Source organism: Leptodactylus fuscus, chromosome 9 (assembly GCF_031893055.1).
Source record: "Leptodactylus fuscus isolate aLepFus1 chromosome 9, aLepFus1.hap2, whole genome shotgun sequence".
Taxonomy (NCBI): domain Eukaryota; kingdom Metazoa; phylum Chordata; class Amphibia; order Anura; family Leptodactylidae; genus Leptodactylus; species Leptodactylus fuscus.
Window position 1 is genome coordinate 80,022,465 of NC_134273.1, and position 72,089 is coordinate 80,094,553.

At 42.6% G+C, this 72,089-nt stretch overlaps 1 protein-coding gene across 1 annotated transcript; it reads right to left on the reverse strand.

Moving 5' to 3' along the window:
• Positions 1–10,529: 10,529 nt before the first annotated feature.
• On the reverse strand, positions 10,530–55,534 carry MDFIC2 (MyoD family inhibitor domain containing 2). The gene is made up of 4 exons (XM_075286740.1): positions 55,401–55,534; positions 55,181–55,256; positions 13,667–13,894; positions 10,530–10,841 (listed from the first exon to the last, which is right to left on the reverse strand). Exons 2-4 carry the CDS (start codon positions 55,254–55,256, stop codon positions 10,582–10,584), a joined length of 564 nt encoding a protein of 187 aa, XP_075142841.1. The 5' UTR covers positions 55,401–55,534; the 3' UTR covers positions 10,530–10,581.
• Between the last annotated feature and the right edge of the window lie 16,555 nt (positions 55,535–72,089).

Here is a 72,089-nt window from a genome sequence, read left to right on the forward strand (position 1 = left end):
TTATGGATAGAATTGCTTAAAAGTGTTTTCCAAGTGTAATTTTTTTTAGGCCCAAAATGAAATATTTCCAATAAATTAACCTTTATGATTTCTACCCTATTTTATTTTTATTTTTTGCTACCGATTTCACTTTTTTTTAATTTTTATTTTTATTAATTCTGTATGTGCCAATTACATACAGAATTTTAAAAAAGTGCAAATTTTTTTAGGCCCCAAATAAAATATTTACAACAAATTAACCTTTATGATTTCTACCCTATTTCATTTTTATTTTTTGCTACCGATTTCATTAGTTTTTTTATTTTTTTATTTTTTTTATTTTTAGTAATTCTGTAATTTTAGGCCCAAAATAAAATATTTCCAATAAATTAACCTTTATGATTTTTATTCTTATTTTCACCACCAATTTCACCTGTTTTTTTTTTTTTTTTATTGCGCATGCGCCAATCACTGGCCATGGTACTGGTGTCACTCTGAATGGGATGTCACCAATTTGCCTTGGAATAAAGTAAAACAAAAAATTTCAAAATTTATAAATCCCCAAATTAGCTAATTCATTACGGGGTTATTACCAATAATCCAAAAGTTTAATTTCCGGAATTTTGGAATTCTACAATCATTTTTTTGTTTCTTTTCTCCAAATTTATTTTCCTGTACCTTCTCTCTTTTCAGCCAGTCTGTTCCTTTAATAATGGGGAGTCGGGGGAAGAATTCTACGACTCCATTTTTTCCCCTGTACCTAAATAGGATATGTATAAACCTTTACGATGTGAAATAATTGATTCGGAGACCCATCTAATAAGGTGCAAGCCACTTATAAACTAAAATACAAGTGTGTTTATGTATGACTATGTGCACAGCTGGCTTGAATGAACACTTACGAATGTGTGGTAGCCGAGAGTATTCATTTCATGGAACGTGCAGATGTTTGCGTGATGTCATCGCGGCTCCTTCAAGGTGTCAAAGCGGAGCAGATGCAACATAATAGAGAAAAAGAGTCGTGACTTTATGAAGTTGTCAGTTTTGTTTTGACGGATGAATGTTTTTGCTTATTTTATTTTTCCTTGGAATATTTTGGTTAGCCCCTTTCTTGCCTGATCTTCCGATGAGGGGCTGTCGAGTGAGGTCACTAATATAGAATCATAAGTAACAGACCACAGGATCCATCATACCTGCCCTTATGTGCCTCCATGAAAGACGTGCCATATGGGTACAGCATATTAAGATGACCAGGGCTTCTTGAGCTTCTTCTTCTCTTCTTCCATCTTGGACCTCATTGTTAACTTTTTGTGGACACCTGAAGGGTTATGTAATCCTTTTCTACCATAAAAACTGTCATTTTTTACACACACAATATAACGTATCTGGTGGGACCCTAAAGGATAGGAAAACAGTAGAGTGTGCCTCAGCCCCCATGTAAAGCTGGACTATTGTGCAGGTCACGTGGATAACTACCGAGAGCAACTGAGAGCTGACAGGAGTGAAAGGATCAAGTCCAAAGTTCCAAAGATAGAAACAAAAAAAAAAAAATACTGAAGCATAGGATGATAGAGTTTTCTATAATTAACCCAGATAGTCACTGATTTTTGGTAACATCCCTGTAGCTTATGATAAGAAAGGCATTAATATCTGCAAACCTGGTGGTCTCGGGGAGCAATGGATTTAATGTTGGAATCCTTGGTGGTCTAGGACAGTGAAGGCATTAATCTCAGTAACCCTGCAGATTATAATGGTCAATGTTGCATATCTTGAAGGGTGATGTCATTCTGATGTCCATGGGTTACTCATTTTGCAGGCTTCAGCACTATGTTTGAGTTATTGCCACAACACCATTTTTTTATATAACAGGCAAATAAAGTGCCTAAGTGCTCTCCCAGGGGTCTGCAAGGTCACAGCATTTTTTCAGAGTCTCCCGTATTAACTATAGTCCCCCACTTTCAGACTACCTTTAAGTCCATTGGTTACAGGAAGCTAAATAATGATGACATAGCTTCCTGTTTACTTGCTGTACTGATGAATGCAGGAGAGAGAGAGAACTGTGCAGCTGTAACTATAGGGCTTCACAGTTCTCTATATGATTGTGCAGAGCAATTGCAAAGCCTCCATAATAAAGGTGAGAGCTCAGGATATCTACATGGGAGCAGAATTTCGCTAAGCACTTGATTTTTCTAAGATATACAGGAAATGGGATCATTTTGGATGTATCTTTCTTTTATCTATCTATCTATCTATCTATCTATCTATCTATCTATCTATCATCTATCTATCTATCTATCTATCTATCTATCTATCATCTATCATCTCCTATCTATCTATCTATCTATCTATCTATCTATCTATCTATCTATCTATCTATCTATCTATCTTTCTTGAGAAAGGTTCCAGTGTGGACCGATACATGGTGTACTGCTTTTTCCAATAAAAGGACATTTTCCATCCATACAAGTTGCTGACAGACCGGATTGTTTTTTCTATTGCAAACCCTTTTGCCTGGAGAGGGGGTTTTGCCGTGCAATTTGTGGGATAATCCGCAGATTTGCTGGTGCTGCTGCAATTATTTTTCTTTGATATCTATCTATCTTTCTATCTATCTATCTATCTATCTATCTATCTATCTATCTATCATCTATCTATCTAGCTATCTCCTATCTATCTATCTATCTATCTATCTGCTATCTATCGATCTATCTATCTATCTATCTATCTATCTATCTATCATCTCTTTTTCCATAACATATCTATCTATCTATCTACTTACTTATCTACCTATTTATCTTTCCATTATCTATCTATCTATCTATCTATCTATCTATCTCCTATCTATCTATCTATCTATCTATCTATCTATCATCTATCTATCTATCTATCTATCTCCTATCTATCTATCTATCTATCTATCTATCTATCTATCTATCATCTATCTATCTATCTATCTATCTTCTATCTATCTATCTATCTATCTATCTATCTATCTATTATCTATCTATCTATCTATCTATCTATCTATCTATCATCTATCTATCTATCTATCTATCTCCTATCTATCTATCTATCTATCTATCTATCTATCTATCTTTCTATCTATCTATCTATCTATCTATCTATCTATCTATCTATCTATCAATCATCTATCTCCTATCTATCTATCTATCTATCTATCTATCTATTTATCTCCTATCTATCTATCTATCTATCTATCTATCTATCTATCTCCTATCTATCTATCTATCTATCTATCTATCTATCTATCTATCTATCTCGTTGCCTTAAAATTTCATGCAAATCTGAGAACTAAAGCCATTGACTGAGCCTGTCCATCATCGGCAGCCATGACACTGACATCTATTTCATCCTGTTCTCATCGTATCCTCATAAGCTAATTAAACAAATATTAGAACAAATATTAGTTAATTTTTCCTGTAGGCAAAGACAGTCGCATTGGGGGATAAAACAAAATTTCTCATTGAACAATGCGTCCTCCTGCACCTGCTGCATTCATAGGGGAAGATATTTGGCTTCAGCGAAGTGCAACTTGTAACATCCATATGTGAGGATCTATTTGTAGTACAAGAGAATGAAGTTGCTACAGTTTTAAATGTTAAAAGGGGTGGAAGGGAGCCAGGGCCAGATGGCATCCAGGTCCCAGCTGATATTTCAAAAGGGAAAAGTGAAATTCTTTTTAAGATTTCTGCTAACCTTTTAGATGAAGAGCGAGCTGGGATCTAACCGCATTGACATTAAATGGGTCACCCCCACTGGCAGCACACAAGCAGAGAACACTTCAGTTCTTGTAGCACGGGGATCCCCCCGCTCATGTAAATAATGCAAATATCCATGTCAGGCGCTAACTGCTGCAAAAAGAATAGATTAAAATGTTGGCACCAAATCTCTTCTATATGGAATATTTATTATAATGCAACTTCTAACTTTATAGTAACTTAGGGATATTATTTGTATTTTAGAAATATTTTAGTATGACACATCCATACTACGGCCCCCATACTGCAGGAATTTTACTTGGAAGAGTCTACATCTAATACAGCAGCATTAAAGGGTGTTGATTTTTTTGGAGGCAGTGACTCTAGCCATTGGGAACAGAGCTATAGATGGCAGGGGTAGTGCGACAGTTAAAGGGGTTTACCAAGGATAGGTCATCAATTGAAGAGTCGTGGGCATCCGACATCTTGGACCCCCACGGATCAGCTCAGTTCCCTGAGCACTGCTTCCGGTTGACACTCCATGCGGCACGAGTTCACGGGTCAGATGATCTGATCGCCGCTCAGTCCTATTCAAGTAATGGGCTGAGCTTTGATACCACTGCACAAATATATGCTTTCTTGTCAATGCTGCAGCCTCTTTAAACAGCTGATCAGCTGGGGTCCCTGGTATCAGACCCTTGTCGATCTCGAATTGATGGCCTACCTAACAATAGGTCATCCTATATAAAGCCTGGAAAACTCCTTTAAGATGAGTATGGAAATTCTGTAACAAATTGATCAGCAGCAGAGGAGTATGTTGATCTTGTAGGAAGCAGTGACTTATCCACTCATATCATTATGATAATGAACCCAGCAGGCAGTTTGATATTCGGGCAGAAATATATTTTGGGTAGGGCAGAAACTTTGCAACAAATTGATCTTAGGAATGAAAGCAAGTAACAGCAGCAGCAGCAGAGGAGGAGTATGATGATCCTGTGGGCAGTAGTGACTGGTTCACTTGTATGATTACGTAAATGAAGACAGGCATTCTTACCAATTTTGACAATTCTGACGCTGGTCAACATGAACCCACTCCTAAATTCAGTGGGGTCACCTTTTGTAGGGGGTGCTATAAGCCACACTTCTTTTCTGACCGCTTCTCCATTTGTATTGTTCTCATGAAAGGTGGCAATATTGGGTAAAACCTTTAAGTTAGTGACATTGAGGACACGGCTCTATATGACAGTATCATTGTATTGGTAGGAATAGAAAGTTTGCAACAAATCGATCATAGAAATAATGACAGCAGCAGAAGAGTCTTGTATTGAACTTGTATGGGACAGTGACCAATTCATTAATCAGAGGCTTAAAGGGATGTTACCATGCAAAATCTGCATTGAAGCCCCATAAGCATCATCTGTCAGTGATGGTTCTGGTATCTGCCAATCTGGATATAGGGAATCAGGGTCGGGGTTGTCACCTCTGCACTCCATTGATTTGCCCATAATAGGGATTGTGGATCAATTGTGACAGAGTGGCAGTGTAAAGTATGGGGAAAGAACAAAGTAGAAGCCTAAGCATTTGATAAGACCCTACAGATGACACCAGTAGATACAGTATATAAACCATTAGGTTCTGTTTATTCCCTTAGACTCTAATCTGTCCATGAAATCTCTTTTCATGCCTTGAAGTCTTTGAGAGATTTAGTTCGAGAACAACAACCTGATTCTGGAATCCTTCCAGGTATTGACAAACAATCAATTGCATAAAACGTCCATTTCAGCTTTACTATGTCAGAATTATTTTTCCATTAGGCATTGCTGAGAATCAGTAAGTGTGTGGGCGAGGTGCTAGGAAAATCCTGGATGAACTATCTGAGATCTGAGCTGTAAGGACTCAACACCTGGTCCTTACTGTACATATACGATATATGGAGGCTACAAGTCAATCCAAGAACTGCAATTTCTCATTACACAAAATAATATTGTGATTCTAACACCACTAACCTGTTGCAATTCATCATCCAACCACTGGGTGGCTCCCTGTATTCACAGATAACATATCACTTTATCACAATGTTGCAAAACAAGATTGTCTTGAAAAGATCATCATCTTGTGAATCTGGACACAACATCAGGACATATCCATGTAAGAGCAGAGGTAAGGAAAGACACATCTCTATTACTACTGGGTCAAAGTACTTATATACCAGGCCATAGCAAAGGTACGCAGAGTGGATCCCTCGCCACTTCCTATTTTTGTATAATACCGACATAGGCATCCTAGTTAGGCTGGAAGTCGTAATATAAGGTCAAGATAGTTTCCTAAAAGCAACGCTCGACATCCTCGCAGGAATGGAATATCCATACAATCTCTGCCGTTTCATTTAGGTAGGGGCTTTCTAATTACATAAGGTAGATTTGGATGTCTTCCCAGACATAGTCAGACTCAGACACTTGTAACTTTGTCTGCAAATAGTTGCTAATGCTTAACTTGTATTTAAAAGTTATTAATAGACCATAAAAGTACCAGTTATATCAGGTTATATCAAGTATTAAATAACACTCATGCTTATTTGAAGCAACACGTCTTCTACCAGGCAGAATCCCGGGCCAGCGCAATGCACCTGGTAATTATAGAGTTTGTGCATATGGTAGTTGCCAAAAGTTAAGTCTTATAAATAAGCTTGCACCGACGTACTCACAGAGTGACTGTAAAACGCTTGGCACGCCGAGCAGCAGCACATTTCTGCACTTTTCCTAGGTATTTTGAGATTTTTGCACCAGTTCCAAAGCTTCTGGCTCGCTCTGACCTTCTTACTGTAAAGCTGTACTAGATGGAGAGAGCCAGCGAACCCACGGCCAATCCTACATGAGTTATGGAGTCAACTCGATTTGCACAGTGGACGGGGGAGAGATAAACTCTCCGGTGAATATCTGGAGGTACACAATAATTATTTATTAGGTGGGACGTTGGGCTGAAATCATCCACCATTAGATTTCTACTATTACCCCCGCCACCGCCCTAAAATAAAAAAAAAATGGTGAATTTTATTTTGTGCTAAATGTAGAGTTTGAATGAAAACTAAAAAATACATTTTTTCAAAAAAGTGATGAAAGGATGAGTTTTTTTCCCCAACTGATTGTTAAAGGCCGTCTCCAGTAGGGAAAATGGTGGCATGAGCATCAATGTGCAATGCTCACCTCACTGACCCAGCTCCCATCTCCATACTGCTCCCATGACCCTCCATTTTCACAATATTGGACATGTCGGTTCCATCTAGACCCACATGAAATGCCAGTCATTGCTTTAGATGGGTCACCATATGGTCAATGATTGACTATGCAGGTATTTTCTGCACCAAGATGGACCAAGAAGACGATCAAGAACCTAGTAAGCATTGGGAAGGGAGCAGGAAGTGAGCATTTTTCTTTCCTATCACACTATGGACATCCCTTTAAATATTGATAGTCTATCTTCAGTGGGTAGGTGGAGGAGCCACCCAAACATAATAGAAGAACCCCCACATCCCTGAAAATAGGAGGTGAAGTACCTTGTATAGTCATCTGTATGGAGAGGAGTTGTACCTCTTTCCATGTATAGACCATCAGAGGTCCCAAGTGTTGGACCATTCATGAAATGTCCTTAGGATTGTTCTATAGGAGCACTATTCCCATATAGTTACCATTATAAACCCCCAGGAATATTAGACATAAATCACTAAACCACTCTAGACTTGTAGAGATATTAGTAACCCATAGCTAACCTGTACCATCATGTATAATGATTAATCCCTTCACCACCCTAGACCACCATAGATGTTACTACTTACCACTAGACTACTCTAGACCACCAGAAGGATTAGGTGTTGGACATTAAACCACACCAGCCTTCAGAGATATTAAGAACCCAAAGCCTTTATAAACTATCATAAGTAATGATTCATCTCCTCATAGCCCAAGACCACCAGAGATATTAGCTATTCACCACTAATCCACTGTAGACCACCAGGAATATTAGGTGACAGACACTAAACCACCCTCAATTTGCAAGATATTTGGAATCTATAGATAACATAGACTATAATATATAATAATCCCTTCATCACCCAAGGCCACCAAAGATATTAGCTATAGAGATGGGCGAATCAGATTTGTCCCGATTATTCCAAGTTGTTTGGTTGTTAACAAAATCAAACAATTTATTTTTTAGATTTCATTTTAGATGAAATAAAATGGCCGCCTCCAGTAAAACTATTATATTATTCATCCCCCTGGACCTCCAAAGATATTAGCTATGAACTACAAAACACCTACCTAGAATATTAGATGTGAATGACCAAACCACTCTAGACCTGAGGGATAATCTGTTGCCATCCATAATATACAAAAATTAATCCCTTCGTCACCCTAGACCTAAGATATTAGTTTTTAATTACTAAACCACTCTAGCCAACCAGAAATATTAGGTGTTAACCACTAAACCACAATAGACCTATGGGGCATTATTTATTTGTTACCTAGCCCATAATATGTAAATGATTAACCCCTTACTCACCCTAGACCACCAGGGATATTTGTTATTAACTGCTAGACCACTCTAGACCTTTGGGATATTAGTAATCTGTTACCACAATAGACCAATATATATGAATAATTGTTTCATCACCCTAACCATATTAGTTAGGGAGCGTTCACACTACCGTCGGTGTCCGACATGTAGTGTCCGCTCCTAGTGTCCGCTCAAAATCTGTCACGGACATTAGGAGTGGACACTAGATGTGTCCGTGACACCTGTCATTCACTTGAATGGGCATCGGGTGCGTTCTTTTGCACTCCGTGCCCGTCCTTCCCTGTCCGTAAGAGAAGATGTCCGACTTCTCAAGCGGACAGAGGAACCCTGCATGCAGGGTTTTTCTGTCCGCTTGAGAAGTCGGACATCTTCTCTTGCGGACAGAGAAGGACGGGCACGGAGTGCAAAAGAACGCACCCGATGCCCATTCAAGTGAATGACAGGTGTCACGGACACATCTAGTGTCCACTCCTAATGTCCGTGACAGATTTTGAGCGGACACTGGGAGCGGACACTACATGTCGGACACCGACGGTAGTGTGAACGCCCCCTTATTAACTACAAAACTAGTCTAGATCTTGGATATTAGTAATATGTTGCCACCCTAGACTATAATATATAATGATTAACCCCCTCATCACCCTAGAACACCAGGAATCTTAGTTAACTACTAAAACACTCCAGACCTTTGAGATATTAGTAATCTGTTACCACCATACATCTTAATATATAATGATTAATCCCTTAATCACCCTAGAACACCAGGGATCTTAGTTAACTACTAAAACACTCCAGACCACCAGGGATATTAGTTATTAACTACTAGATCACTCCAGACCTTTGGGATATTAGTAATCTGTTACCACCATAGACCAATATATATAATGAGTACTCCTTTATCACCCTAGACCACCAAAGATATCAGTTATTAACTACTAAACTAACCTAGACCGTGGGATATTATTAATCTATTGCCACCCTAGACTATAATATATAACGATTAACCCCTTATTAACCCTACACCACCAAGGATATTAATTATTAACTACTAGATCACTCTAGACCTTCGGGATATTATTAATCTGTTGCTACCATATATCATAATATATAATGATTAATCCTTTCATCACTCTAGACCACCAGGGATATTAGTTATTAACTACTAGATCACTCTAGACCTTTGGGATATTATTAATGTGTTGCCACCCTAGGCTATACTATATTATAATTAACCCCTTCATCACCCTAGACCACCATGGATATTAGTGAACAGTAATAGCTGGTGAGCTTTGGGCTGTGTCCTGGTACCCTGCACTTGGAATCCCCTTCCTCTTTAACAATCCTGTGTTTTTCCCTGGTAGTTTATAAATGTATTTTCTGATGTATTTATTATTCATCCAATTTGATGTATTTGTATACAGGACTACATAGGAGGACATCTAAGTCGTTGTGACGGGTGATAATTAGCCGTCTCCGTCTTTGCCTTCTTTCCTGTTTATTATTTGTAATCCACTCTGAATATATTTATTAGGCCTCCGAAGCTTCTCTGGGCTTTTGATGAAGCCATCTGATTATCTAAGCAAGAATAATTACAAGTGCCATCCATTTAACCAGCCTGCGATTCCAAAGCCACAAGAGATGTTTTAAGGAACATCTGCTGAAAACTCCAATAACATGATTTCTAATGCATTACATTTATTTGCTTTGCCAGAGCTGGATGTAGATGGGAGCGGTAACAGAGAGTGTGTATAAATGTTTCATCGGGAAGTCTTGCTTTATTAAAGGGGACCTGTTGCCCGCGCAGAACTTATTTCCATATATTTATATTTTAGCTTAGCAATAGTCAAGTGATCACATCTCTATACTATGCTTCATGTTTTGGCTATAGATGTAGAGTACAAGCTTAGGTCCTATCCCAACTCCTACATTGAGTTGTAGCAACTTCTCTTTGTTCAATCAAAAATATTGTGCATGATACAAAACCTTTCAGATACATTTAAAGAAATCTTGCTACCTACAGTCACCACTAGAGGGAGCTCATGAGCTTGCTGCATACTGTTTATACATTAAACTCTATAATAAAACAGTATGCATTAAGCTTTTTAGCTCCCCCAGTGGCTGGTTTTAGATTTTTTTTATTTTTCAATATATTTCAATCTTAGATTCTATATTAATTTTGAGATCAAAGGTTTCCAAAATCTTAATACAACCAAGACTACATACAAAACATTTGAGACCGGAAATGAGGAGGTTAAAAAACGAAACTTCTTTAATAATCAAATGATTTTAAATCAGATTTATGGCGGGAAAGTCAGTGGTAACAAACTTCCGATATCTCCATGGCAAGTTCCAAACATTCACTTGATTCTTGGCACGCGTCGAATATTCCGCAGTCAAAGTCACAGTTGCAGTTGCAGTCACTATTAGATTGCTCCTCATCGGAGGTGTGGTAATACCTGTTAGACGGGCAGCACATGGCGGTCACCATACTCTCGCACACGTTAGGTAACATAAGCAGGAAATCACAGAAGTGGCAGAACAAGCAGGCCAGGATAAGCGTCGCACATTCCCCTGTAAGGAATAGCATATAACGATATGTATTACGGGTGACTTTACTCATGGTCACAAAAAACTGTCCCCACTTACCCCCCATGTGAGAAGCCTTATCATTATGTTATGATGATCATTGTAAACGATGTATCAATCTACAACAGTTTAAATAAGTAATGGAATGTTTTCAAAATTCTTTTGGTAGCCCTTGGAAACAGACAACACCTTAGCTTCACCCTGTTGTCAGATATGATCAAAACCATAGTCAATTCTTGAGCATTTGTGACATTTCCAGAGGCTATGACAAATATGACTATTGGGGATATCTCCCAGTGGCGTAACTAGGAATGAACATTTGACATGGGCCACCACAACGCATTATGACGCCGGTCCGGCATCACCAAATAGATCTGAAGCCTTCAGGAGCCCAGGAGAGGTAAGTAACAGTAGTTTTTATGTTTCCTCACCTCTCCTAGCCCTCCGATTACTCGGGGGTCCGAAAAGATCCCCCGAGTATAATGATAGTGGTGTTTGTGGGGTTCACGAGCTTGTGGCCTTGCTTACCGATCCCTGAGACGCATCCACAGAAGCGGAAGCACAGGTGGCCGTGAACAGGAGTGAGGATCGGTAAGTTTATAGGGACCGTTACCTGCTGGGGTTACTTCCCAGACCCTGTGGCAGCCGCTACTGATGCTACCCCGGAAGTTACGCCCCTGAACAGGGGTCTCACTTTTTCTAACTGAAGTCAATGGGGGTTGGATTTGATGGTGCTCGGAACTTTCCATTGAAGTCTATGGTGGCAAGGTTTACGCTCCTCAATACCTACCTGGGATAGACACCTATCAGATACCCATAGGGATAGGCTATACATATCCAGGTAGCATTAACCCCTTAAGAAAAATTTGGTTCCCATAACTGTAACAACTTGTGTTTAGAGCAAACTCCACTAATTCTAAGAATAAATGTCTCTGTAGGTTTCCACCGACACATCTAATTGTATGAAATATGTGACGCACTGTGCAGAAAATGGAATGGTGTTATCCAGTAGTCCGTAGCACAATTATTACTCTGCTTTCTGCACTGGGAATATTAGCTTTACCACTTTCACTTTTTTTTTTCTGTCCACCTTAAAGAGGATCTTTCTGCTCTCCTGACGTGTCTGATATAATCCATACTTGTATTCTCTGCGTAACAGCATTTCTGGGGCGGATTGTTTCTAGATTTTTATATTGCACAATTCCTCCGTTATTCCTCTAGGATATAGGTGAATAAATTGACGACTGGGTGTTATCATTCCCTTTGTCTTCGAGACATGTCCACAGACGGTCAGCACTGATTGGATAGTATGAGGGCAAGAGATGAGCAAACAGGGTAGTCAGGACCCAAATTTGTTACAAATTTTTGGGTTGGTTATTATTCTCTGGGGTCCCTTCAAAGAAGCCCCAGTGGGATACACACAAAATAAATACACGATACCTGTCCTCATTTCTCTGGGGTGTCTTTTTTTCCTGGCATTCCAGTTTCACTTAACCCAATACTTGTCACATTATGATTCGTGGCATCCTAGTTTCACGGAACCCAATACTTGTCACATTATGATTCGTGGCATTCCAGTTTCACGGAACCCAATACTTGTCACATTATGATTCGTGGCATCCTAGTTTCACGGAACCCAATACTTGTCACATTATAGTAGATGCTGGAAGGATGGGTGAACACCATATACCGGGAAAGAAGAGTATACACTTCGAAAGCGCCCGAAGCCTCATAGAAGTGAATGGAGCATGGGTTTCTTGTTCCCCAGTTCTCCTGATTGCTAGGGGTCTGACAGCGGGGCCCACGGCTAATCGGGAGCACAGGGCACCCCATAGTCCCACTAAGGCCCCCTTGTGAATGGAGCACCAGTTCCCTTTGCATGACCGGTGCTCCATTCATTTCTATTAGGCTTTGGGTGCTTTCAAAGTTTACGATCCCAATAGACCCATAGCATTGAATGTAAGTACACTGGTACATGACTCAGGAGTCAGACCCCCAGCAATCGGACACTTATCCCCTACAACTCCTTTAAAGGAATACAATTATTTACTAAGACATATCGGGAGAGGTGACAGGTCCACTTTAAGACGCAGAGAACTTTTGCCACTTTCTTGGAGGTTTTCTATCCGTAGATTGTATTATTAATATACATTCTTACATTACATTCCGATGTACTGGAGACTCCTCTGGGAATCCGAGACAGAATGGATCATCTTAAGATGTTACATTTTTATTTTGAACCGGGAGCCACCAACAAAGCCCAATGTTTTAATAATCACGTTGCGGCACGCAGGCTGGTGATGGTTGCCGAGATGCTTTTAGAAGCTCATCAAGCCATACAGCATGAACTTTCCTAATGGATACAGCGCGATTTCTGAAATCTGCATATGACGGCCTTTTTAGCTTGTTTTTAGAGTGGCAGCAAAAGATAAATAATTGATTGTGACAATTAGACGTCTCCGCAGATCTGGGGAGAAAATAAGTTTACTATGGAGAGTGGTAAAGTTCACCATCTTCTCCTTCCTTAAGGCGGCAGAAGTCAGGGTATAGGTATTGGACATGTTAAAAGGGCATTGGTCTAAGGAGCGGAGTCACACCCGGACCCGGTATCTTGGGGGCCCCTCTGTGATATAGGAAGACACTAAGTGTCTTAGTCACTCTGGCCTCTAAACCTAATAATAGACTAACACTTGCCAATTCTGTAGAGGTTGTCTTTGCAGAAGTTGCTCCATTAACATAACAGATGGGATTACAATAGAAGATAAATCCTCTATAGATAACAACACTGACACTGTTGTCTTGGTACGCACCTTCGTTGTCTGCCTGGTGAGCCGCCATCTGCTTTGCTTCTTTGTAGGACAGGATTTTGCTGCACTCTTCACTCGAGGAATACGTAACAAGCCGCATGTTCTTCTCATGGTTGCTTTCTTGGAAGGAGTCGTCTCCTGTGTCCGGGCTCGGGGGTGGTTTGTGTTTCGGGGACAACTTTTCTTTAGACTTAGATCTGTCTTCTCGGCTACCGCTGGCAACGTTGTTTTCTGCAACAGATAACTGTGGGTGGTGAAATCAACATTTATAGGTGTAGAAGAACATGACATGGTGACTGTACAGACAAGCAATGGGGACTAGGTGTGGCTGCTTAAAGGGATGGGCAGGACTTCAAAAACATGGCTGCCTTCTTCTTCTTAGGAAGTAATATCATATCCATTGGCCACAGCTCCATCCTATTAAAAGAAATGGAACTAAGCTGCAATATGTCCATGTGATCGACCAATATGATGTCACTTCCTGAGCAGAAGAAAGCAGCCATGTTTTCGAAGTCCTGCCCATCCCTTTAAGCAACCACTTCTAGTCCCCACTGCCAGTGGTTTCAGTAATGGCACAATTTTCAGTCTATGATTAGGCTTGGTGGTCAGAGTGAAAATTGCAGAATATAGAACTTTAAAAAAAAATAGATTGTGACATGGAAAATTCTTTAAAATGATCAAAAAGCCTTAAAAAATATGTTTAACAAAAATCCTAGTTTTAAAAATACATAATTTTCAGGTGACACGTTCCCTTTAAAGGGATATTAACCTAGAAATGAAACGTTATATTATATTTTAGTGTTGCGACAGGAGGCCGGAGAAGAATAAAAATAAAACATACTCAGGTATACATACCTTGGTGCTCTGGAGTCCCAGGTCGCTATCCGGTGCTGGCTGCACCTTAGGGTTTTTCTGGCAGAAGTTTCCGCCTCATTGGCCTTAGGAAAGGAAACAGGATGTCCCTTGTGATGTCATCCTGTTTCCTTTCCTTAGGCTGCTGATTGGCCTCAGTGATCACATGTAGTGGGGGCTTCAGATGGAATAGCCTTCGGGGACTTTGCAGTGGCCTGGGACACCAGAGCACCGGATAAGTGATTGAGTTTTTTCAATTTTTTTTTGTTTTTTGTTTTTCACCTTTACCCCCTGCCACAATATTAAAATATCTTGGACAACCCCTTTAATATTCTATTGCAGACAGAATAGAGGGGAGAGGCTCCTTCTGCAGCCAGACATAGGACAGTGAAGGGAGGAACAAAGCCAATCTCATCGGGACGATGGGAACATTTATTTTAAAATAGGGACCCAATAACTTGTTGCTTCTGGGCCCCAATGTGAAAAATGTAACAGCCCCCACTTACCATGTGCTATCTATAATACTGGTGTCTTCCTGGATTGTAGAGAGGTCTTTGGTCCCCTGGAGGCTTCTGGGCTTAGTAGTGAATGTTACCTATACACCCCCGATAGCTATGCACTGGGGAATTTGCCAATCTCACCACAATCTGAGCATGCATGTGTATGGGGGGAACAGCGTTCGGCATCAGAATGTGCATGGGCACTTGAAAAACTAGTATAAAATACAACATAGAATGCCATGTAACTCCATATTGTCTCTACGTTCTAGCTTCATAAAGTTAGGGCAATCTCTGCAACGCACCCCATTGATAATACCGGCGCCTTGTTATACAGCAGTCCGACTTCGGTGCCCCCTTCCGGCACCCGTTCCTCTACACCTATAGCTACTTACGCCCTTGAACTTCTTATTATATATTTCTTTTCTCCATCCCTTCACGGTTCAAGGTTTGCAAACAATAAGCGCCTTTCTCATGAATAATTTCCTCGCACTTCCTCCATATTGGACAATCGCCGGTGACATGATGAGCGTATGACTGATAATAAATTATATAAAACCCGGAATAATGCCATGTGTCCAAGGGCACTCCAGATTAGTGCTATCTTATGTAGGATAAGCAGCCTCCAATTACGGAAACCTTAAAGTAAATAAAAAGGATTAAACCAGCGGCGCTCCGGCAATGTCCATCTCCGTCCCGAAAATTGCATATTTCAGTTTTCTGACATACAAGGGCAAAGGTCAAGTTAGACACAGAACATAAATGTTTTTCTTCCGCTGCAAAGTGATATAGCCGAGTGACCCCTGATAAAACACTATGCAAAATAAGCTTCCTTCTTCCATCGATATGTGCAAATTATAGCTTTCCCAAGAATATAAATTGACTCAAATACTTGAAAATCAATGGTCGGCTGTTATCCCCGTAATGAAAAAAAAACGCATTTCTTAATGTACACAAGATGAAGACATTAAAAATGTACATAATTTAGAAGATACGACTCCGTCTCAGTCAAATGTTATTCCGCAGATAATTATATGTGCATATAAATATATACATTTATAATCAACATGGTAACATTTAGGAACAGTTAATGGAAACATTTACCGAACACTGTTGTGTAACGACACGGGGACGCGACCAGCTCGACCAACGCGTGATATGTGCCGATATGTGGGAGTGTGAAGTAATGTAGGACATGGGGAATACAATATAGTAGAGTGATACAGACATGTTAAAGGGGTTTTCCACCAGAGTACATGATGGTATACAGCTATAGTAGGGTGTCAAGGTTCAGATTAATTGGGATCCAATGAATGAAGAACAAATGGGTTGAATCTCCTTGGACCAGGTAACCTTGGACATAACTGACCAGGTAAGGGTGAAATCCACAATAACAGTGTTAAATAATTGGTATTGGTAACTTAAAGGGATTTTCCAGGCTGAAAATATTAATCCGTTATCCTGAAAATACCATATTGGTGGCGGTCCGACACCTGACACCTCTAACGGTCATCTGTTCTCAGCAGCTAATATAAAGGGAATGGAGCAGGAAGCAGACAGCTCCGTTGTCTATTTAGTGGCCACACCAGGTACTGCCGTTCCACCACTTTATAGAAAATAGAGCTGTCTGCTTCCTGCTCCATTCTCTGTCTATCGGCTGCTAAGAACAGTTACTCAAGCAGGGTGGTGGGCATCAGACTCCCATTAATCTGATATCAGTGACCTATTTTTAGGAGAGGTCAATAATATTTTTAGTCTGGAAAAGGGTTAAACATATCAATAAGATAGGCCATAAATGTGTGATAGGTGTAAGTCTTATACCTGGGACCAAGGGCAGATTATAATATGGATGCTTTAGGCATCTGCTTAGAGCCCCAAGCTCACAGGAGACTTACGGCCTTGAAAAGTGTCCAAAGATCTTATGCATTTTGCTGTTTTTGTGGTCAATTTTTGCAAAAGCCATGCCAAAACCAGTTTGTGCAGGATCTGCAGGGATTTACTTACATGGCTCGGTCTAGGTCTGTATTTAGTGAGGTCAGATTTGGAATATTCATTTATATTGGCGGTTTGGGGGTTCTTTATTTATTTAGGGGTTTGGTCTGTTTGGCTTATGGGATATGGATTTGGGATTGTATTCCTGGTTCTGGATTTATTCTTGGGTCTGATCTGGAGTCTTAAATCATAGATGCCGGGGCCTGGGTATAGAAGTGACAATCCAAAAGCAAACTCTGCAGTTGTCAGGAGTTGTAGTTATGGCAGTCTGCCTCTGAAGAGCCTCTGAGGGTCACGGCCTCCTAAAAATATAGCCCTGGACTCATTGGAGACCAAGATTTCATATGTATAATGGAGTAGGTGTCAAGGACTCCCAATGGAACCTTATTTTCGCCATCCTCCTTGACTTTGACATCGACCACTCAAAAGGAGTTGTCGAGGAATTGGACAAACCCCTGCGGAGCCTTGGGAGGTGTCACCGCTTCCTTACCAGCCATTGATGGGGCAAAGAACTTCCAGCATCAAGGGCACGGACAATGGATGACAACAAATACAGATGAGTATGATGTTTTTAATGTTACTCCTACCCCGTCCTCCGCAAGGGTTTGACAGCTTCCTGGAAAACTCCTTTAAGATCTTCGCTTTTTGATTTCCTACGATCTATTCAGATTTCTTGCAAGTATCAACCTTTACCTAAAATTTTAAATGCAATTCTCCTTTAAATAAAAGAATTTTCTCCATTTTTTCCAGAAGATGGTAGTTAAAATAACAAATGTTAAAGCTGCTGAAACAAAGGCGACCGTGGTGATTGGTCTGCCGGTGTCGCCTCGTCTACTTGGGCCCATATATTAAATAGATGGGCAGGAAGGGTTGACAGATAGAAAATCTTTGATGATTATGGAGATTGCAGAGCTATTTACTTGCAGAGTTAATTAACAATCAATCCAAATTATCACAGGGAGCCAGACTGCATGTAATTCCAGCACCTTCTCCCGAAGAGTCTGCGGAGAGCGCCGAGTGCCGAAGACAAAGGAGCGAATCTAACCCAGAGACGGGGAAAACAAAGTTAGTCAGCATCTTCTAATCTGGAGGATAAAAATATGCAGATGTAGCAGAGCCCGTGAACATAATAGTTAACCCATGATGGTATCAGTGCTTTTTGTAAATGGTGAAAGGTAAAACTACTAATCCTTTAGCCCCTTAAAGGGGTTGTCCCGAGTTTTGAAGTTATCAATAGGATAAGGGATGACTTTATGATCCATCTACTTGGCTACCTCCGGTGGTCCCATAGAGAATGAACGAAGCAGGAGGTCACATGTTTGACCCACCTCTCCATCAGGATGGCGGAACCTGACCCTGATCTCAGAATTCGTTGGGGCCCCATCTTTCACAAAGTTCGGTAGGAAATAACTTCAAAACTTGATACAACTAGTTAAAGGGGTTGTCCAGCCCCTCTCTCACGACCAATCTGACATCAGGGGTGGACAGGTATACGGCAAGTATTTACCTTTAAGGCACATACATTGGGTACACCATAAATATATGTTAGAAGAGTTTCTTATCTGTGCACTGCTCTCTCCATTATAATCTATAGAAGTTATGGAAACAGCTAACTTAGACCTTCGAGCAGGAACCGTAGATATGCTCTATTTTTTCATTTATATTAAGAGGTGTGCCCACTAAAGGGGTTATCCAGGATTTTATTTTTATGGCCTATCCTTAGGTCCTACACGAACCAGTTGTTCAATCCTGCATTGGATTCCATGGAGCAGACAGATCTATAGACTGTATAGTGTTACTGAATCAGTGGGTGCTGTAACATTGTTTATCCGCTATATAGTATATGGAGCTTCTGCCTTCTGGCTCTGTACACTGTATAGTGTTACTGAATCAGTAGGAGCTGTAACATTGTTTATCCGCTATATAGTATTTGGAGCTTCTTCCTTCTGGCTCTGTACACTGTATAGTGTTGCTGAATCAGAGGGAGCTGTAACATTGATTATCCACTATACAGTATATGGAGCTTCTTCCTTCTAACTCTGTGCACTGTATAGTGTTACTGAATCAGGAGGAGCTGTAATATTGGCTTATCCACTATATAGTATATGGAGTTTTTTTCCTTCTGGCTCTGTGCACTGTATACTACAGTGATGAGACATAGCCTAAATTGGCTGCTCTTTCACCAATCACATATGTATAACCTAACCTATGGATAGGCCATAACCAAAAAAATTCCCAATCAGCTTAATAATTTTGCATGCTTACAAAAAAAGACCAGCTTAAAATTGATACTAAATATCCACTATATATAGACTACATGGTCCAGTTGTTCAGTCCTGTATTGCATCCCATGGAGCAGACAGCTCTGTGCACTGTATAGTGTTATTGAATCAATATCAGTGGATACTGTAACATTGCTTATCCACTACACAGTATATGGAGTTTCTTCCTTTTGACTCTGTGCACTGTATAGTGTTACTGAATCAGGTGGAGCTGTAACATTGGCTTATCCATTGTACAGTATATGGAGTTTCTTCCTTCTGGCTCTGTGCACTGTATACTACAGAGATGAGACATAGCCTAGAATGGCCGCTCTGTCACCGATCAGATATGTGTAACCTAACCTAAGGATAAGCCATAACCTTTTTTTTTTTTTTTCCGATGGGTTATTAAAATATATTTTTAATATTGTCCATGATAGACCTCCAAACAGGATCTTATCATCTTATAGGAGAATATACAGTAAGCCTTCCAAGTGTAACCCCGTAAGAATTCTCATCCCGTTCCATCCTTTCGCCTCCATTCCTTCGCAGTTACGGTATTTCCAGATGCGTTTGTGGGTTTGTCTGACATCTCCTGTGATTTTAATGCTGGATTTGATAGTCTGGAGAGGTGGAGAGCTGCTGCTTGTCCTGTATAATGAGTGGTTAACATTCTTTATTTTATTTCAGGCTGCACTCCATGGATTAATAATGGCCCAAGTGCTTGGAAACACAAATGAAGCCAAATAGGCTTTTAACGAAGCATTATGTACAAATTGAAAACATTTAGTGTCAATGTTATATATGAAGCTGAAAAATAACAGCGTAATTACAAGGGAGGCCGAATGTGTCCTCGCAGCAGCTACAAACAGTATCAATGGTCTGCGTGGAAGCGCTACCAAAGTGTCACCAATTAGGAATATTTTAATCTCTCAGCTTCGTACAGACGTGATCGCCGTCACTTAACCTATTACGGAATTGCACAAAGTCGTGCACGTTGTCCGTAGGAATCCAGTTTACAATAACAGGTTTATGGTCTTATTATTTTTGCATTTAAAGGGCAGCCGTCACCTTTTGGTGTTATGTTGAACCCTGTGAGAAACTTTATCTATACACAGTATCTGAAAATATCAGAATAAACTTTTTAATCTGCAAAACAGGAAGAGTTTGGAAGATTTTTCTTAACAAACACACTGTCTAGGTAAGGGTTAGCGAATAAATGTTTGTTTGAGATGGGTCTCCTGCTTGGACCACCAACAATTTCTAAAGTAGGGGGCTTCAAGTTCTGAATTTGGGGTATTGAGGAGTTTCAATGGAGTGGTAGTCAAGCATGTTTATTGCTACTTTTTTGAAATTGCATTAGAATTATGGAAACATGTGCAGAGCACCATCATAGTAATTGCTGGGGGTCTAGTGACCAAATCAATCACCTAAATGGATGACAAACCTGTCTGGTGAGAAATTCTTCTCCTTCAATGTTCCCACAAGGCACCAAAATGAAGATTTAACTATTTTCTGTTGCTTCCCTTTCTGTACTGAATGGGAGGGCACTAGAGAATATGCTGCTATGCAGGTAGGATATATGCACTGGCTATTGGAACTCACACATCTTTTATGCAGATCTCTTTTCAGCTTTTGTGTGTAGACTGAGGCGCCATCAGCAGAGGCATCTCATTGTCATTATCATTCTACCAAGTCACATGAGTATTAAAACTATCAAAAAAGTTTAAACATTGGTTACTACTATAGGATGATATATCATATTCTCTGCAATGATCCTTTCAGCTTTGCTGTGTAGACTGGGACAAGATTAGCAGAGTCATCTCACTGTCATTCTACCAAGTAACTTGAGTATTAAAATTGTTAAAAGTGTTTATAAATTGGCTACTGGAATAGACAGACCCTTCATGTCCTCTGCATTGCTCTTTCCAGCTGTGTAGACTGAGACAGAACTAGCAGAGTCTCCTCATTGTCATTATTATTCTACCAAGTCTCCTGAGTGTTAAAATTGTTAAAACATGTTTAAACACTGGCTACTAGAATAATCTGACATTTCACGTTCTCACCACTGCTCTTTTCAGCTCTGTTGTGTAGACTGGGACAAGATTAGCAGAGACATCTCACTGTCATTCTACCAAGTCACCTGAGCGTTAACATTGTTAACTGTTTATACATGGGCTACTACTATAGGCTGACATTTCATGTCCTCTGCATTGCTCTTTTCAGCTTTGCTGTGCAAACTGACACTCAAACAGCAGTGTCAGCTCAATATCATTCTACCAGGTTTCACCCACAGTAAAATTATTCTATATTCATATCGTTCTAAAAAGCAGCATACTGGCATTAGAATTCTGGCCCGTAAAAGAATGGGAGACAGCCGTTTCACGTTTGCACTACACCGCTTATTCTTTTGTGTTCCGGCATTCTAATGCCAGTATGCTGCTTTTTAGAAGGATATGAATAAAGATGAATTGCACCTCGGATGAGTGCCGCTATCTTGCATTCTACTATTGACTTTATTAGAGAATCTATATAAGCAGAGCCCCACCAGCTTGAAATCTATCAGTGACTTCCTTACTGTTTCTTCGTGAGATTGGATATGTGTACAAGGGCAGTGCCGCCGCTCGATTTTCTTTTGGTTGGCGGATTCTACCAAGTCTCCAAGAGAGTGTCAAAATTGACAAAATGTTCATACACAATCTGTGGTAAGAAAAGCAACAGCCTGACATTTCATGTTTTCTGCAAACTCTTTTCAGCTTTACTGTGTAGACCTGCAGAGTTATCTCACTAACTACACTCTATTGTATTTCTTTGGGACTCGATAAGGAAGGACAGTAATAAAAAACAAATAGGTAAGCTCCATAGACATATCCCACTCCCTTTCTCTGTCAGAGAGGACTGTATCCTGTCTCTTCCTGCAGACTGTGATGGTCTTGATGGCGTCACCAACTATTCCGTCTCCAGAAGCCAATAGGTTTTCTTCTTGGTTCTGCTGATTGGCAGGGTCACATTGGTTGTGCATTGAGGGCATACCCTTATTATATGTCATCAATGTTTGTTCTTAGTGAACCCTTTTGACTCTTGCTCCTTGTTCCACTGGCGCCCCCTATACCCAGCACCCAGTATCACATCCTCCCCCCAGTACCCCCTCCTTAATTTTCATTGTATAATATCCGTACTGCTTTTATTTCCCTCTACTTTTCGGCATTTGTTTGCTGATTGCATGAATGTATTTCATGAGTCGCTGGTAAATTAAAATTATACATGCAAAATAAGGTTTATGACTGTTTGATTCCGGAATCAAAGGAATTATCACCTCGCGCTCCTGTCAGCTCTATTAAAGCACCGTGGGGATTATTTCAGTCCCACTTTTCCTAAAATATGAAAATCTTTTATCAGCTCCGTGAGCAAAATGACATAGCTGTTTGCACCCTTTGTATATCCTGTTTTCCACCCTGTATTATTTGACATGTTGAAAGCGAACTCCACCTGTTCCCCACCTCATCATCACCGCTGCACACACTGGGTGTTTTGTCTTCCTTGTGTGAACTGGTGACAAGAATCTTTCTGTACGGTGAGATTATCAGTCTTTTATCCTATACATGCAAGAGCAAATAACATTCTTGTTAAAATATCCGGATGTTACTAAAGCAATTGTCACATGAAAAGCTGCGGCATTCGGTAAATGTGTCTGGAGCCCTCGGGAGAGTAAAATGTTCTACAATATATAAGAAAATTGTGATAGTTAGGAGATATTATATATGTAGTGGATACATGGATACAGTCCTATGAAAAAGTTTGGGCACCCCTATTAATCTTAATCATTTTTTGTTCTAAATATTTTGGTGTTTGCCAATTGGCCACCTTAAATACCTTTTCTCATGATTGGATACACCTGGCTATGAAGTTCAAAGCTCACTGAGGTTACAAAACCAATTTTGTGCTTCAGTAAGTCAGTAAAAAGTAGTTAGGGGAATTCAAATCAATAAAATGATAAGGGTGCCCATACTTTTGCACCGGTCAAATTTTGGTTGAATGCATATTGCACATTTTCTGTTAGTACAATAAACCTCATTTCAATCCTGAAATATTACTGTGTCCATCAGTTATTAGATATATCAAACTGAAATGGCTGTTATAAACACCAAAATATTTAGAACTAAAAATGATTAAGATTAATAGGGGTGCCCAAACTTTTTCATAGGACTGTAGATAGATAGATAGGAGATAGATAGATAGATGTGAGATAGATAGATAGATAGATAAAAAGATAGATATGAGATAGATAGATAGATAGATAGATAGATAGATAGATAGATAGATGAGATAGATAGATAGATAGATAGATAGATAGATAGATAGATAGATATGAGATAGATAGATAAATAAAAAGATACATAGATATGAGATAGATAGATAGATAGATAGATAGATAGGAGATAGATAGATATGAGATAGATAGATAGATAGATAGATAGATAGATAGATAGATAGATAGATGAGATAGATAGATATGAGATAGATAGATAGATAGATAGATAGATAGATAGATAGATAGATAAAAAGATAGATAGATATGAGATAGATATAGATAGATAGATAGATAGGAGATAGAGAGATAGATAGATAGATAGATAGATAGATAGATAGATAGATAGGAGATAGATAGATATGAGATAGTCAGATAGATAGATAAATAAAAAGATAGATAGATAGATAGATAGATAGATAGATAATTATACTTTGGGATTTGAATATAATAATGATTCAAGTGTGGAAAACTCCAAAAATTTCAGGTTTGGCCAAACCTGAAATATTTGGAACCTTTGTGTACTCATCTCTACTGGGGAGTGGATCTTGAATAAGGACCTTTTTGTCCTAGTGCAAACAGAGCCGAGGGAAAGTAGACTTCTGCTGCGGCCAGTTGTCTTACAAGAGACAATGAGTAGGAGGAGGAGGAGCGGCGACATCCACCTGACCCAATAGTGGATATAGGGAAAAGAATTAATCACCACTCTGGTCATCACAGACTTGTGGCCAGAGATTTCTTTGCTTCCATAATTCCTTCCCACAATAAGAGAATGTATCAAGAGCATAACTCTCCATACACATCAGGATACACTTCCTTCTCACCATCCAGCCGAGTCTTTTTATGTTGTTCACCAACATTGACCAACAATAACAACCTCACAAACATTCTTGTATTCGTGTCCTCCCGGGCTGTCGATTATTCTACTTTATTATTTTATTCTACCAGCCTGTCATTTTTTAAATTTTTTTCCCAAGATTCGAAGTCCCCGTCTCATTATGAACACCTCGCGACGAGCATTGTTCTAAATGTTTCCTGAAATTATGAGTGCAAGGTTATTAATTCCTCCAGCCAGTGTAAACCTAAAGCCAAGCAAGAAGTTGGAGTTTTTATGAGTAATAATGACCTTCCATTACTGTAGGAGATGAGTTTAATAGTTCTGGTGATCTCTGGGGTAGTGATTCAACTGATACAAAGCAACTATAAAATGTTTTATAGGCGTGATAGATGCACGGAACCGTGTACTAGTAAGTGCCTAATGGCAGCGCATTGCTATTCAACTACAGCCGCGACAAAAAAGAAAAAAAAAAGACGTATTACCCTAATACTGATAGGGCTGTTTGTAATAATCTTTAATGGGTCTGAACAGGAATACAGCCTGCAAGCTCAGCATTACAGTGTTTGACCATCTTTGTGATTTTTTTAATCAAATTTTTGTCTTTTAGGGACATTAAAGGAATGCAAAAAGTGCAATTTTTTGTTAATGGTAAAAAATTATTCTGAAAATATAAGGGAGGGATATAGGATTTTATCAGGGTCTGCTCTATACGCATAGAAGTAAATGCATGTGTGTACGGTCAGAACCCGTATATAAAAGGTGAATACAATGTGTTACTATTATGTGGTATACCGCCATAGCGTACAAATAAGTAATGGCGTATATAGTATATATAAATAGCATGGCCACAATGACCAATCATATGATGTTGCTAAACAGTACATGGAGAAAACTGTAGGCTTAAGGCTCAGTTCACTTCTGCGCTGGAGTTTCCGTTGAAGATACCACCAAAAATCAGCAGGGAGAACAGTTCTACATGGATTCTAGAAACCCAACAGGTACCTGACGGACTCCAGTCAAAGATGTCCATCGGTGTCAGTGTGTAACTGGGGTTGAGCGATCGTGTTCGGCAAAGATCGGATTCTGATCAGCGATCGAGAGAATTTCATGATCGCCATCAGAATTTCGAACACGATCTTTTTAGGTAGGATCGAGATTGGTGATTATTGCCCACAATGCTTTGCTACTGGCCAAGCATTGTGGGAAAAGCTAACAATGTTAGCCTTCACACTGAGTATACGCTCCACTCATTCTGAGCGGAGTGTATACTCAGTGTGAAGGCTCCGCTGCGGTTCCATAGGAATGAATGGAAGCAGCAGGTACACAGCCTTAACCCCCTGCGCGCCGGCTGCATCCATTCATTCTAATGGGAGACTAGCTAACATCTCTGGTAGTTACTTACCTGCAGAGATGGCTGGTCCGGTGCCCAGTGTTCTCGTTCTTCTTCGCCTCGCTGGCCCCGCCTCCCAGGTTAGTGTTAAAGAGCTAGGAGGAAGGCGGGACTTGTGGCTTAGGAGAGTGTGGGCGGGTACTGGGAGGGGAAACGTCACGCTCCTAACCTGGGAGGCAGGGGGCAGCGAGGCAAAGAAGAACGAGAACACTAGACAGCAATGGGCCTTTAGAAGAAAAAATATAAAATTGGGGGTCAAGTTTAGCTGGGACTAGAGATGAGCGAACACTAAAATGTTCGAGGTTCGAAATTCGATTCGAACAGCCGCTCAATGTTCGTGTGTTCGAACGGGTTTCGAACCCCATTATAGTCTATGGGGAACAGATACTCGTTAAGGGGGAAACCCAAATCCGTGTCTGGAGGGTCACCAAGTCCACTATGACACCCCAGGAAATGATGCCAACACCTCTGGAATGACACTGGGACAGCAGGGGAAGCATGTCTGGGGGCATCTAACACACCAAAGACCCTCTATTACCCCAACATCACAGCCTAACAACTACACACTTTACACACTCAATACCACCTCTCTGACAGTAGGAAAACACCTTGAAACATGTGTATTTGGCACTTGCAGTGAGGAGAGCTTGTCACCAGCAGTGAATTTGGCCCTTGTAGTAAGTTGAGGTTGGCACCAACATTTGTTTTGAAAATCAGGGTGGATTGAGCCTCTAACCAGCAGAGTTTGGGCAAATTCATGGTGGAGGGAGCCTCTAAAACCCCCAGTTTGGACCAATTCATGGTGGAGGGAGCCTCTAACCAGCCCAGTTTGGGCAAATTCATGGTGGAGGGAGCCTCTAAAAAACCCAGTTTGGACCAATTCATGGTGGAGGGAGCCTCTAACCAGCCCAGTTTGGGCAAATTCATGGTGGAGGGAGCCTCTAACCAGCCCAGTTTGGACCAATTAATGGTGGAGGGAGCCTCTAACCAGCCCAGTTTGGACCAATTAATGGTGGAGGGAGCCTCTAACCACCCCAGTTTGGACCAATTCATGGTGGAGGGAGCCTCTAACCAGCCCAGTTTGGACCAATTCATGGTGGAGGGAGCCTCTAAAAAACCCAGTTTGGACCAATTCATGGTGGAGGGAGCCTCTAAACAGCCCAGTTTGGGCAAATTCATGGTGGAGGGAGCCTCTAACCACCCCAGTTTGGACCAATTCATGGTGGAGGGAGCCTCTAAACAGCCAAGTTTGGACCAATTCATGGTGAAGGGAGCCTCTAAAAACCCGTTTGGACCAATTCATGGTGGAGGGAGCCTCTAACCAGCCCAGTTTGGGCAAATTCATGGTGGAGGGAGCCTCTAAACAGCCCAGTTTGGGCAAATTCATGGTGGAGGGAGCCTCTAACCAGCCCAGTTTGGACCAATTCATGGTGGAGGGAGCCTCTAACCAGCCCAGTTTGGACCAATTAATGGTGGAGGGAGCCTCTAACCACCCCAGTTTGGACCAATTCATGGTGGAGGGAGCCTCTAACCAGCCCAGTTTGGACCAATTCATGGTGGAGGGAGCCTCTAAAAAACCCAGTTTGGACCAATTCATGGTGGAGGGAGCCTCTAAACAGCCCAGTTTGGGCAAATTCATGGTGGAGGGAGCCTCTAACCACCCCAGTTTGGACCAATTCATGGTGGAGGGAGCCTCTAAACAGCCAAGTTTGGACCAATTCATGGTGAAGGGAGCCTCTAAAAACCCGTTTGGACCAATTCATGGTGGAGGGAGCCTCTAACCAGCCCAGTTTGGGCAAATTCATGGTGGAGGGAGCCTCTAAACAGCCCAGTTTGGGCAAATTCATGGTGGAGGGAGCCTCTAACCAGCCCAGTTTGGACCAATTCATGGTGGAGGGAGCCTCTAACCAGCCCAGTTTGGACCAATTCATGGTGGAGGGAGCCTCTAAACAGCCCAGTTTGGGCAAATTCATGGTGGAGGGAGCCTCTAAAAAACCCAGTTTGGACCAATTCATGGTGGAGGGAGCCTCTAATTAGCCCAGTTTGGACCAATTAATTGTGGAGGGAGCCTCTAACCAGCCCAGTTTGGACCAATTAATGGTGGAGGGAGCCTCTAACCACCCCAGTTTGGACCAATTCATGGTGGAGGGAGCCTCTAACCAGCCCAGTTTGGACCAATTCATGGTGGAGGGAGCCTCTAAACAGCCCAGTTTGGGCAAATTCATGGTGGAGGGAGCCTCTAACCACCCCAGTTTGGACCAATTAATGGTGGAGGGAGCCTCTAAACAGCCCAGTTTGGGCAAATTCATGGTGGAGGGAGCCTCTAACCACCCCAGTTTGGACCAATTCATGGTGGAGGGAGCCTCTAAACAGCCAAGTTTGGACCAATTCATGGTGAAGGGAGCCTCTAAAAACCCGTTTGGACCAATTCATGGTGGAGGGAGCCTCTAACCAGCCCAGTTTGGGCAAATTCATGGTGGAGGGAGCCTCTAAACAGCCCAGTTTGGGCAAATTCATGGTGGAGGGAGCCTCTAACCAGCCCAGTTTGGACCAATTCATGGTGGAGGGAGCCTCTAACCAGCCCAGTTTGGGCAAATTCATGGTGGAGGGAGCCTCTAAACAGCCCAGTTTGGGCAAATTCATGGTGGAGGGAGCCTCTAACCAGCCCAGTTTGGACCAATTAATGGTGGAGGGAGCCTCTAAACAGCCAAGTTTTGGGAAATTCATGGTGGAGGGAGCCTCTAACCAGCCCAGTTTGGACCAATTCATGGTGGAGGGAGCCTCTAAACAGCCCAGTTTGGGCAAATTCATGGTGGAGGGAGCCTCTAAAAAACCCAGTTTGGACCAATTCATGGTGGAGGGAGCCTCTAATTAGCCCAGTTTGGACCAATTAATTGTGGAGGGAGCCTCTAACCAGCCCAGTTTGGACCAATTAATGGTGGAGGGAGCCTCTAACCACCCCAGTTTGGACCAATTCATGGTGGAGGGAGCCTCTAAACAGCCAAGTTTGGACCAATTCATGGTGGAGGGAGCCTCTAAAAACCCCAGTTTGGACCAATTCATGGTGGAGGGAGCCTCTAACCAGCCCAGTTTGGACCAATTCATGGTGGAGGGAGCCTCTAAAAAACCCAGTTTGGACCAATTCATGGTGGAGGGAGCCTCTAAACAGCCCAGTTTGGGCAAATTCATGGTGGAAGGAGCCTCTAACCAGCAGAGTTGTGGGAAAGCAGGGTGGAGGGAGCCTCTAACCAGCAGAGTTGGTGGAAATCAGGGTGGAGGGAGCCTCTAACCAGCAGAGTTGGGGGAAATCATGTTGGAGGGAGCCTAGTATTAGCAGAATTGTGCAACGCTTATGGTGGATGAGTATGAGGATGCGGAGGAATTGGAGAGGTTGAGTACAGACATGGAGTTTCATGTTGGGGTGCTTTACACAGGTGGGCACAAAAATGAAGGCTCTATCCAGTGGTGGTTCATTTTTATCAAAGTGAGCCGGTCGGCACTCTCAGCTGACAGACGGGTGCGCTTGTCAGTGATGATGCCACCGGCTGCACTGAACACCCTCTCAGATAGGACGCTGGCGGCAGGACAGGACAGCACCTCCAAGGCATATAGGGCAAGTTCAAGCCACAGGTCCAACTTCGACACCCAATACGTGTAGGGCGCAGAGGGGTCGGAGAGGACAGGGCTGTGGTCGGAAAGGTATTCCCGCAACATGCGCCTATACTTCTCACGCCTGGTGACACTAGGACCCTCCGTGGCGGCACTTTGGCGAGGGGGTGCCATCAAGGTGTCCCAGACCTTAGACAGTGTGCCCCTCGTTTGTGTGGACCGGTGAGAACTTGGTTGCCTACTGGAGGAACTGCCCTCCCTGCCGCCAACGTCACATGCTGGAAACATCTCCATCATATTCTGCACCAATTGCCTGTGGCAAGCATTGATGCGATTGGCCCTCCCCTCTACCGGAATAAAAGACGAGATGTTGTTTTTATACCGGGGGTCAAGGATAGCAAAGATCCAGTACTGGTTGTCCTCCATGATTTTGACAATACGCTTGTCGGTTGTAAAGCACCCCAACATGAACTCAGCCATGTCTGCCACAGTGTTAGTTGGCATGACTCCTCTGGCCCCACCGGAAAGTTCAATCTCCATTTCCTCCTCATCCTCCATGTCTACCCATCCGCGCTGCAACAATGGGACGATTCGAAGTTGCCCGGAAGCCTCCTGTATCACCATCACATCATCGGACAACTCTTCTTCCTCCTCCTCCTCCTCCTCCTCCTCCATTAAACGCAGTGAAGCGGACAGATGTGTGGACCTACTCTCCAGCTGTGACGGATCGGATGCTATCCCTAACTCCTCTGTGTGATCTGAGTTATCCCTGATGTCAATCAGGGATTCTCTCAGAACACACAAGAGCGGGATTGTAAGGCTCACCATCGCATCCTCAGAGCTCACCCTCCTTGTGGACTCCTCAAAGACCCGTAGGATGTCACAAAGGTCTCTCATCCATGGCCACTCATGGATGTGAAACTGAGGCAGCTGACTTTGTGGCACCCTAGGGTTTTGTAGCTGGTATTCCATCAAAGGTCTCTGCTGCTCAACCACTCTATTCAACATCTGAAACGTTGAGTTCCAGCGTGTGGGGACGTCGCACAAAAGCCGGTGTTGTGGCACATGCAGGCGTTGCTGGAGAGATTTTAAGCTAGCAGCGGCTACTGTCGACTTGCGAAAGTGGGCGCACATGCGCCGCACTTTCACCAGTAGCTCTGGAACATTGGGGTAGCTCTTTAGGAAACGTTGCACCACTAGGTTGAAGACGTGGGCCAGGCATGGAACATGTTGGAGTCCGGCAAGCTCCAGAGCTGCTACCAGGTTCCGGCCGTTATCACAAACGACCATGCCTGGGCCCAGGTGCAGCGGCTCAAACCATATTGCCGTCTCATCGAGGAGGGCATCCCTCACCTCGGAGGCAGTGTGCTGTCTGTCCCCCAAGCTGATCAGCTTCAGCACAGCCTGCTGACGTCTACCAACGCCAGTGCTGCAACGTTTCCAACTCGTAGCTGGGGTCAATCTAACAGCGGAGGAGGAGGCGGTGGCGGAGGAGGAGGCGGTGGCGGAGGAGGAGGCGGTAGAGGAGGAGGAAGAGGGGGGTGTTCTTCTCGTGTCCCTGCCAGGAATGTTAGGCGGGGAGACGAGGTACACCGGGCCAGTTTGGGAAGCAGTCCCAGCCTCAACTACATTCACCCAGTGTGCCGTCAGTGAAATGTAGCGTCCCTGTCCGCATGCACTTGTCCACGCGTCGGTGGTCAAGTGGACCTTTGTGCAAAGCGCGGAACTAAGGGCCCGCCTGATGTTGAGTGACACGTGCTGGTGCAAGGCGGGGACGGCACACCGGGAGAAGTAGTGACGGCTAGGGACGGCATAGCGAGGTGCCGCAGTTGCCATCAGGTCCAGGAAGGCGGGAGTTTCAACAAGCCGGAACGCCAACATCTCCTGGGCCAGCAGTTTAGCGATGTTGGCGTTCAAGGCTTGCGCGTGTGGGTGGTTAGCAGTGTATTTCTGCCGCCGCTCCAATGTCTGAGAGATGGTGGGTTGTTGTAAAGAAACGCCTGATGGTGCCTTTGATGGTGCAGGAGAAGGAGATAAGACAGGACCAGGGGAGGATGAGGTAGAAGTCAACAAAGTGGCGGAGGCAGATGAAGTGGTGTCCTGGCTCGTCCTCTGGAGTGCATCGCCAGCACAGTCAGCAGTGGCAGTGGCAGAGGCAGAGGCAGAGGCAGAGGCAGTGGCAGTGGCGTGAACGGCAGGCGGCCTTTGTCCTGCCGTTGCTGCCTGCCACTGATTCCAGTGCTTGGATTCCAAATGACGGCGCATTGAAGTGGTGGACAGGTTGCTCTTCTCAGAGCCCCTAATCAATTTCGAGAGGCAAATTGTGCAGACAACACTATATCTGTCCTCGGCGCATTCCTTGAAAAAACTCCACACCTTCGAGAAACGTGCCCTCGAGGTGGGAGTTTTTCGGGGCTGGGTACGAACTGGAACATCTTGGGAGATTCCGGGTGTGGCCTGGCTTCGCCTAAGCTGCTGACCTCTGCCTCTAGCTACCCTTTTTGGTGCTGCACCTGCCTCAACATCCACACTACTTTCCCCGCTTGACATCCCCCCTGTCCAGGTCGGGTCAGTGTCCTCATCATCCACCACTTCCTCTTCCAACTCCTGTCTCATCTCCTCCTCCCGCACAATGCGCCGGTCAACTGGATGCCCTGACGGCAACTGCGTCACATCATCGTCGATGAGGGTGGGTTGCTGGTCATCCACCACCAAATCGAACGGAGATGGAGGAGACTCTAGTGTTTGAGCATCTGGACACAGATGCTCCTCTGTTAGGTTCGTGGAATCGTGACGTGGAGAGGCAGGTTGAGGGACAATGAAAGGAGCGGAGAACAGCTCTGGGGAGCAGGGACAGTTTGGGTTATTGTTCTGTAAAGCTTCGGAATTTTGGGAGGAAGGAAGACAAGACTGTTGGGTAATAGGAGGAGAGGAGGCAGAGTCTGACTGGCTGCTGGACAATGTGCTGTAAGCGTTCTCTGACAGCCATTGCAAGACCTGTTCCTGGTTCTCGGGCCTACTAAGGTTTGTACCCTGCAGTTTAGTTAATGTGGCAAGCAACCCTGGCACTGTGGAGTGGCGCAATGCTTGCTGCCCCACAGGAGTAGGCACGGGACGCCCTGTGGCTTCACTGCTACCTTGCTCCCCAGAACCATTCCCCCGACCTCGCCCACGGCCTCGTCCACGTCCCTTTCCGGGAGCCTTGCGCATTTTGAATTCCTAGTTAGAAATTGGCACTGTATACCAGTAGTAAAAATTGTGGGTGCACGTAACCCCAATATATTCTTTGAATTCCCAGTCAGACAATGGCACTGTATACCAGTAGTAAAAATTGTGGGTGCACGTAACCCCAATATATTCTTTGAATTACCAGTCAGAAACTGGCACTATATGGCAGTAGCAAGAAATGAGGGTATTTGTATTCCCAATATACTCTTTGAATTCCCAGTCAGACAATGGCACTGTATACCAGTAGTAAAAATTGTGGGTGCACGTAACCCCAATATATTCTTTGAATTACCAGTCAGAAACTGGCACTATATGGCAGTAGCAAGAAATGAGGGTATTTGTATTCCCAATATACTCTTTGAATTCCCAGTCAGACAATGGCACTGTATACCAGTAGTAAAAATTGTGGGTGCACGTAACCCCAATATATTCTTTGAATTACCAGTCAGAAACTGGCACTATATGGCAGTAGCAAGAAATGAGGGTATTTGTATTCCCAATATACTCTTTGAATTCCCAGTCAGACAATGGCACTGTATACCAGTAGTAAAAATTGTGGGTGCACGTAACCCCAATATATTCTTTGAATTCCCAGTCAGACACTGGCACTATATGGCAGTAGCAAGAAATGAGGGTATTTGTATTCCCAATATATTCTTTGAATTCCCAGTCAGACAATGGCACTGTATACCAGTAGTAAAAATTGTGGGTGCACGTAACCCCAATATATTCTTTGAATTCCCAGTCAGAAACTGGCACTATATGGCAGTAGCAAGAAATGAGGGTATTTGTATTCCCAATATACTCTTTGAATTCCCAGTCAGACAATGGCACTGTATACCAGTAGTAAAAATTGTGGGTGCACGTAACCCCAATATATTCTTTGAATTACCAGTCAGAAACTGGCACTATATGGCAGTAGCAAGAAATGAGGGTATTTATAACCCCAATATATTCTTTGAATTCCCAGTCAGACAATGGCACTGTATACCAGTAGTAAAAATTGTGGGTGCACGTAACCCCAATATATTCTTTGAATTCCCAGTCAGAAACTGGCACTATATGGCAGTAGCAAGAAATGAGGGTATTTGTATTCCCAATATACTCTTTGAATTCCCAGTCAGACAATGGCACTGTATACCAGTAGTAAAAATTGTGGGTGCACATAACCCCAATATATTCTTTGAATTCCCAGTCAGACAATGGCACTGTATACCAGTAGTAAAAATTGTGGGTGCACGTAACCCCAATATATTCTTTGAATTACCAGTCAGAAACTGGCACTATATGGCAGTAGCAAGAAATGAGGGTATTTGTATTCCCAATATACTCTTTGAATTCCCAGTCAGACAATGGCACTGTATACCAGTAGTAAAAATTGTGGGTGCACGTAACCCCAATATATTCTTTGAATTACCAGTCAGAAACTGGCACTATATGGCAGTAGCAAGAAATGAGGGTATTTATAACCCCAATATATTCTTTGAATTCCCAGTCAGACAATGGCACTGTATACCAGTAGTAAAAATTGTGGGTGCACGTAACCCCAATATATTCTTTGAATTCCCAGTCAGAAACTGGCACTATATGGCAGTAGCAAGAAATGAGGGTATTTGTATTCCCAATATACTCTTTGAATTCCCAGTCAGACAATGGCACTGTATACCAGTAGTAAAAATTGTGGGTGCACGTAACCCCAATATATTCTTTGAATTACCAGTCAGAAACTGGCACTATATGGCAGTAGCAAGAAATGAGGGTATTTATAACCCCAATATATTCTTTGAATTCCCAGTCAGACAATGGCACTGTATACCAGTAGTAAAAATTGTGGGTGCACGTAACCCCAATATATTCTTTGAATTCCCAGTCAGAAACTGGCACTATATGGCAGTAGCAAGAAATGAGGGTATTTGTATTCCCAATATACTCTTTGAATTCCCAGTCAGACAATGGCACTGTATACCAGTAGTAAAAATTGTGGGTGCACGTAACCCCAATATATTCTTTGAATTCCCAGTCAGAAACTGGCACTATATGGCAGTAGCAAGAAATGAGGGTATTTGTATTCCCAATATACTCTTTGAATTCCCAGTCAGACAATGGCACTGTATACCAGTAGTAAAAATTGTGGGTGCACGTAACCCCAATATATTCTTTGAATTCCCAGTCAGAAACTGGCACTATATGGCAGTAGCAAGAAATGAGGGTATTTGTATTCCCAATATACTCTTTGAATTCCCAGTCAGACAATGGCACTGTATACCAGTAGTAAAAATTGTGGGTGCACGTAACCCCAATATATTCTTTGAATTACCAGTCAGAAACTGGCACTATATGGCAGTAGCAAGAAATGAGGGTATTTATAACCCCAATATATTCTTTGAATTCCCAGTCAGACAATGGCACTGTATACCAGTAGTAAAAATTGTGGGTGCACGTAACCCCAATATATTCTTTGAATTCCCAGTCAGAAACTGGCACTATATGGCAGTAGCAAGAAATGAGGGTATTTGTATTCCCAATATACTCTTTGAATTCCCAGTCAGACAATGGCACTGTATACCAGTAGTAAAAATTGTGGGTGCACGTAACCCCAATATATTCTTTGAATTCCCAGTCAGACACTGGCACTATATGGCAGTAGCAAGAAATGAGGGTATTTGTATTCCCAATATATTCTTTGAATTCCCAGTCAGACAATGGCACTGTATACCAGTAGTAAAAATTGTGGGTGCACGTAACCCCAATATATTCTTTGAATTCCCAGTCAGAAACTGGCACTATATGGCAGTAGCAAGAAATGAGGGTATTTGTATTCCCAATATACTCTTTGAATTCCCAGTCAGACAATGGCACTGTATACCAGTAGTAAAAATTGTGGGTGCACGTAACCCCAATATATTCTTTGAATTACCAGTCAGAAACTGGCACTATATGGCAGTAGCAAGAAATGAGGGTATTTATAACCCCAATATATTCTTTGAATTCCCAGTCAGACAATGGCACTGTATACCAGTAGTAAAAATTGTGGGTGCACGTAACCCCAATATATTCTTTGAATTCCCAGTCAGAAACTGGCACTATATGGCAGTAGCAAGAAATGAGGGTATTTGTATTCCCAATATACTCTTTGAATTCCCAGTCAGACAATGGCACTGTATACCAGTAGTAAAAATTGTGGGTGCACGTAACCCCAATATATTCTTTGAATTCCCAGTCAGACAATGGCACTGTATACCAGTAGTAAAAATTGTGGGTGCACGTAACCCCAATATATTCTTTGAATTACCAGTCAGAAACTGGCACTATATGGCAGTAGCAAGAAATGAGGGTATTTGTATTCCCAATATACTCTTTGAATTCCCAGTCAGACAATGGCACTGTATACCAGTAGTAAAAATTGTGGGTGCACGTAACCCCAATATATTCTTTGAATTACCAGTCAGAAACTGGCACTATATGGCAGTAGCAAGAAATGAGGGTATTTGTATTCCCAATATACTCTTTGAATTCCCAGTCAGACAATGGCACTGTATACCAGTAGTAAAAATTGTGGGTGCACGTAACCCCAATATATTCTTTGAATTACCAGTCAGAAACTGGCACTATATGGCAGTAGCAAGAAATGAGGGTATTTATAACCCCAATATATTCTTTGAATTCCCAGTCAGACAATGGCACTGTATACCAGTAGTAAAAATTGTGGGTGCACGTAACCCCAATATATTCTTTGAATTCCCAGTCAGAAACTGGCACTATATGGCAGTAGCAAGAAATGAGGGTATTTGTATTCCCAATATACTCTTTGAATTCCCAGTCAGACAATGGCACTGTATACCAGTAGTAAAAATTGTGGGTGCACGTAACCCCAATATATTCTTTGAATTACCAGTCAGAAACTGGCACTATATGGCAGTAGCAAGAAATGAGGGTATTTATAACCCCAATATATTCTTTGAATTCCCAGTCAGACAATGGCACTGTATACCAGTAGTAAAAATTGTGGGTGCACGTAACTAGAGATGAGCGAACAGTGTTCTATCGAACACATGTTCCATCGGATATCAGGGTGTTCGCCATGTTCGAATCGAATCGAACACCACGTGGTAAAGTGCGCCAAAATTCGATTCCCCTCCCACCTTCCCTGGCGCCTTTTTTGCACCAATAACAGCGCAGGGGAGGTGGGACAGGAACTACGACACTGGGGGCATTGAAAAAAATTGGAAAAAGTCATTGGCTGCCGAAATCAGGTGACCTCCATTTTAGACGAATAGTGGATTTCAAATCCGGGTCATATGAGAATGTGAACTTTGTGACTATGAGACAGGGATAGCTGTACAGGCAGGGATAGCTAGGGATAACCTTTATTTAGGGGGGAATGTTATTAAAAATAACTTTTTGGGGCTCTATCGGGTGTGTAATTGTGATTTTTGTGAGATAAACTTTTTCCCATAGGGATGCATTGGCCAGCGCTGATTGGCCGAATTCCGTACTCTGGCCAATCAGTGCTGGCCAATGCATTCTATTAGCTTGATGAAGCAGAGTGTGCACAAGGGTTCAAGCGCACCCTCGGCTCTGATGTAGCAGAGCCGAGGCTGCACAAGGGTTCAAGCGCACCCTCGGCTCTGATGTAGGAGAGCCGAGGGTGCACTTGAACCCTTGTGCAGCCTCGGCTCTGCTACATCAGAGCCGAGGGTGCGCTTGAACCCTTGTGCACACTCTGCTTCATCAAGCTAATAGAATGCATTGGCCAGCGCTGATTGGCCAATGTATTCTATTAGCCTGATGAAGTAGAGCTGAATGTGTGTGCTAAGCACACACATTCAGCTCTACTTCATCGGGCTAATAGAATGCATTGGCCAGCGCTGATTGGCCAGAGTACGGAACTCGACCAATCAGCGCTGGCTCTGCTGGAGGAGGCGGAGTCTAAGATCGCTCCACACCAGTCTCCATTCAGGTCCGACCTTAGACTCCGCCTCCTCCGGCAGAGCCAGCGCTGATTGGCCGAAGGCTGGCCAATGCATTCCTATGCGAATGCAGAGACTTAGCAGTGCTGAGTCAGTTTTGCTCAACTACACATCTGATGCACACTCGGCACTGCTACATCAGATGTAGCAATCTGATGTAGCAGAGCCGAGGGTGCACTAGAACCCCTGTGCAAACTCAGTTCACGCTAATAGAATGCATTGGCCAGCGCTGATTGGCCAATGCATTCTATTAGCCCGATGAAGTAGAGCTGAATGTGTGTGCTAAGCACACACATTCAGCACTGCTTCATCACGCCAATACAATGCATTAGCCAGTGCTGATTGGCCAGAGTACGGAATTCGGCCAATCAGCGCTGGCTCTGCTGGAGGAGGCGGAGTCTAAGGTCGGACCTGAATGGAGACTGGTGTGGAGCGATCTTAGACTCCGCCTCCTCCAGCAGAGCCAGCGCTGATTGGTCGAGTTCCGTACTCTGGCCAATCAGCGCTGGCCAATGCATTCTATTAGCCCGATGAAGTAGAGCTGAATGTGTGTGCTTAGCACACACATTCAGCTCTACTTCATCAGGCTAATAGAATACATTGGCCAATCAGCGCTGGCCAATGCATTCTATTAGCTTGATGAAGCAGAGTGTGCACAAGGGTTCAAGCGCACCCTCGGCTCTGATGTAGCAGAGCCGAGGCTGCACAAGGGTTCAAGTGCACCCTCGGCTCTCCTACATCAGAGCCGAGGGTGCGCTTGAACCCTTGTGCAGCCTCGGCTCTGCTACATCAGAGCCGAGGGTGCGCTTGAACCCTTGTGCACACTCTGCTTCATCAAGCTAATAGAATGCATTGGCCAGCACTGATTGGCCAGAGTACGGAATTCGGCCAATCAGCGCTGGCCAATGCATTCTATTAGCCCGATGAAGTAGAGCTGAATGTGTGTGCTAAGCACACACATTCAGCACTGCTTCATCACGCCAATACAATGCATTAGCCAGTGCTGATTGGCCAGAGTACGGAATTCGGCCAATCAGCGCTGGCTCTGCTGGAGGAGGCGGAGTCTAAGATCGCTCCACACCAGTCTCCATTCAGGTCCGACCTTAGACTCCGCCTCCTCCAGCAGAGCCAGCGCTGATTGGCCGAATTCCGTACTCTGGCCAATCAGCACTGGCTAATGCATTGTATTGGCTTGATGAAGCAGTGCTGAATGTGTGTGCTTAGCACACACATTCAGCTCTACTTCATCGGGCTAATAGAATGCATTGGCCAATCAGCGCTGGCCAATGCATTCTATTAGCGTGAACTGAGTTTGCACAGGGGTTCTAGTGCACCCTCGGCTCTGCTACATCAGATTGCTACATCTGATGTAGCAGTGCCGAGTGTGCATCAGATGTGTAGTTGAGCAAAACTGACTCAGCACTGCTAAGTCTGCATTCGCATAGGAATGCATTGGCCAGCCTTCGGCCAATCAGCGCTGGCTCTGCCGGAGGAGGCGGAGTCTAAGGTCGGACCTGAATGGAGACTGGTGTGGAGCGATCTTAGACTCCGCCTCCTCCAGCAGAGCCAGCGCTGATTGGCCGAATTCCGTACTCTGGCCAATCAGCACTGGCTAATGCATTGTATTGGCTTGATGAAGCAGTGCTGAATGTGTGTGCTTAGCACACACATTCAGCTCTACTTCATCGGGCTAATAGAATGCATTGGCCAATCAGCGCTGGCCAATGCATTCTATTAGCGTGAACTGAGTTTGCACAGGGGTTCTAGTGCACCCTCGGCTCTGCTACATCAGATTGCTACATCTGATGTAGCAGTGCCGAGTGTGCATCAGATGTGTAGTTGAGCAAAACTGACTCAGCACTGCTAAGTCTGCATTCGCATAGGAATGCATTGGCCAGCCTTCGGCCAATCAGCGCTGGCTCTGCCGGAGGAGGCGGAGTCTAAGGTCGGACCTGAATGGAGACTGGTGTGGAGCTATCTTAGACTCCGCCTCCTCCAGCAGAGCCAGCGCTGATTGGTCGAGTTCCGTACTCTGGCCAATCAGCACTGGCCAATGCATTTCTATGGGGAAAAGTTAGCTTGCGAAAATCGCAAACTGACAGGGATTTCCATGAAATAAAGTGACTTTTATGCCCCCAGACATGCTTCCCCTGCTGTCCCAGTGTCATTCCAGGGTGTTGGTATCATTTCCTGGGGTGTCATAGTGGACTTGGTGACCCTCCAGACACGAATTTGGGTTTCCCCCTTAACGAGTTTATGTTCCCCATAGACTATAATGGGGTTCGAAACCCATTCGAACACTCGAACAGTGAGCGGCTGTTCGAATCGAATTTCGAACCTCGAACATTTTAGTGTTCGCTCATCTCTACACGTAACCCCAATATATTCTTTGAATTCCCAGTCAGAAACTGGCACTATATGGCAGTAGCAAGAAATGAGGGTATTTGTATTCCCAATATACTCTTTGAATTCCCAGTCAGACAATGGCACTGTATACCAGTAGTAAAAATTGTGGGTGCACGTAACCCCAATATATTCTTTGAATTACCAGTCAGAAACTGGCACTATATGGCAGTAGCAAGAAATGAGGGTATTTATAACCCCAATATATTCTTTGAATTCCCAGTCAGACAATGGCACTGTATACCAGTAGTAAAAATTGTGGGTGCACGTAACCCCAATATATTCTTTGAATTCCCAGTCAGAAACTGGCACTATATGGCAGTAGCAAGAAATGAGGGTATTTGTATTCCCAATATACTCTTTGAATTCCCAGTCAGACAATGGCACTGTATACCAGTAGTAAAAATTGTGGGTGCACGTAACCCCAATATATTCTTTGAATTCCCAGTCAGACACTGGCACTATATGGCAGTAGCAAGAAATGAGGGTATTTGTATTCCCAATATATTCTTTGAATTCCCAGTCAGACAATGGCACTGTATACCAGTAGTAAAAATTGTGGGTGTATATAGCCCCAATTCTATTGCTAGGGGACTTGCAGGGTATTTCTGGGGTGAAGGTGGGGGGGCACACCGTTGGAACGGGTATCGGGGTATATATCGGGTATACGGGAATACACTGACAGTGTATTCCATTCAGGATCCTGGGAAAGCTGGGTTGCGGCGATTGAGCCCGTCAGTGCCACGTTACACTGACAAGCTTCTCCCTGGAATTTAGCTCTTACAAGAGCTGTTGGTTGTCTTCTCCTTCCTATCCTAGCCTGTCCCTGCCTACCCAGAATCTAAGCCCTAGCTAGCTGGACGGAAACCTCCGTCCTCGGTGAATTGCAAGCTCAGAATGACGCGAAGCTGGGCGGCGCTGTTCTTTTAAATTAGAGGTCACATGTTTTCGGCAGCCAATGGGTTTTGCCTACTTTTTTCAACGTCACCGGTGTCGTAGTTCCTGTCCCACCTACCCTGCGCTGTTATTGGAGCAAAAAAGGCGCCAGGGAAGGTGGGAGGGGAATCGAGTAATGGCGCACTTTACCACGCGGTGTTCGATTCGATTCGAACATGCCGAACAGCCTAATATCCGATCGAACATGAGTTCGATAGAACACTGTTCGCTCATCTCTAGCTGGGACCCATCCCGGCCCTCAGATATCATTGCTTACCAAGGACGGATTCTCTGCTAGATCCTATTTATCCTCCTGTGATACAAATTGCTCGGGTCTCGTACAGCAGCTGAGGTGTTAAATTTTTAGTGCTAATTCCACGTTCTTTTCAAAATGATCAACTCAAGCTGACACACTTAGTTTTGTCTGGGAATCACTCTGCCTTCATGACACAAAAGACGAAGATGGCAGGGAATGAATGTCAAATAAAATCTTTAGATTGCATCTTTTTACATGATGATAACATTTGCCAGCCACATGGGGTTCATTAATTTTGACTAAATGCAAGAGGTTTTTTGCAATGAATTTCAAAAAGTAGAGCACTTCGTATGAAAATGTCAGTCTATGGGCGTCTGATAATAGATCTTATAACTATACATTCCTAAAATACGGGGATTTTTTAATTTTTTTTTTTACTTGAGGTGCAATGTTGAGCTGCTTATGGAATTTTAAATGATAGACGTGACATTCAATACAGTTTTATCTAAGATTTTTTTTTTATCGAGGGGGGTATTGTATTAAGAAAGAAAACATATTCCGCTTTTAGATAATCAACCTTTCCATTACTCTGTAGATTTCAGAAAAATTAAGTGATTTTTAGCAAAATCTTCATAAAAACGCAGTCAAAAATATAAAGAGGACACGTAAATACAAGAAACTAGGAACTTTTCCCTAATATTGTATTAGAATTTTTAACTTTTTCAACTTTTGTTTTTTACACTTATAAATTTTTATTATTACTTATGTCATTTTTTTACAGTAATATTTCGGAAAGGTATGTACAGTTTTGATGAAAAAAAAAAAGTTCTATGGCTTCAATGGTTCCAAAATAAAAAAAGTAAATAACTTTGCAAATAACCTTCTACCAAAGCACAGAGTTGAAGCAAGGTGACTTGAGACCAGGGGTGAACATGCCTTTTTCGCCGCCCGAGGCGGACAACAGAAAGCTGCCCCCTCCCCCGGGAGGAGGGGGCGGAGCGGAGGGGTGGAGCAAAGGGGGCGGGGTGGAGCGAAGGGGGCGTGGCGGAGCGGCGCTAGCAGGCAGAGAGCAGGCACGGAGAGGACCTGCTCTCTGCCTGAGTGCGCTGCTCCAGCGGCCTCCCCAATCCACCGCTCGGTGACGCTAAGCCAGTCCAGGACAGCTTGTCCTGGACTGGCTTAGGTAAGAAAAAATGCCGCCCTCCCTGAGGCCCTGGCATAGCGCCGCCTGAAGCGGTCGCTTCAGGTCGCCTCATGGGAGATGCGGCGCTGCTTGAGACTGCAGCATATCGGCAAAACCATAACAGGAAGGAGGCAACAGAGCTCAGGACTAGAGTTGAGCGATCGGGTTTGGAAAAGATCGGATCCCGATCAGCGATCGAGCGAATTTCACGATCGCGATCGGGTCGGCTAGAAAATGATCAAAAATCGGATTTTGAAATTTCAAGATCGGCTCAACCCTACTGTACATATAATATACAAATAGGGTTGAGCGATCGGGATTGGAAAAGATCGGATCCCGATCGGCGATCGAGCGAATTTCACGATCGCGATCGGCTGGAAAATGATCGAAAATCGGATTTTGAAATCTCAAGATCGGCTTAACCCTACTGTATATATAGTATACAATTAGGGATTGAGCGATTGGGATCTGGAAAGATCGTATCACAATTGTCGATCGAACAAATTTCACAATCGCAATCGGGATCAGTTGAAAAATGATCGGAAATTGGATTTTAAAATCGCTCCTGAAATCTCAAGATTGGCTCAACCCTACTCAGGAGGGTTGAATAGGCCACCAGGATCAAATGGCATCTTATTTTACCAAAGAGTGTAGTAGTGATGGGTTAAAAATCTTTATTGTGTTAGAATTTTTTACTTTTTCACACTTATATATTTTTATTACTACTTATGCTATTTTTACAGTATTATTTTTGAAGGATATGTACAGTTTTATAGAATTTTTTTTTATAGCTTCAATTCTTCCAAAATTAAAAAGTAAATAACTTTGCAAATAATCTCCTACCAACTTTATGGGTCACCATGGAGACAGACTACAAATTCCATGTGTAGTCTGATCCTGCAGTCTGTCTGACCCTATGCTAAGCTACCCACATTAGACAATTTGCAGAAAAACGGGGGTGACTATGGGATTAGACTACACAGGGGTTGTTTGACGTCTATTACTATGGGAGATTGCAATGGTGCTATGTACACAAAGCAGCTGATTTGCAAAATTGCTACAATTTTTATGTTAGAAAAATATTGGGATAGGTACAATTGTATTACTTTGTGATAGGTAAATTATTTGGTCCATTGCAACAGTCACGTCCTAGCAGGAACTCTCTCTGCCTTCTTTGTCTGGAGTCCGGCTGTCGCTGACCATCTCATGCAGCTGTAAAAATAAGTCCTCGCAGTGTTAAACAGCCACTAGCCATATGTATAAAGTCAATGGGCAGTTGGCAAGGGGTTAAAGGGAATGTTGCCAGGAAATGACTTATTGTTTAAATAAAATTTTTAGAATTTTTTGTGATGTTATTAATTTTCCAAATGAATATCTATATTTAAAAAAAATTCTAAAAATCTTCCAACTTTTGCCACCAAGTTTAATACATCCTGTTTCCTGTAGGAGGACCGTGGGCCATAGATACAATGGATAGACCCTTTTCTCTTGTATGGAGAGGTTTCTACACATGGTCTGGAGGTCATTGAGAGCATAGAGGGGAGTAGATAAGATGTGACTGTTGACTCTAAGCACCCTGTGATTACCAGGGTGCTGTAAGTGAAGTGACTGCTGCAAAGAAATCTACAGAAAACAGGAAGTCTCAGCATATTATACTGCTTAGGGCGGGCTCACACTTGCGCCCAAACTCCTTTATGCAGGTTTCCGTTTCCTGCCTGAGAAACTGGAAAGGAGACGGAAACCGGCAGGCACTTTTCAAACCGGCTTGGAAAGTGTCCGGCCGTGAGTCGCTGTGAGCGTATTGTGCTCTCCGCGGTCAAACCGTTTTTTTTTAACCGGACACAAAGTCGGACATGCAGAACTTTGTGTCCAATTAAAAAATAAAAAATGGTGCTGCTGGGAGCACAAAACGCTCCCAGGCGCTCACTGACGGGCAGTGAATGCAAGTTTACGTCTTCTGCAAGTAGAAAATGGAAAACGGGGACAGGTGTGAACCCATGCTTAGTGGTCAAAGTCAGGACTGCAGAATTTCTAGATTTTTTTTTATAACATGAAAAAAAAATTAAAAAAAACTCACCAGACTTTATTTAAAAATTTGTTTAACATAAAACTTGAACCTAAAATTGGTCCCCCCCCCCGGTGACCTATTGCCTGTAAACACAAGTGACGAGACCCTGTTGGGTCAGGTTAGAGCATTACGTTACGGTCAGTGTATATCGTGTCTGTAGCTGTAAAATCCCATTTCCTCCTTCTCTTTAGGGTGCCCAGGGGTAAGTGACAGGTCGGTATCGGACTAAAAGGCGTATTGGCCGTTATTAAGGGGTTAAGGGACCGCAGTAGTCTCAGTCCCCCCACTTAATACTTAGGGTTTGGCTCCGTACCTGGGGCTCCGGAATGAATTTAACGCCATTAACAAATCTCGTAGGTTGCCCCCAGCTTTTAAAGCTTTATTGACACTAACAGCGGTGACTGATAGCTTGTAGAGCATCAATTAGTCTGGATGTTCCTTTGTCTGTGTCTCACGCAGGCTCCCAGGACCGGGCTGTCAGACAGCCACCTCCTCTCTTTGGGATCAAACTGTCAATGCAACTAGGCTTTCTTTTCATTTCGAGCTAAGACACCCCCAGAGAGTGAAAGCTTTCAGAAAAGCTTCACACTAAATTACATGATACTAGCTTTAGCTGAGCAAGCTGACAGACCTTTAAAGAACAATTACAAAGGTTTGTTTTGAATGACTTGTTAACTGTAATGAATAATTTCTGAAAGCTTCAGAAGTAAAGACTAACCTACATCTGACCTTAGAAAAGTAAATCTAATATACCTGGAGGTGCGCGCCGCGCAATATGTTCCCCGGAAAATGCTTACATTTTGATGCAAAGTCTTTATTTCAAAGGAAAGTGTCATTATAGTAATGAATTGTAGGCGCACGGAGGCTGGAACGCGCCGGCTCTGAAGTTAAGCGGCTAATGAATGCGGGCAAGTGCCGCTCTTTAACCCGTCGAGGGCCACGGTAACGCCAGAAACAGGTGATATCATTGATCCGTGAGGTTTAGTTCTATTAGGACCAAAGTCAGAAGGCATCAAAGAGGCTAAAGGGTGGCGTCATCTTCTGTATCAAAGCCTACGTTCACATGAAGGTGAAAATCGGATGTCACACCTGACATGCTACCTTTAAATAGACTTCCATCGCCCCTACTGATCACTTGATATCTGTATGAAGCCAAATAGCTCTGTACACTGTGTAGTAGCCATGCTTTCAATTGACTGAGCCGGTACTAACACGACAAAATGGATGGAACCAGTCAAGAATGGAAAAACAAGGCATGGCTATTACAGAAACCAAGGAACCATTATCTACTAGCTCCATATATTGTGCAGGTATCAGCTTAACAGTGGGGTCCTAGGTGTTGGACCTCCAGTAATCTGATATTGATGACTTATCCTAAGGATAGGGCATGGACGACCATATTGTGATGGCTAGATGACTGGACAAGAGCATATCCAACTGGCAGATCTTATGGGGTGTTCCTAGAATGCAGTATTTTGTACTTCCCAATAGTGGTCCAAAGAAAGTCAACTGGTTGAACTGATGATATGTTATGGGTGCCTAAGACTTATTGATGCATTGGCTGTGTGAAGGTTAGCCCATCTGGCATGATCACACGTAATCGAGATATTGCAAATTGCCTACTATAACAAACATCATGTCAGAATACACAGTACATCGCAGCATCTTGCCTATGGGGTTGCAGAACTGTGCAACATATCAAGAGGCTGGGTTTAATGTTATGGCTTATTACTTTATCTCAGAGGTTACATATTCCCTGGCTTCCGACACCCACTTGTCTTCTGTTAGAAATGTCCAGGAACCTCCTCAGTCCTTGAAATATTGACTACAATAATATAGAGAAGAATAGAAGGGGGAGAAGGATGTGCGGGGGAAGAAGGATGTGCAGCTGCAGCTATTCTCTCTGTGTGTCTGTGTGACTGCATATTTGGAGAGTAGAGAGGAAGTAAGAGGCGGAGAAACATCTGATTGGCTCAAAATCAAACCAGGAGAAGTTTATACTCTCAAGCTCGGGTGTGCAAAAAAGTAATTCATTTCCAGCAACCATAGAAAGGTACAGCATGCAAAATAGGCAAAATATACAAGTGAGATATAGGCTGAATTTATCAAGCCTGAAATATAGCAAATATTGGGATTTGCGACTTTTTGAAGTCACTTGCATTAAAAAATGACAAAAAACTTTTTGAAAAGTTGCAAATATTGCTGCAATCTTAGTAAGGGAGGTTAGAAAATAGAGTAACATTTCAGGAAAGAGGTATTAGACTTATAGTTAGGATCACCTAAATCAAATAGTATTTGTCTCTTGTGAATCACTGTCTCTGTTGCTGAGATATCGCTAATGAAGGCACTGTCATTGTTACAAAGAGGTCAAGGCATGTTGATTCAGGAGATCCTAACCTATCTATCTGCAGGGCTGGGGTGATATGCTGGCTCTGGTGACACTAACCTATCTATCTGCAGGGCTGGGGTGATATGCTGGGTCTGGTGACAGTAACCTATCTATCTGCAGGGCTGGGGTGATATGCTGGGTCTGGTGACAGTAACCTATCTATCTGCAGGGCTGGGTGATATGCTGGTTCTGGTGACACTAACCTATCTATCTGCAGGGCTGCGGTGATATGCTGGTTCTGGTGACAGTAACCTATCTATCTGCAGGGCTGGGGTGATATGCTGGTTCTGGTGACACTAACCTATCTATCTGCAGGGCTGGGGTGATATGCTGGTTCTGGTGACAGTAACCTATCTATCTGCAGGGCTGGGGTGATATGCTGGTTCTGGTGACACTAACCTATCTATCTGCAGGGCTGGGGTGATATGCTGGGTCTGGTGACAGTAACCTATCTATCTGCAGGGCTGGGGTGATATGCTGGTTCTGGTGACAGTAACCTATCTATCTGCAGGGCTGGGGTGATATGCTGGTTCTAGTGACAGTAACCTATCTATCTGCAGAGCTGGGGTGATATGCTGGTTCTGGTGACAGTAACCTATCTATCTGCAGAGCTGGGGTGATATACTGGGGTCTGGTGACAGTAACCTATCTATCTGCAGGGCTGGGGTGATATGCTGGTTCTGGTGACAGTAACCTATCTATCTGCAGGGCTGGGGTGATATGCTGGTTCTGGTGACACTAACCTATCTATCTGCAGGGCTGGGGTGATATGCTGGGTCTGGTGACAGTAACCTATCTATCTGCAGGGCTGGGGTGATATGCTGGTTCTGGTGACAGTAACCTATCTATCTGCAGGGCTGGGGTGATATGCTGGTTCTAGTGACAGTAACCTATCTATCTGCAGAGCTGGGGTGATATGCTGGTTCTGGTGACAGTAACCTATCTATCTGCAGAGCTGGGGTGATATACTGGTTCTGATGACACTAACCTATCTATCTGCAGGGCTGGGGTGATATGATGGTTCTGGTGACACTAACCTATCTAACTGTTGATATGGTGGGTTCTGGTGACAAACTCCCTTTACAGATTTTTCTCCCATACACCTCAACTACATCTACATAGATCCATGCAGGGGATTTGGAGGATTGTATAAGATTAGAACATCAACCACTATAAAGACATGAAAAAAATGATCAAATGACAGTATCAAATAAAATAAAAAAATAAAAGGAATAAAATAATAAAATAAAAAATCTCCTTTAATTTTCCTAAAAATTCTTAAAAGCTCAATCTATAACTTGAAAAAAAAAAAGAACATAAGATTGACTGATGAAAAAAATGAAAATGACAAAAATAATATAATATCAAGTTGCAAGTCTCTTTAGGGCAAATGCAATTAACTTTGAATAATATGATCAAACCGATGGCTGAAAATGCATTTTTTTTTAACAATCGCGGGCGGAATTATTGCGGCCTCTTTCGCACGGCGCTTGTGTTAGGTAGCGTACATTAAAATATTGTTTTTTAAATGGCTGGGAGTCTGAAGTAGGGAACGCAATTAAAAATATGCATACACAATTGTCATCTGTATTTTGGCTATGATATTAGTTTTAATAACCGCCGCTACATGATCTAATCAAGAACAGGGCCGGTCAAGTTGGGGGGAGGGAGCGTTTTTGTCGCCGTCGATATCCTCGCACTTTTGGGATTTAGAATTACGAAGAAGGATGCGGGTTACAGGTTGAAGAGGAGAAGTTATTATTGAAACACAATCTCAATCTCTATCCTTTAATGGGTAATTCAAATTGTTCATTTAGAGAACGACTTGGCTATTTATTAATTCTCCAATAGGCTTTAAATCTGTGCTCTTTAATAATCCTATTTTAACAAATTATTTCATTTCCAGAATACTAAGAAAAAAAAAAAAAAAAAAATTGAGATTTTTTTTTAAATTTTATTTAAATAAAGATGCTTCTGGCAATGACGTTCACGAAAAAAAGAATGAGTTTATTTCCGAATTCCTATTGAGGGTTTTTAATATTCTGAAAAGCGTGCGAGGAGCCGACTTAATTTTTAATTGCGACCTTCACTAAAGAGGCAACAGTTTTATGAGAGTAATTGAGATAATGTGAGAAGAAGCGAAAAACACATAACCATTTATTTTTTATTTTTTATAGATTACAGGGCGTACAATTAAAAAATACATTAATAGACACTGATAGGAAAGAAAATTTCAGGAGAAAAATAGGGTGGCCTGCTCATGGAAAAAAAATGGCAGATTTTATGGAACCGTTTTTGAAAATGAAATTTTTTTTTTTGTAATGGTTAATTATTTTTTTTGCTACTTTAAAATAAAAAATTAGAATGTTTTATGTATTTTTAAATTTGATATACGATTTTTTTTTAAATTTGAATTTCACTTAGTCTTGTCGGGATTACCTAAAAAACCTTAAGGGAGCTAGACAGGTCCTTGGGTTCTTTTTAACATTCCGGATCCCCAAAATCTTTGGTGTACGCCTGGGGTAATAACATAATCCTTTTTTGCCATTCTTCTTCCCATACATAGTGAACAATGATGATCTTGTAGTTTGTGGGACCAAAACCACTTATCTGATAGGGACTAAAGGTTGCCATACACATTAAACTAATCTCCCAGCTCACTGGGGTCACTTCTAGGGTCGATGACAAATGAGAATTGGTCCCATTTTAGACTTGGCCTCCGACAACAGCTTTGCTGGCCTCATGGGGATAGACCACCAGCACACAACATATCCAGGAAAAATCTAAGAAAGACCCCCTAATAAATTATTTTTTTTATGATGTGTGATCGCATACCACTTCCATCCCTTCCTGCTTTTACATGTACTGCTGCCATCTGAAGTTATGCCCAAGGATGACTCCAATCGAGGAGTCAAGTTTTAGATTGATCCATAATCCCATGAGTATGGTCATCCACTTCGGGATCTTGCCATGCCCCCTTTATATATTGGCACACCCAATTTGGACGCTAAAAGTTCAGACCACGCCTCCTTTTCAGATGTGACTGGTTTATAAAGTGGCCAAGTCCCATATAATGTGACTACTACCCTGGCTGTCTTTCTCTTTCGGGAGACCAAAGTCACCCCTGTTTTGGGGTTCTCCCAAAGATATTTGCCAATTATTATTATTTAAAGGGGTCAATCAAGTGTAAAATATTATGAACAATCCTTAGAATAGGTCATCAAAATCAGATTGATGGAGCCTGGCACCCACACAGATCTGCTGATTCAAGTCTTTTATCCACTCATGGGGTCACGTGACATCAATTTTATCAGTCTCAATACCAGTCTGTAATACCAAGCTCAGCCACTATACAATATATGGCACTGTGGTTGATAAGTAGTGAACAGAATGCCGCGCTCATCTCATTTGAATGCTGAGGTCTCTTGATACAGTCAGTGGCAGATATTGGACCCCCCAGATCTGATATTGGCAAGTTTAGTCCAGTCTTTTAGTCCTGGGAAACCCCTTTAAATATATTCAATTGACAAAACTAAGAAAGCAACAATTCTGGAACATCTTTGGTTCTTGCCTTTCCTGTATTATTCCTTGCAGAAATCTATGAGTAACTGGCCTATCGGGCGTTATCAGATGGGAGTGCGCCCCTTCATGTTGGGCACCAGACCGCCGGACCCTCCACTTTGACAGAACAAATAGTAACACCCAGTTGTCCATTTATTGCAACATTTTTGAGAGGAATAATAGAAGACCGGCACAACAAAAAGTTCTAAGAAAAAATTCTCCAGAATTGTTATTTCATGGGAAATTCAAGCATTTACCGATCCGTGAATTGTGACAGATCTTCTTTAGATTTTTCTTTTTTTTTTTTGGTTACAGCGTACTATTATTTATTCCACATAATAGAACAATCAATTTTGCTATTATGTAGCGTTCCTTGTATTATTTTTCTTCCCCCGTTTCAGCCTAAGGACGTACACATAATGTGAATTCATTGTTTGCCGGCTCTTCATACATTTCCATTTGAATCCTGGGTAACTGTATTACAGAGATATGAAATCACCTGTGAATAGAAGTCGTATTTAAATATGGCGTAAATATATCGTACGCGTGAAATGTAAAATATCCCGTCCTTTTAGAATGTACTTGTAAAATATTTATCGCCAGGAAGGAGACATGCTGAGTATACACTAATAAATATCCCATTGTACATAAACAATAAAAGCATTATGCAACTGTATAGGAGCTTTATTTACAGGTCAGGACGATGTCTCTATTCTGTGAGTGCAAAACGAAAATCTGAAGCGCCCATGAAATATTAATGTTATAAACAGATATTATCGGTACGACTATTTGCATAGAGCAAAAATGACTGCAAAAATCACAAAATGTGAGACTGACACCATTTAAAGGGATGTTGTCACAGGCAGGCAGTATGTTATAGAGCAGGAGGAGCGGAGCACATTGATATATAGTGGACTGAACTCGTAACGTGAACATTTATTCGACCCAGTCCAACTCTTTGCATTCTCCTTTAGATGCCACTCCACTAACCTATTTTCTCCTTTTAGTTTCAGCACCTAATATCCGTATTAGGTTGAGGTCCCACTTTGCGGAATCGCAGCTTTTTGTGTTGCAGATTTTGCTGTGGTTTTGTGAGCCAAAGCTAAGAATGGCTACAAAGGGAATGGGAAATATATTGGAAGCTCTTATACGTCTCCTTCTGCTCAGTCCGCTCCTGGCTTCGGCTCAAAAAAACGGCAGCAAAATCTGCAACAAAAAAAGCTGTGTTTCTGCAACGTGGGGCCTCAGCCTTAGGTTGTCAGGTGGGCGATCCTAGGCTGGATCAGCACCAATTGTTCAGGAATGGTAGGAGCTAAACCAAAAATTCTAGTTGTGCCAATATCACTGGAATGGAGCCTATTAAAGGATGCAAAGAGATGGTTGATGGTAGTGGTACAAGAAGAACCCTTATAAATCCAAAGGGTGGTCCTGTTGAGTGATTGACAGCTATCTCTGTAAGACCGCCCACTGGTCTACCAAGCCAAAAATGAAGACATTTATAATGGAATAAAAAAGTTATACTCAATCTTTTTTTTACAAATCTAAATATCAATCTGATTCGCTCCTCCTGATCTAAAATATGCTGCCTACATATGCGACAGGGTCACCGCCAAATATATATACCATTTAACAGAGGCTGGTAGCCTATCTTGGGTCACGGTATATGGCCCCAAAGGTCATCCACCTAAGGTTGGTAATTATAGAAGTTTCCCTTCACCCCTCTAGAAGTACAGCCGAATCCACAAGTTTACAAATAAGTTTACAACCCATCGGATCCCCAAAAACTAACAAGTCTTCAAAGACTCCGACCACAATACCTCTTGGGTTTCATAACTACGCTGATCACCAGGAATTGCAATACCCAATGGGTTATCAATTGGGTCAAAAGGGATTCTATAAAACCATGTTATAACGTACCAGATCACCGAGATTTCTTTCATTCAGATTGCCAAATTTTTTATAACTCACTGGACCCACAGAGATTTTATAACCTATTGACTCACCAGGAATTTTATAAACCACTGGACAAGGTGGATCATGTAGCTGAGAAAATTACCAAGGCTTTTAGAAACCATTGAATGACCTGGAATTTTGTCATCTACTAGACCACCAGGGATTTTACCATCTACTAGATCACCAAAAATTTTATAGTCAAGTCAACCATGGGACCAATAGGAATTTTGTATTCTGTTGAACAACCCGATACATGAAACAACTGGACCACTAGGCATGTCAGAAACCATATCTGGCCCACCTTGAAGACAGTAATATCCTTATTCATCCAGTTTCTCCAATCCAAAGAAAATTAGTATTCTGCGAGCTCTATTTTTTCCTATCCTGTATTGTCAAGGTATGCCCTTCATATAGCATTGAAAAATCCTAACTCCGATTCCTCACACAAACTCATTTGTATTACGCAGTCACGTTTTCCACTTAGAAAATGACCTTTAGTGTTTGCATCTTTTCACACGTTGAAGCATGGTTATACGTAAAGACGAGCACCCAGACAATTGGTGGTGAACTTTCATCCTGCAATGATTGCTTACGTTCTAATGTGTGTGAGATAATAACCAAGCGCTTTGTTGTAGTCAGATTGGTCAGGAGGGCAAAGATGTTTCAAAAATATAAATACATAAATAGGCACCAAATGACAATCACCGCCATTAATGGAGAAAATACACTGTGTACTTTGTCAGTACAACGGTTAGGTAGTTGGAACATGTCAAAGTAACATCTACATGAAATTCAGGACTCAAGGTTTCCCAGTAGAACATTACTCAGAGTTTCAAACTGCCTTGATTGACTCATCTTCTTTCCCCATTGTGCACCCTGGTGCCATCATTTCCCTAGGTGAACACCTAATGGTCAATGGCCCAGTTATGATGCTTACTTGTCCATTACGGGTGCTTTCGGCAGAGGTTTGCATGGGCACTCTGACATCATGTATCCTTAGTGTTTGGTGCAATTGCTACAAAGTAACATGGCTAACCATGCTGCCCTGTAAGCAGAGACTTGAACCATCGATAAAAACTTGCAAATTATTTATAAAAAGTTTACTCTAGTTTTGGAACAAATCTGATCTATGAAACTTATGGGAAGGAATATGCAAATTCTCCTTGAAGGAAAAAAACAAACTCTAGTGCCAACTTTTGGAAGGTAGCTCCCAATAGATCGGGGGTAACAACCTTTTTGGATGGGGTGACTTCTTATTTGGAAGTACTGTATGCACTTGAGAAAGGGACATCTACCTGAAACGCGTTGTGTTTTTTTTTATACAACTAAAGTAAAGGTTCTTCCTAACTATCTGGCTTCTGCTGATTGACCAGTGAGCGCGGTATACCTAGCATTTTCTTCCTGGGTGCTCACACCCTTTCATTCCTAGTAGGAAAGGAATATACAAATAAGTTCTTCTTGATGTAAAAAGGAAAACAAACCATTGGTGGTAGAGCCAGACTTTGACTTCCTTGTTCCATCAAGGAGAACTTATTTGCATTTTCTGTTGCAGAATTCCTAGTAGAGCATGTATGGTGTGTAAGACACACCGCATGGTGGCCTGATAAGGTCAACATCTCCTTAAGAAGACATGGTACCTTTTCTGATAGCTGAGACTCTTAACATTTACTAGGTGGAAACTTGTTAAAGTACATAACTCCTTGGGGCTTTCTTAAGCCCTATCCAGGAGTCCTGAAGATGCCTAATGGACCATTACTTAATTCAAGGGCCATCTTAGGTTCTTCAGGGTAAAGTCTGGAAAAGTCATCAGGAATTGTTCTTTCTCGTGAGGGTTTTACTGGCTTCATTCTAGAAAATGACAACACCGATGAACATTTCTCACACCTTTATAAAATATGAGAGTTTTTCGTCAACAGGTCTCAGATTTTGCTTGAAATGGAAAATGGCGTCCATTCTGTTGACGTTACAGAAGTCTCCACCTTTATTTTTGAATAATTTCAATTTCGTACAATACAAATTTGATACATTCTCGTCTAGACACAAAGCATAAGTAATGCCCAACATTTTGACATGAATGAAGGCTTTTGTCCAAGGCGAGCATCTTGTGTAACTCATCTCCGGATCTCAAATCAAGAGTAAGGACACATTGGTCGATCTCCCACCAGGTTATGGTCCACTTTGGGAATAAGAGTTGAATTACATACAACCTTCCCGGGGCCAAATTTTTTGAATGGAGTGACCGATTTAGAAAAAATAAAGCCCAACTGTTCAGGGGCCTAGCGGTAATCGAATGATGTAAGCTATTTAGAATATTGTACATGGTGAGAGGTCCCCTTTAAATATCCTTTTACATAAGGATACTTAGCTAAACTATAGAAAACAATATACTTTCATCCTTTGCTGCTTTCCGATAGGGAAGAGCGGAAACCCAACAGCGCCACTTTAATGGGTCCACTAAATCTATCTAAGTTGCCCATTCACAAATCCATAAAGCAGTAGCTGACCACAATGCATCAAGCTACTCAGTATACAGCAGAAGTCGATGCAGACATATATTTGTTGAATTATACACTACGGTGTAGCAAATATGGATTTGTTCCGATGACACCGACATTCCATCAAGTAAAAATAAAATTTACGCAAAGAAAAATTACACAATTTTTGATTTTCAGTTTAGCATTTCCAGTTTTCCTATGCATTGGCATCAACGTCTAGGCCAAAACCATTAAGGATTCGCACGGTCAAAACCATTAAGGGTTGAACAGTCCCAAGTCTATCCTTACATAGAGTGTTGTATAGAAATCGACAAAAACTCAACCTACCTTCTGCCAGCCAAGCAATGGTTTCTTGCTCATTTTGGAAGACGACTCCACTTTTGTTCGTCTTGGCTTCTGACATCTGAGGAAAGAATTCAAGAAAAGTCAATTTAAAAAAAAAAAAAATTGAACAAAAATTTTAACCCCTGCCCAAATTCAACTCCTCGTTTTTCAAAAAATTGAAATTTTTCGTTCATGAAAATGAAGGGAATGGACGGGACTTCACCTGCTCTGTGAGCACACTGGCTTGTTGTGCGTTGTTGTCCGGGCTCTCTCATACTGACAGCAGTGAATTGATCAGGAATGCACTCACTACGCGGTGCCAGAATTGTCTTATTGCCAGGATCATCTAAGTTACTACCGAGGGGATTTTGCAGACAACATTAGATGAGATGTTTAAAATCAACTCAGCACTTGCAAAGCTTCCTAAGCATAAAAGACAATAAGGCATATTAACCACTTCAGCGATACTGGGGATTACCTAGAAGAACCCTGATCATTCTGCAAGGCCACGTGCCATACATAAACAACCTATTATCTATTATTTAGAGAGTGCTGACATATTCCCTAGTGCTGTACGCAAAAATCACCCTCTGTCCACTGCATACATTGTATATTGATTTATTATTATGCCTTATAATTACAGTATATACTGTTCAGATTGAGTATGATGATGTCATCGCCACTTACATTGGAAGAGACATGATGTCACCCCCTTCACTCCTTACTAACATGATATGTATTATAATGAATGCTGGGGGAATTGTAAAATTTTACTTAGAAAAATAATGATACAAGGAGGATATAAATTACAGATATCAGATATGAGAATATTAGTGACACTGGATATGGATAATACTGTAGGTCAGGGCTATATTGCACCATTACTGCCACTTATACTGCAACTACGATGTCGCCCTATAGATAAAAAGTCATCAGTCATCAGTGTCCTCATAGCAGGGTCCATCAGTGTCTCCTTAGCAAGATCTATCAGTATCCCCATACAAATGGCTACCAGATTCCCCATATCAGTGACTGCTAGTGTCCCCATACCAAGGTCTATCAGTGGTCCCATGTCAGTTATTACCAGTTTCCCTATAGTAGGGTCTATCAGTGTCCCTATAGCAAGATCTATCAGTATCCCCATACAAATGGCTACCAGGTTCCCCCATATCAGTGACTGCTAGTGTCTCCATACCAAGGTCTATCAGTGTCCTCATAGCAGTGACTACAAGGGACAACACAGCGGGGTCTATTAGTGTCTCCATGGTAAGATCTATCAGCGTCCCCATAGCAGTGACTACCAGTGTCTCCATAACAAGGTCTATCAGTGTCCTCATAGCAGGGTCCATCAGTGTCTCCATAGCAAGATCTATCAGTATCCCCATAGAAATGGCTACCAGGTTCACCATATCAGTGACTGCTAGTGTCCCCATACCAAGGTCTATCAGTGGCCCCATGTCAGTTATTACCAGTTTCCCTATAGTAGGGTCTATCAGTATCCCCATACAAATGGCTACCAGGTTCACCATATCAGTGACTGCTAGTGTCCCCATACCAAGGTCTATCAGTGGCCCCATGTCAGTTATTACCAGTTTCCCTATAGTAGGGTCTATCAGTATCCCCATACAAATGGCTACCAGGTTCACCATATCAGTGACTGCTAGTGTCCCCATACCAAGGTCTATCAGTGGCCCCATGCTAGTTATTACCAGTTTCCCTATAGTAGGGGTCTATCAGTGTCCCCACAACAGTGACTATTAGATTCCCCAAAGTAGAGACCACTGGTGTCCCCCATATTAGGGTCTATCAGTATCCCCATTGCAGTAATTCTGGCCATACTTGTGCTACAATGTGTGACTTTTCTTGTCTAGGACAAGTTTTCAGAAGTGCCCAGGGATAATGGAAAGGAAGGGGCAACAATATTCTCATAATTCAAGAGGCATTCGGGGGAATAAGGATATAGTGAAAACAACTCAACTTAAAAAAACATTAAAAATGGTCCTCACCTATCTCTGATCCTTTGCTGCTCCGGTATCCTCACTTCCTGAGTCCCTGCTGGTCTCCTTTCCTAATATCACCATGGCGGGATCAACCATGGCTGAGCCGGTACTTCCAGGCATTTCCTGTGAGTGTCAGGAGGCAGCCGGGACCGGGCAGGGTCAGAACTGCAATGGGAAGGGATCATGGAGAGGTAAGTATTCATGTTTGGGCTCCATGTTTAGGTGTTTTTTTTTCTTTTTGTATACTGCTTAACTCTCCACAGGATTGGTCATCGATATCTGATTAATGGGGGTCCACTGCACCCATCAGCTGGACCCCCTTTCCAGGTGTAGACCCCACCGATCATGTACCATACTGATTCCCCGCTCCATATGAGACCTACAGGATGTGGAAGAATGCACCCATCCCAATCGCCCCCACCTAGAAGTTATTTCCCTCTGCATGTAACACATTTTGGTAATCCGTAGAGGTTTCTGGAAAGGAGAAAACTAGTACTTGCATTTGTGTTAATGCATTTTACTGGAAAATTCTGACCATTAGCAAAAACAACGCTATCTCCAAGTTACAGAAAACACTCGCTCAGTTAGACTGACAGTTGGCACCGCATTGAGTTTTATAAAAGCTTTTCACTTGTTTTCTAATTAAAATGTTTACCGACAACCAAGATCTCATCCGTCGTACAATATCAGCGGAAAATTCTTCTTACCTTCCAGGATGTTACATTTACCATAGAAGAAGGCGGTAGAAATCAGCTAAAGCTTTATTAGACTCTGTTCACGTCACTTTTCAGTGTATAGACCACAGATATCTGTTCAAAGAATAGTTTGCACCCTGGACTAAAAAGAATTTTTGCAAAATTTTAAATGCCACATATTATTTTGTATTTTTGTGAATTTCTTCTGTATAGGAGCGAGTCTGCTAGGATTTATTAGATATATTATGTAGGGTTGATACATTGCCTTGGTAATGTCACATTGTGGCCAGATTGTATCATACTGTGCCCACCTAATTCTGCACAGCCCAGGTAAGTAGCGCCATACCGTGCCCAAACACTGCCACACTGTATTCAGATAAGTACATTGTCCAGATAATACTCATACAATATACACAGTCCATTCACATTAATGTCACCACCTGTCAAAAACCAGAATAATCACCTTTGGCAGAGCAGACCGCTGCGAGACGTGCAGGAAGAGAGGGGATGTTGTGATGATGTCACTGGGATGTTGAGCCATGCCGACTCCAGTGCCGTGGCCGGGTGCGCTAAGTTACGCGATTGAGCATCCATGGCGTGAACAACCCGATCGAGGTGGTCCCACAAATTCTCGATTGGGTTCAAGTTCGGGGAATTTGCTGTTCAAGGGAGTACGGTAAACTCATCCTGGTGCTCCTTGAACCACGCACGTACACTGCGAGCTTTATGACACGTCGCATTGTCCTGCTGGTAGATGCCATCATCCTGAGGGGTGAACATGGTCTGCAAGGATAGATGCATACTTGTGTTGATCCATCGTACCTTCCACAATGATGAGTGCACCCAGATGGCTGATAGCACGTGCCTTCTGCCATTGGTTATTTAACGTTGACGACAAAAGTAGGCGGCGGTCACATTAATATGACTGGACTGTGTAGAATATTGGCATACAATATCCTATAAAATAGCATAATACATACAGTGCTCTGATAAGAATTTCATAGTATTGCCACAAACTGCCCCGATGTCAATGGCATCACACAGTGCCCAGAAAAATAGTGGTATAATTGCATTTACTTGATGCATATTTTTGCAAAGTGCAATTTTTTCCCAAGGCACTGCTACAATACACCCTGCTCTGCCCACTATTCTCAATAGTCCTCAAAACTTAGAAAACGGACACAATGGAATATAATGGCTACCAGCCCAAAAAGTTGGATACATTTTGGCCCCTGAAGCTGAACTGAAAATCTACGCCGTACTGTAAAAAATTTGCAAAAACAATCATATACCACATCTGTCCTTTGCATTGTGACTTCCTGAGGGTTGCATAGCTTGTGGTATTCATCCTATGCAATGCCCGTCTTGCAAAAAAATTCCCCAGTATTCTCCTATCTATATATTATACCTTCCCCGGCTTCATAAATAATGAATTCTTCCTATCTCCATCCCTGACATTTACAACTTAAAACTTATAATTGCCATTGTTCGGTTCCTGTGCATTCTCTAGTAACACATCCGCGCTTATTGCACCGGTTTGATCTCTGAGTCTAGAAATGTTATTATTTATACAGATTTGAGAAGCCGCTGGTCTGTGCCCAGAAATTCAGAGATGAGTGATTTTCCTCCTTTCTATATATTTGGCTTCATTTTTCCACTAAGTGATGTAAAACAAAATCGTAAAAAAAAAAAAAAAGCCCGATTCCTTTGCATTTCTTTCCAGACGTGACCTTAAAGATCGTTGCGTGCAGCTCACATCACCCGCGTTCCGCTTTGCTTGTCTGGTAATCTTCAATAATGCATGGTAATTCCGTGGTGATGTATATTGATGTTGTATGATGAGGAATTTATCTTTACACGGTGATCTCCCAACCTTTCCTAGATTATTGTTTAGAGTGCATGATCAACATCTTAGGAGTAAATAAATACGGGGTCTATCGGTCCTCTGATGGATGGCAACTACCGGCTCAATTATGTAATTGACTACCGCTTACAACTGCTGTCAACGCTCTACGGAGCCGATCCTCTCCGAGCCTTTCAGATGAATGATTTTCAGCTGCTCAGCCGAGAACGGCACAATGCTGAGCTGGCGTTGTGTATTGAAGTCTCCTGAAACAATAAGGAAACCGAAGAAATTTTTAAAGCTTTATTCGTCGAGTTAAATTGAATTATAGATGTAGCAGTGTTGAGTATGTCATTCGGGAAAGCTCAGCTTCCTATCCTATAGGTTCTTTACTTTTCCTCTTGGTCCAAAATATATTATCCCAAGACGAGTGGCGGGAGATAACCAGCTTTGGAAAAAAACATGATTTTGCTACTTTTGTTGGGAGGCGTTTGTGCTACAGGTGAGTGTAGGTGGCCACCCAGTGGTTGCGATGTGATTTGCAGTCTGGTAAAGGTAAACTCAGGCTAGGTTCACACTTGTGCTCGGTCTCCATCAGTGCCGCACCTCCCATGAGGCGACCTGAAGCAACCGCCAGGGCCCCGGGGCGGCATTTTTGCTGACCTAAGCCAGTCCAGGACAAGCTGTCCTGGACTGGCTTAGGGTCACTGAGCAGTGGATTGGAGAGGCTGCTGGAGCAGCGCTGCTCCAGCAGCCGCCCATCACGTTCAGGCAGAGAGCAGGTCCTCTCCCTGCCTGCTCTCTGCCTGCTAAAGACGCTCGCTCCGCTTGGCCCCGCCCCCTCCACAAGGCCCCGTCTCTTCCGCTCGACCCCACCCCTTCTGCTCGACCCTGCCCCCTCCGTCCCTCCCCCTCCTCCTCCGGGGGGGGGGGGGGGGCGGCTTTCTGACATCCAACTCAGGCGGCAGAAACCCATGGTTTACCCCTGGTCTCCATTCAAGGATTTAGTCACCCATTCCGCTTGAAAAATGCAGGACTTCTCTCTCCACATTTTTTGGGACCAAGAGGAAACTCGGCGGAACCCGTAATAGTCTATGAGGTCTGCAGGTTTATGAAGGTAAACACTTCTTAAGCAGATTGGATTTCTGTTTTTCGGGCTCCCTAGGTGGACCGGAAGAACATAGACCTGAACACTAGTGTGAACCTACCGTAACATGGCAGTTTTTGCAGCAGAACCCATCATGATAAAACCAAAGCAAATATTCCTGATAGTTTATGCTTCTTCCATAGAGATTTGTCCTTCTTCGCTTCCCCTCTTGACTCAAAATACCATATCCCAACACGAATAGCTTAAGATGAGCTGCTTCAGAGAAGAATGTAATCTGGATACTCTGTCAGGAGATATCTCTGGTGTAGTTGTCTATATGTGGCCACCCAGTGGTTGTGATGTGTCTTGCAGTCTCTTTGGATAGCTATAGCCTTCTTTTATAGAGATAGGTCCTTCCTTGTTTCTCCTTTTGGTTCTCTATACAGAAACCTGAGATGACTAGCTTTGAAAAACAAAAACAGTCATGGAACATGGAGGTACAATCTGATCTTTATAGAGGCCTATGGGGCACAGTTTGCGTGAATACTGAGGAATGGGATCCAACAACTCCATCTACATACAATACATGTTGTGCCAAAGTTGGGTCAAGGATAGTATCATCGACATGGACAATACTTGCCAACCGCATAGTAACTAAACCTGCAATGTTATAGTCAACTCAACTCTCATTGACTGCCCAGATGGAGAATGTTGCAAATCGTTCAATGATGGAGAAGAATGGATGACCTTGGGCCAAATCCTGTACAAGTTCATGCCATCCAAAAGCAAAGGATAGGGGTCACCCAAAGTACTCTCAGGTGTAGCGTTTTTGCACGGTCATGGACCACCATATTTCGGTCTACCTCTATACAGTATGTATGCCTCTACTGTATAAGTCGCAACGTACTCTCGGTTTCACGACCTAAGACGTTGTGCTTTTGCATGATCCTCAACCTCCATATTTCACTATAATATTCTTACTTTACAGAGGTAAACTTGGTAAACCACAAGTGCCGTAGATTCTAGAACTCCAACGTCTTGAGGTTTACCAGTAGGGAAGAGATTACGGACAGGTAAAAACTTCAAACAAAGGTCTCCAACCTTGGGTGTACTTTTTAACTTAAAGTCTTAGTTTTCCTTTTTTAGGCCAAAACATAATAAGAGTCTGTCTCAATAAGAATAATAGTGGAATGGAATGGAAAAATAAAGGTGTCAGGATACTATAATTTTCTGTCTTGACATAGTTGGAGACCAATTGTGGACAGTCGAAGCCGCTTCTCTCCGATTCGAGCGGCACAAAGCTGGAACGGTTGTATAATTACGAGTACTTACCTTCAACAACCATTCAGCTCTTTATGCTAAAAATACAGTACCGGACTGACTAAGAGATTAATCTTGAAAGGGATTTGGGGGACTGCATCTTTAAAAACCATTATTAAGAGTGTTGCGTTTTACTTTCGCAACAGCTTAAAAATGCAAAACTATGCTTGGCTTTACTGACAAGATTATTCATCTACTCAACAATAATAGATAATTGCCACATAATATGTATCTTATTATTATTACCCACACACTTGCTGGTACTAAAAGCTACGAAAGACAGCTAGAGAAAATTATAGGAAAAATACTTTTTATAATAAAGTAGAAATTGATCCGGTTAATTTCAAAGTTTCTCTCGAATCTTTATCTACTCTTCAGATATTCCAGGATGAATTTCTCGAAATTCAGCTACGTCTGTTGGGGACATCAATGACTGCAAAGGAGTGATGAGAAGATACGTGGCTTGGTATCGACTAGGACCAAAGTTCTTTAGGATCTCCGATACATTTGGGTTGGTTTTCTTTGAGCTGCCCCACAAATTAGTCCACACTTCTCCAAGCCAGAAGACCCTAAAAGGTTCATAGAACTTCTTGCTCCTGGCTTCCAAGTGGGCTCTCATCTCAGTGTCCACCAAGTATCCAATTGTCTCCTCCTCCATAGAAGAAGAGGGGGCTGTGGTTGCACAGGAGAAGGGAACCACTATGGCCACACCATTTCCACCCCCTAGGCTTCGGGAAGGACACATTTGGGCTCCTCATCTCTCGATTTGATGACACACAATGAAAAACGTACAAAGAAATAAAGTGGATGTGCAAGGATGATAATGGGTGGGTCAGCCATCCAGCTAGATCTATGAAAACCCTTCATTACTCAACAGCCAGAAGGTCGGGTAAATAAGGGTGTCTCCAAATGTGCCATCACTTAGTGGGCTTCTACCTTCAAGTTAGTTCAGTCACCAGGGTCAACATTTCTGGGACACTTCATTATATTGGGCTTTCAAACTACTCCATCCTGAGGGATCTGTCAGACGTTGTAAGTTGGACACCTCAAGACAGTAGCAAAGGTGTCTCCTGTAAAGATCTTCAGGGGTTCTGTTTCTCCTCCTCAGGATATGTAGAAAGGAGAAAACTCTCTCTAATGTCCTGTATAGGTAGTTACTATGTAGTCAATATTCGACCCATTAAAGAGTCTTAAAACACTCTTTACTATGGGAATAGGAGAAGGTTTCATCTCACAGATTCCAGTCTACAGTATGTGGTCTCAAAGATCTATAATGTTGACAAACCATTGGTTCTGGCCAATAGATAATCTTGGATTGGAGCATAGCTTTTTTTTGCTTAGGTTAGGTTTTAGGAAACTTTGGTCAATAAATCAGGAAGTGATTTCATTTCATTGACAGGAAGATCAGAAAGGTGATGTCACACAAGAAAAGGATCGCAATTATGTAATACAGAATGTGCGGACAAACTACATTTCCCATGATGCATCTGCCTGCTCCATTTCTTTGTGTACCCCTTCCTTCTCCATTCTCCATTGTGGGCAAATTTCTTCCCTGCCATAGGGTCTGTCTTGTGTCTTCACATTCTCCAACTAATGGCCTATCTTTAAAGATATAGGATCTGTGAGGGTCCAACAGACGGAATCCCACAAATCAGCTGTTCCCGAGATGGCGCAGATCTTGGTAATTTCTGCCGCACAGACTTCAACCTACAGCTACAAATTGTACAGCGAGTGTACAGCATGTCCAGGAACAGCTGATCTGCGGGGGGCCCGGATGTCTAATATTTATAGGCCATCAATAGTAGAAAGTGGATAACCCCTTTAACTCTCATCCACACAAGAAAAGGCATTGACGCCCTCAGGCAACTTTGATAAGTCACCTACAAGTCTCTGCTTTGACTTCCAACTAAAAAGCATTTAGCAAGTATCGGCTTCTATCCAGCCGGCCTGTCAGGGCACCTTCTCATGATCACTTCTAAAAAGTTTACATAAAACACTTCTCTTTGTCTTGCTTGCCTAGAAGTAGAACAATAGAATTCAGAAATCTCCGGTTCTGTCTCTTACAAATGAAGTGATAGAAAAAGTCGTGGAAGCCAAAAACGTAAAAAAAGACTAAATAGCCAAAAAATGTACAAAATACTAAATTGACTTTCCCTTTTCTTACCGTTATGAGCCGTCACATGTTGGACTGTTTAATACATCTTGGTTACTTTTTGTCAGTTAATATATGACATGTCTTAGTTTAAAGGGAACTCCAAAGAAATCCATTATAAATATCATAAGAAAGGGATTATGTCTTTTTCTTAGGAAGGATCCCCCCACCGGTGATAAACTGATGACTAGGACTTGTAATCTATGGTGGAATCTAATGTTCAACTGTGCTGCAGCGCCTCCACTGGGCAAATTAAGTATTACATGGGTCCCATTGAAGTCACTGGGCTGTCCATGTAAGGCACAGATGGTGGATCCTTATTTTAGTGTGTTTTTCTGTCCTCACCAGTGGACTGGTTTGTAACTATACTGGTGGCAGTGGTTTAAGCTGTGACTGGGGCCCACACATTCCCCTCTGGGTAAACTTCTTTGATCTCCTTTCTAAATTCCTTGAATGGATGGAAGTCTGTGCATCATAAATTTCTCCCCCCTGCCCTCTGGAGAGCTGCGGTGAGAAGATTTATGATACACAGCCTTCCACTGTCAGAAAGGAGAAGATTAAGCCAAAAATAGCAGTTGATTAGCAACATATATTCATGGAGGGATTTTGGAAGGAGACAAAAGGGGGCACCAACAAGAGATAAGAATGATGAGGGGAAGCTTGTGTGCACAGAGATGTTGCGAACAAGTCCTCATGGTGTTCTGAGTTCAGATAGAGAAGGAAAGGGGAATGTAAATGCTGCTAAATGTATGGATGGGGGTTGAGATGAGAGAAGTTGGAAAGGGATCCCAGACTTAGCTTTTGCACCAGGGTCCATGAACCTGGACGTCACTATCAATATAATATAGTTGGTCGGTCCTGCTGAATTTGGCATCTCACCGACATATGTACGACCTTGTCTCCATTGCTGAATTCCTTCACAAGAGGAAATGATCAATGGGAAGAGGTCCAAGATGTGACAATTTAAAGGGATGATCTCATCAAGGTATATATCAGTCATAGTGGAGGGTCTCCTATACTGGACCATGTCTACGAGCAACAACAAAAATGCACTCTGTATAAGATCCCACATTGACGTCTTTGGGACATCCCATGTCTGTCTCATTGGAGGTGAAGATGTTTGGAAGTGGCAGGTGCTGGACTCCCCAAAGTTGTTGTCAAACACCATAAGATGTATCCAATAGATAATATCTAAAATGTGACATCATTGGGACCCTACACTTGATCTTTATAAGCAGACACACCGAATACTTTACCTTCTTCGTTCCTTTCTAAAATGTTATTTCCACTGTAAGAAAATAGAAGACAACAGACTGGAGAAAACTTTTGTCGAAGCCAAGATCATCATCGTCAGCAAAGTCTTTAAAGAATTCATTATTCTTGCTTGGCTGCCCTCTGCTGGAATTTCTGAATTATTAACTTTAACAACTGAGCACAGAAGATGAACCAGAAGTTTAAAACAGGTTTACACGGACAGTAAAACTAAGCTATCCATACCAACCAGGGCGTCGGGAGGTATTTATGGAGGCAAGGTAAAAGTAATTGAACATCAAGGGAAGGGAGATATTCAGATTTGATTTAATTATCCATGAAAACTTGTAACACTTTCTGAGAATTGGAGAAAATAATTATACAGGAGGAAAAAAAAAAAAGAATACACACGTATACACATCGCAACAAAATGGAATGGCGTCTTCGGGAAACTAATAGATAGACCAGGTAGCAAATGGAGCAGGAAAGATTTGTGTTATATAAACACACGGTTACATTTGCAAATGTGGAAGGATCCGGAATAAATAATGAAGAAATAACGACGGCGTTAAATAAACCATTTTCTCCCAGGTTCGGTAAATGCACTTCTGAAAGCCGAAGATCCGAGTCTGCAGAATCTGCTCTTTATTAAAGGATAATTCACGGGAAATAGGCGAAGATTTTATTTTTATAGTTGCGATCTGTAGAGGGACACGATAGAATGTCAACAAGTCCAAGAAGTTCTTCTGCATGAGCTCTTAAAGGCAGGGCCGGCTCCAGGTTTTTATGGGCCCTTGGGCGACAGAGCCTCAGTGGGCCCCCTTGTGAAGGAGGCGGGGGAGTCGGGACACTGCGCGTCGCAGGTAAAGCGAGTGACGTCACGCAGGAGTGTGGCATCCCCAACGCCATACCTCCCAACTTTTGAAGAGTAGAAAGAGAGGCCGCAGAAAATTTAGCTCCACCCACTTTTATGTTGACTCCACCCATTCTCATTCATTTTTCATGTGCTCCCACACAGTATAATCCTCCTACAGTCACCCGTAAATTATATGCCCCCCTCATCTCTCCTCCAGTTTCATATACACCCTTCCACTGCCCCCAGTTTCATGTCCCCCCCCTCCATCTCTGTCCCCAGTTTCATGCCGTTCTCCCCCTTCATCTTCCCACAGTTTCATGTCCCCCCTCTCTGCCCCAGTGTCATGCCGTTCCCCCCCTCATCTTCCCCAGTGTCATGCCATTCCCCCCTCATCTTCCCCAGTGTCATGCCGTTCTCCCCCCCTTCATCTGCCCCAGTGTCATGCCATTCTCCCCCCTTCATCTCCCCCAGTGTCATGCCATTCTCCCCCCTTCGTCTGCCCCAGTGTCATGCCGTTCTCTCACCACCCCTTCATCTTCCCCAGTGTCATGCTGTTCTCTCCCCACTCCTTCATCTTCCCCAGTGTCATGCCGTTTTCTTCCCACCCCCTTCATCTTCCCCAGTGTCATGCCGTTCTCTCCCCACCCCCTTCATCTTCCCCAGTGTCATGCCATTCTCTCCCCACCCCCTTCATCTTCCCCAGTGTCATGCCATTCGCCCCCTCTCCTTCATTTGTCCCCAGTTTCATGCCGTTCTCTCCCCACCTCCTTCATCTTCCCCAGTGTCATGCCGTTTTCTTCCCACCCCCTTCATCTTCCCCAGTGTCATGCCATTCTCTCCCCACCCCCTTCATCTTCCCCAGTGTCATGCCGTTTTCTCCCCACCTCCTTCATCTTCCCCAGTGTCATGCCGTTCTCTCCCCACCCCCTTCATCTTCCCCAGTGTCATGCCGTTCCCCCCCTCTCCTTCATTTGCCCCCAGTTTCATGGGCCCCCTTCATTATGTTCCACCTTAATGTTTAACACAAAACAAACACTTACACTCACCTGCCATCGCTCCCCCGCCGCTCTCTCCGCTCTCACTCCATTCACATAGTTGTAGGCGCGATGTGACGTCATCACATCGCGCCTACACACGCAGAAGCCGGGCCGCAGCGTTAAAGCAGGAGCTGAGCTGTCACAGCTCCTGCTTTAATCGCCTATGTGTTCAGCTCATCGGCGTCCATCGGATGCCGATGAGCTGAAATCGGGACAGGCAAGTGTTGGGGCGGGCAAGTGCCGAGGGGCCCCCAGAGGCTCTGTGGGCCCCGGCACTTGCCCGACTATGCCGTGCGCTGATGCCGACCCTGCTTAACCCTAGAACGCATACCTGGGGCCTTTTAGGCCTGCATGCTTAACTTTTTGCTCCATTATAATAAAAATTTTGCCCACTATTCAGATTTTAATTTACAATTTTGAAATAAACTTGTGAAAGTAATTTAAGTGTGTTTTTCTATATTATTTGCATGGGGGCTAAAAGGCCCCCAATACGTTAAAATTTATGTATTTTTAACGTCATGCGTTCTAGGGTTAAAGGGAAGGTGCAACCAATAAGTTTTATTGTCCCAATGTATATAAAATAAACAATGAAGCAAATCTGTCTATAGTTAGGATTAATATTCTTGTGCCGTTTCGTATATACAGCTCCTGTGCAGACCTATGTGTTTCCATGGTGAAAGACTACAAAGAAGACCAGTGTGTAGTCTTATCCTGCTGTCTTGTGTTGTACAGGGTGGGTTATAAGTATGGATACACTCAGATGAAATGGAAGTGATGGCTGATATCACCTTACCGTTTGTGGCATATTAGTACATGGGAAGGGGGAAATATTTGAGGCAGGGTGTCGCCCATGATGGCAATCTGCAAAGCCGCCATTTTGGATTCAACTTTACTTTTTTCAAGGGGAAGGGGGTCATGTGACACATCAAATAAATTGAGAACTGCACAAGAAAAACAATGGTGTGCTCATTTTTAATGTAGCTTTATTCATTATCCTTTTATCCTGTATCCATTGTTTCATGTGCCCCACATCCTGGATCTTCACGGAGTACACCATAGCCTTCAACTGGCCCCAGAGATAGAAGTCCAGGGGAGTGAGATCTGGAGACCTTGGGTGTATATATATCTGAGTTTATCCATACTTATGGCCCACCCTGTATCACACCAAAAGGGTGGGCAGAGGAAGAAGAGTGACCCATGGATGCTGCAGTAGGCTACACATAGTCTGCAACCACATAGTCTTGCATAGCTGCATACACAAAATGGTAGGATATTTTGCTAGAAAAATAATATTTTTATTTTGGATACATTGGAGTGATAAAAATGTTGACCTAATGGTTATTCAACCAATGTCGTTGATTATATTTAAAGGGGCTTTCTGGCCCCATAGGGATTTTTCTTATACTGTCCACAGGATAGATCCTCAGTGTGTGATCTATGGACTCCACCACCTGGACCCTGCACAGTTACGGTAGCCTTACAGTAGTGAGGTCGGTGTGTTCACTAACTTTCTAGCTTCACTCTTATACCACTTTCCCTTTCTAGAGTCCATGAGGTATCTATTTTCTTGTATACTGACAGACACTGATGCTGAGGAGTATATGATTTCCCCTACAGAGTCTAGGTTCTCTCACCTTTCTGTACACAGTTACACAACCTGTGCAAATAATTCCACTATCTGCTTGCAGATTGTCAGTGTCTGCTTTAACCCCTATATAAACTCTGCCCACAGTACAACCTGTGTGATGTGCTCTTCCTGAAGGTTAGGGTGCTTTCATTTACTCTGTGATCTGCCCTGTACTACATCATGGCCCTCCCAGTGTCTATCTTTAACCCTGAGATAAGGTAAGGGGAGAGGAACTAACACAGCCAGGAGGAAATGCCTGGACAGCCAGCTTTGTACAGCAGTTGCACAGACTCTACACAAGCAAAATGGTGGGACACTTGTAATAAAGACTATGAAGATAATGAACTATAAAAAATTGAAAGCCAAAGTGTCTGGAGTTTTAAGATAATAATCTAATGTGTCCATTGCCAGCAACACAGAAATAACTTGTGGTCCTCCAGGCCCTCCACCTATTATGTGCCGCTTAGAATAGTTGTATACTTTCGAGTGGCCAAGAGACCTTTGGGCCTTCTTAGTTACCAGGATTGGGTGTGACCGCTTCCTTTGGCTCTTTTTCTAGCTCGGGTCATCAAAAGTCACATTCTATACATCGCTGAAGTCCTAGGAATGGTTTTAATTGTTGATACTCATCACGTCGAAGCCAAGAATTTTACGCAGGATGGGTCCAATTTGTCAAGCATCTGGAATGTTGTATGAAAAGTCTGTGAAGTTCCCACCAAATCACTGGGATCAATAAGGAAGTGAGATAATTGAAATATCCCATTGTTGGTCGCATTCTGTTTGTAACGATTGTCGCTATTGTTGTTGATGATCAGTCTGACTCGCTTAATTAACAAGGCGGAAAAATCTGAACTTGGAAAGAAACTGATTTCGCATCTCAATGTTTAAGATGTTTTTACATTCTGATATTATCTTAATTAATTGTTTATGGTTTAATCTGTTAACCTGACAAACTAGGCTGTACATAGCGGAGGGATAATTGAATGTTATTCTGTAATAAACACTAAGGAGCAGAGATTGACGTCTTATTTATTTGTTATAGAAGGAGAAATTTCATTCTGTGACCAAGTAATATTACATTACGAAACATGGGGAGGAAATTTAAAGGAGTAGTTCCCATTTTCTCATCATAGACTTTCATTATAGATAGGCACAAAGGCTGCACCTACCTACACGATGGAGACCTCTGCCCCCATTGGAATGGGCATGGAGACATGTGCTATTTTTTGTGGACCAGGTCAAGTGGCCACCAGTCGCCACATGTATCTTCTCTCAGCATCCCAATACTGACATGAAGTCGCCCACTCCTTGCACCCCACATGACTTACCAGTCTCTTGTTCCTCGATGACAGGTATCGGCAGAGGTGGGTACAGCAGATATACTAAATCTGTGGTGTATCAGCTACCTGCAGAGAGAATTTTTTGCTTCTTAAAGTTCACATTTGGCAAACGTTTGGACTTATTGGCCAACATTTATCATCTAGAATTCTGGGACTTAAGTATCTTGTCCTGGAGACTGGTGCAGATCCCAGAAGTGGGCAATTTGTAGATGTACCAAAAATTTCTATAATAGGAATAACCTTCTAATGGAGTTTTATGATATTTTAAAACATGGCTGTTATCTTGATATGTCACTGGTTCTTCCCACCTAACAATGGAGATGAGACCAACCAGAGATGGGCATCTATTCATGAAGGTCCCACTGTCTTGATGTTATGTATGACTGAGGAATCTTCTCCTAACTCTCCAAAAAGAGGTGGGATGAACCAGTGATGAATAACATTTCTTGAAGGTCCCACTGTCTGTCTTGATGTTATGTATGGCTGAGGAATGTTCTCCTAACTCTCCAAAAACAGGTGGGACGAACCAGTGATGAATGACATTTCTTGAAGGTCCCACTGTCTGTCTTGATGGTATGTATGACGGAAGAATCTTATCCTAATTCACCAAAAAGAGGTTCTGAAGGAGATGGGACCAACCAGGGATGTCCATCTTCTCTTGAAGGTTCCACTGTCTGTCTTGATGATATGTATGACCGAAGAATCTTATCCTAACTCACCAAAAAGAGGTTCTGAAGGAGATGGGACCAACCAGGGATGTCCATCTTCTCTTGAAGGTTCCACTGTCTGTCTTCATGGTATATATGGCCAAGTAATCTTCCCCTAACTCCCCAAAAAAAGGTTCTGAAGGAGATAGAACCAACCAGAGATGGATGTATTTTCTTGAAGGTTCCACTGTCTGTCTTGAGGGTATGTTTGGCTGAGGAATCTTATCCTAACTCTCCAAAAAGAATGGAGGAGATACATTTTAAAGACACCCCAGAACCCCCTGACCAGTTAATAACTAAGCCTCTCCACCACCTCTTTGAGAAGACCAACCCCTTACCCAGACCAGATTTCCAATAAAAGTTTACCACTTCCACCTTATGTTATCCATACTGTCCATCTTCTTCGAGAAGACCAATTTGTAAAAAAAAAATTTGCATGACCATCTCGAAAAGGTTTCACTTGTAGACGCCTGTAGACCTTATCCTGACACCTGCTCATATCATATCAAAACCCTCGATACACCGAAATTCTCTGCTTACTAACATGTCCTGAGAGATGCAGAAATGTTTTGAAAATGTTCGAATAAGATTTTTGCCATTACACAAGCTAGTTCTAAATTACACTACATTGAAAGCACTCTCGGTAAATCTAAGTGCATTCAATGGAAAAAAAAAATCTCAATAAAGAATAAGAGGTTGGGGGCTTTTTTTTGCATAGATTTCACACTTTCTTGATAATGATCGGCTTGCGCAAAATTCTAAAATAAAATGTTACGGGAACAAAAATAACAAACAAAGCCCTTTTATGTAGCGTTGGGTTTCCAGCATGCTTTAGGCCACGCTTGGTAAGCAAAATTAAGAGTCACTAAAAAAGAAATAATTCATTTTTTCAGGCAACGAGTAATTATTGAAGAAGCAGTTTAGCAAACAGCAACACTCCCGAGAGAAAACTGGTAATCCAAAGCGAATATATTATTTAGCTCCGTTACCAGGAGGA

Excerpts from the sequence above, each read along its gene's own strand:
- MDFIC2 (XM_075286740.1), bottom strand. The coding sequence starts at position 55,256 with ATGTCAGAAGCCAAGACGAACAAAAGTGGAGTCGTCTTCCAAAATGAG. Across the intron at positions 13,895-55,180 it reads CATTGCTTGGCTGGCAGAAG|AAAACAACGTTGCCAGCGGT; the intron begins GTAGGTTGAGTT and ends TATCTGTTGCAG. Across the intron at positions 10,842-13,666 it reads TCACCAGGCAGACAACGAAG|GGGAATGTGCGACGCTTATC; the intron begins GTGCGTACCAAG and ends TATTCCTTACAG.